The sequence below is a fragment of the Amaranthus tricolor genome, chromosome 11 (genome assembly GCF_026212465.1).
Source record: "Amaranthus tricolor cultivar Red isolate AtriRed21 chromosome 11, ASM2621246v1, whole genome shotgun sequence".
In the NCBI taxonomy this organism is placed as follows: domain Eukaryota; kingdom Viridiplantae; phylum Streptophyta; class Magnoliopsida; order Caryophyllales; family Amaranthaceae; genus Amaranthus; species Amaranthus tricolor.
In genome coordinates, this window is record NC_080057.1 from 14,537,204 (window position 1) to 14,609,292 (window position 72,089).

Genomic DNA, 72,089 nt, shown 5'->3' on the forward strand with positions numbered 1-72,089 from the left:
CCAACGAAGGAGTACGGCACGCAAATGTCGACGACAAAGAGTAATTTCAATCGTTGGTCGATGAAATCTTAAAAGTCAATCCCGTAGTTGTACAACGCTTGTCTCAGGTAATTGAAGATGATTTACACCCTGATGGAGCCGATATACCTGAGCTTTATGCAAGTCCACCGAGAAAAGGAAGACCAACGACAAGCAAAACCCTTAAGAGAAATAAAAACGCATTTGAATATAGTAGATCATCATCTCGGGGTCGAGGGTCTAGATTTCATCCCGCGGGAGATCTAGTGGTAGATCTAGTTGTCAAGAAACGCAATCCTCAGTTGGAATTAAGTTTAGTTTCAACTTATCCGGTACATGACTTTCCTTTCTATTATTCACATTAGTTTATTACAGTTGAATCTTACTAACCATATTTTTAATAATTGCAGATGTCCAGCAGGTCGTGATTTTTTACGGTTTCCATCGCCCAATTACATCCCGCACATTCTCCTTCCTTACTTGTTTGATTGAATTGATGTTATAGGTGATGGTAACTGTGGATTTAGAGATTTCCATCACAGAGTTGGGAGGCGAGGAAGCATGACCTCTTTTAAGACGTGCACTGTGTATGGAAATGCAAATGAACAAAGAGCAATACCTACGCGTATATCTATCGGCGGAGATGTTAGATAATGCTATATTCAGTATTGGTTCACATAGAAATGGACCTGCACCGTTTATTCACTGGTTGGAAGCACTGATGGCATTGTACTCTGCAACAACGTTTCTTAACATTGGCATTGCTTATTATGGTTCTGTCGACGGTATTCGAAACTAGAACTGTTTAATTCTTCCGTTAAGGAAAGCAGCGGGTATGCATAGTGTAAATAAAGTTATACATATATGTTGGGTGAATAGAAATCATTATGTTCAACTTTAATGAACGATGATTCATCTCCACTCCCGCTAGTCCAGCGATCATGGAGAGAAGCAGTTAACAATTCTTCTAGACATTTAGAAACACATTTTCGTAGCAGGATTTTGCTTTGGAATAGAATATACGAGCCACAACCACGACAAGGTAATAACACCGCTGAAGATGCTATCAATTTAGATAGTCCATAGTGTAACCATTGTGTACATCAATATTTAGTTTAACTATATATGTAGATGGAATTCAATATGTAGATATACCATAGTGTAACTATTGTGTACATCAATATTTAGTTTAACTACATATGTAGATGGAATTCATTATGTAGATAGAATTCAATATGTGTAGAATTGAATATGTGAATCAAAAATGTAAAAAGCATTGATGTAAATTAATAAAAGCAATATGTATAGAAGTTTACAAATAACACAGTACTCCAACAATTAGTTTTATATTACAAAAACAAATAGTTTATGAAGGGCCTTGCGCCTTAAAAGCTTGCCATTCGAAAATTCAATCTCTAATATCATCAACGTATAGACCAAAAGCCTAACTTTCCCGGGGTCTCATATCCACAACAGAAGGCAATCTCAGCAATGGAGCGACTCGACTCGACCATTTATTTACTGTAATAAAAAAAATGTGTCAACAAGATAATAAACAGCATTTAAATAAGACAAAGACATAAAAGAAAACAAATAAATTAAAACACGAACGTATTCAACTCTGCTATCAGCTGGACCAAAACTGGCACTTGGTCCTTCGCCGGGGAGGATATATGGGTGGAAGGACTCTCTAAACCAGTTAACGTAACCAGGATCAACCTCTGATGGAACAGATGCCCGATGAAGTGCCTGATCACCAATGCAGGCACAATAGGGGAACCTACTCCATGCCTCCGTGTAAATAGGAGGAGAAGCAAATGTCACAGAATAGGTACCTTGCGCCAGTCGTAGAGCGTGGGTAGGTCTCATAGGAGCGGGGGGAATAGCCTGCAAAAAACCCAGCTGTGACACTGTCCTCTTAGACAAATACTCCTCGACGATATCAAAACAAGTGATACACTCGATATAGGCGGTCCGTGGGTGCTCATTTAACAATGCCCTTGGAGAAGTAATGTACGGAGTCCATTCCACCTGCATACAAGCGAATTTAGCATATACAAAATAATCTAAAAGTAAAATAACATGTATAAAAAAGTGTGATGTGTACAATACATGACTTTCCGTCAGGGAGTCCAATATACTCCTACAGTCCCTCAGCCTGCTGAGCTCACGACCTGGCTTGGGCGTGGACCACATCTCTGCCCTAGTCTTATTAGGCACATCTGCTTGACGAGGATTGGGGCGGAAGGCCGGAAATTACTCGTAAATCCATGTCTGTAGAAATGTGAGACAACCAGCAATGGTCTTGCAACCAGCCCTAGACGCCATTCCTAGTTGTCGATAAAAGTATGCCAGCGTCACAGCACCCTAGGCGATCTCATCCTGATCGGCATTGACGGTTAGTATCGGGTGAGGTCGCATGCAAGTTCTGGTCTTATCCGCCAGCAATGTAGAGCCGATAATAGCCATGTAATAGGTTGTACACTGGGTCTCCATAGCTTGGGACCGATGGCACATCTGCATAACTTCACCAACGTTGATGCAACCGCTTGTGAATATCCCTTTCCGTCGTAGCTTTGACATGGGCTCCCCAAACAGACTAGCAAGGGCGAGCTTCCACTCACCGTTAGCAGGTTTAGCCGGTAGTGAACCTTCAATACCAATGCCTCATATGCGTTGCACGTCGTGCAACATAATCGTCATCTCCCCTCCAGGGCATGTGAAGGTGTTCGTATCCGGCTGCCACCTCTCCACAAAGGCCGATATCAAAGTACTGTCAATGTGCTGGTGTATAATGTATGGTAGCCGGCCGAGGGGAGTGGCAGGTAAAACATTGTAAATCGCATCAGACATATCCCGTAGTCTGATGATCGCCTCTTGCGGCTTCTTTCTACTACGGCACTCCAAAATCGGAGGTGTACGCTCAGAGCTCTTAAAAATAACTTTAGCTACGTGACCCCCATAGCTGGGTATCAAGCGCGTATGAGTGGGGCCCCCGGGTTGGGGCGATGTCACCAACCAGTCTGTTCCAGCGGACTGTGAGCACCTGCTCCCTCGTGGCGGTGCATTGTCAACGTGGCTATCTCCGGCAGCTTCAGATGCGCCTGCAGAACTAGGGCCTGCACGTGTAAATTTACCGGCATGTCCGCGGACAACAGTCTAAACCAATGGGCAACCAACAGAGCCTTGGTACTCATTATCATCATTATCATCATCATCATCATCATCACTGGAACCCCCTCCAACTACTCAGGAGGCTAGCCTGGTCATCAAACCGAGTGCGCACTTGATGTAGTGCACTCGACCGTTGGGCCTCACTGTGTATGGTAGCCTCTTCCTGCCTAGCCCTTCTAGCAAAACCTGTAACCCCCTCTCATGAGGGTCCCCTCTGAATAAGGTAGGCCTAGAACTATTCCCGCTCAACAAGTGTCTAAAAAAACCCTTTTCTTTTTCTTGATTACCAGCCATTTATTACAATTTTGATAATTTAATTTACTATTAATAATAAATAATAATCAAACATTACGTTAAATTAACTAAATGAACAAACGACAATAATTAATTAACAATTTAAATCCCGAAGGACAATCGATTAATTTAATTAACACTTAACAATATAAACTAAAAACATTTCAAACACAAAAACTATTACATTAATAAAAATTTAATGAACATTAATATTAGCTAATAATTATTATTATAATCTTATTATTACTATCATTGTAGTTGTTTTTCAAAAATAATAATAATAATAATAATAATAATTTATAATCATATATAATATTTTAACATAAACAACAAATATTATTAACAACAATAATATTAAATTAATCATTATCAAGAAATGTAATTTAACAACAAAAATATTAATTATTATTATTATTATTATTATTATTATTATTATTGTAATTAATTTTCTAAAATAACAATAATAATAATAAGAATAATAATAATAATAATAATAATAATAGTATAATAATAATAATAATAATAATAATAATAATAATAATAATAATAATAATAATAATAATAATAATAATAATAATAATAATAATGATGATGATAATAATAATAATAATAATAATAATAATAATAATAATAATAATAATAATAATAATAATAATAATAATAATAATAATAATAATAATAATAATAATAATATTTTAAAAAAATATTTAAAAAAAAAAATAATAATAATAACAATAATAATAATAATAATAATAAATAATAATAATAATAATAATAATAATAATAATAATAATAATAATAATAATAATAATAATAATAATAATAATAATAATAATAATAATTATTATTATTATTATTATTATTATTATTATTATTATTATTTTCTTATTATTATTATTATTATTATTATTATTATTATTATTATTATTATTATTATTATTATTATTATTATTATTATTATCATCATCATTATTATTATTATTATTATCATTATTATTATTATTATTATTATTATTATTATTATTATTATTATTATTATTATTATTATTATTATTATTATTATTTTGTTATTATTTAATATTATTTTGTATTTTATTATTATTAGAATTATTTTATTTTATATATATTTTAATTTAGTTGAAATTTTAATTATTAAAGTAATTTATTTTTTTTATTTAATATTTTAAATTTGCAATAGGAATTTGCAGAACTTTGATATTTTAAATTTGCAAGACTTTGAAAACTTAGAGGACAATGTAGACTACTCTGGTAGATTTGTTACGGATAGGAAATTTGATTCCGTAGATGAATTCATAGTTGGGCTAATAAGATAGCAATCGAAATCGGTTTTCAATTTACACGTGCTTCTTATAAACAAAAAGAAGGACGTGCTAGAGTTAGTTTGTATTTAAGATGTTACCGCTGTGGTAATATTAGGGGTGATTTGCATAACCTAGATAATGCTGCCCGACCTGGTTCTAAAAGTAGAACATGTCGGTGCAAATTTATGATTGTAGGAAGTAGTCGTAAACCAAGAGAAAGACCTGAGACGGTGAGGGTGTGTTCTGGGGAAAAAGGAAGACATAACCACCCATTTTTAGTGTACAGAGATGGTCATGTAAGGGCAAATAGGTTGAATGTAGATATTCGGCAGCACATACGAGAGCTTAGTGCAACCGGCATGCAACCTGCGTTTATTATGACCTCAATTAGACAAAACTTCCCTGGTTTTTTTGCTAGTATGAATCAAATTTACAATGTTAGGCAATCAATTAGGAGAGAAGAGATGGAGGGTAGGACTCCCCTTCAACACTGTCTTTATATGGCCACAGAGCATAATTATGTGGTTTGGACAAACTTGGATAGTGAAGTAGAATTGAGCAGATTATTAGTTGCAAATCTTACATCCATCCAGATGATATGTACGTGGCCGTATGTTGTGTTGATAGATACAACGTACAAAACAAATAAACAAAAGTGGCCGCTGTGTGAAGTAATTGGAATGACGCCAACCAATCACAACTTCTTGGTTGCGTTTTGTTTGATGCGAGATGAGGCGACTGTGTCATATTTATGGGTGTTGCAGGGATTGAGAGATATTTTTGGCACAGCTCAAACTCCTAGCGTCATTGTAAGTGATCGAGATGAGGGTTTATCTGTAGCTATTCGTGATGTCTTCCCAGGTAAAAAGGTTTTGTTGATTAATTATTGTCGTTCTATTTATTGAATATATCTTAATTACGTTCAATGTTCTTTTTCATGTTGATGTGCTACATTTGTTATGCGTATGACATATTGTCAATGACGTAGAGAACATGGTGAACAAATTGTGTGGCGGGAAAAGAAATCAAGAAGGGGAGATATTCAGGAATACTAGATGGGACCGCTTGGTTAACAGTTTTACACTCTCCGCATTCGAAGACAGATGGGAATCGATTGTGAGTACCTGGCCGGTTAGGAACAGAAAGGTTGTTCAATATTTGGTGGAACATGGATTCCACTTAAAGAGAAAGTTGTGCGTGCATGGACGAATGACTGTTTACACATGGGTAACCAGACTACCAGCAGAGTTGAAAGCCAACACTCGTCTTTCAAGTATTATCTTGGTAGCGGTAATAGCTCATTTGATACCCTGTTTAAATGGGCACACGCACAGTTAACAAATCAGCAATCCAGGATCCGACAAGCGCTACAAGAATCCATGAATTATATTTCAAGGTCTCTGCGACATAATTTCTTTAGACCTTTATATCGCCATGTATCTATTTTTGCCTTGGAACATTTGCGGCTTGAGCATAAACATATGTTAGATTTGGGTGATTGTGTATTTGACAAATGCGGCTGTGCACTTCAAAACACCCATGGATTGCCGTGTGCTTGTTATTTCTATCTATCGCTCAGGTTATAAGGTTCTTTGTATTAGGATGACATTCATCCGTTCTGGAGAACTTTGACGTACACAGAGGTAGGAGCTGACACCAACGAAGGAGTACGACACGCAAATGTCGACGACAAAGAGTACTTTCAATCGTTGGTCGATGAAATCTTAAAAGTCAATCCCGTAGTTGTACAACGCTTGTCTCAGGTAATTGAAGATGATTTACACCCTGATGGAGCCGATATACCTGAGCTTTATGCAAGTCCACCGAGAAATGGAAGACCAACGACAAGCAAAACCCTTAAGAGAAATAAAAACGCATTTGAATATAGTAGATCATCATCTCGGGGTCGAGGGTCTAGATTTCATCCCGCGGGAGATCTAGTGGTAGATCTAGTTATCAAGAAACGCAATCCTCAGTTGGAATTAAGTTTAGTTTCAACTTATCCGGTACATGACTTTCCTTTCTATTATTCACATTAGTTTATTACAGTTGAATCTTACTAACCATATTTTTAATAATTGCAGATGTCCAGCAGGTCGTGATTTTTTACGGTTTCCATCGCCCAATTACATCCCGCACATTCTCCCTCCTTACTTGTTTGATTGAATTGATGTTATAGGTGATGGTAACTGTGGATTTAGAGATTTCCATCACAGAGTTGGGAGGCGAGGAAGCATGACCTCTTTTAAGACGTGCACTGTGTATGGAAATGCAAATGAACAAAGAGCAATACCTACGCGTATATCTATCGGCGGAGATGTTAGATAATGCTATATTCAATATTGGTTCACATAGAAATGGACCTGCACCGTTTATTCACTGGTTGGAAGCACTGATGGCATTGTACTCTGCAACAACGTTTCTTAACATTGGCATTGCTTATTATGGTTCTGTCGACGGTATTCGAAACTAGAACTGTTTAATTCTTCCGTTAAGGAAAGCAGCGGGTATGCATAGTGTAAATAAAGTTATACATATATGTTGGGTGAATAGAAATCATTATGTTCAACATTAATGAACGATGATTCATCTCCACTCCCGCTAGTCCAGCGATCATGGAGAGAAGCAGTTAACAATTCTTCTAGACATTTAGAAACACATTTTCGTAGCAGGATTTTGCTTTGGAATAGAATATACGAGCCACAACCACGACAAGGTAATAACACCGCTGAAGATGCTATCAATTTAGATAGTCCATAGTGTAACCATTGTGTACATCAATATTTAGTTTAACTATATATGTAGATGGAATTCAATATGTAGATATACCATAGTGTAACTATTGTGTACATCAATATTTAGTTTAACTACATATGTAGATGGAATTCATTATGTAGATAGAATTCAATATGTGTAGAATTGAATATGTGAATCAAAAATGTAAAAAGCATTGATGTAAATTAATAAAAGCAATATGTATAGAAGTTTACAAATAACACAGTACTCCAACAATTAGTTTTAAATTACAAAAACAAATAGTTTATGAAGGGCCTTGCGCCTTAAAAGCTTGCCATTCGAAAAATTAATCTCTAATATCATCAACGTATAGACCAAAAGCCTAACTTTCCCGGGGTCTCATATCCACAACAGAAGGCAATCTCAGCAATGGAGCGACTCGACTCGACCATTTATTTACTGTAATAAAAAAAAATGTGTCAACAAGATAATAAACAGCATTTAAATAAGACAAAGACATAAAAGAAAACAAATAAATTAAAACACGAACGTATTCAACTCTGCTATCAGCTGGACCAAAACTGGCACTTGGTCCTTCGCCGGGGAGGATATATGGGTGGAAGGACTCTCTAAACCAGTTAACGTAACCAGGATTAACCTCTGATGGAACAGATGCCCGATGAAGTGCCTGATCACCAATGCAGGCACAATAGGGGAACCTACTCCATGCCTCCGTGTAAATAGGCGGAGAAGCAAATGTCACGGAATAGGTACCTTGCGCCAGTCGTAGAGCGTGGGTAGGTCTCATAGGAGCGGGGGGAATAGCCTGCAAAAAACCCAGCTGTGACACTGTCCTCTTAGACAAATACTCCTCGACGATATCAAAACAAGTGATACACCCGATATAGGCGGTCCGTGGGTGCTCATTTAACAATGCCCTTGGAGAAGTAATGTACGGAGTCCATTCCACCTGCATACAAGCGAAATTAGCATATACAAAATAATCTAAAAGTAAAATAACATGTATAAAAAAGTGTGATGTGTACAATACATGACTTTCCGTCAGGGAGTCCAATATACTCCTACAGTCCCTCAGCCTGCTGAGCTCACGACCTGGCTTGGGCGTGGACCACATCTCTGCCCTAGTCTTATTAGGCACATCTGCTTGACGAGGATTGGGGCGGAAGGCCGGAAATTACTCGTAAATCCATGTCTGTAGAAATGTGAGACAACCAGCAATGGTCTTGCAACCAGCCCTAGACGCCATTCCTAGTTGTCGATAAAAGTATGCCAGCGTCACAGCACCCTAGGCGATCTCATTCTGATCGGCATTGACGGTTAGTATCGGGTGAGGTCGCATGCAAGTTCTGGTCTTATCCGCCAGCAATGTAGAGCCGACAGTAGCCATGTAATAGGTTGTACACTGGGTCTCCATAGCTTGGGACCGATGGCACATCTGCATAACTTCACCAACGTTGATGCAACCGCTTGTGAATATCCCTTTCCGTCGTAGCTTTGACATGGGCTCCCCAAACAGACTAGCAAGCGCGAGCTTCCACTCACCGTTAGCAGGTTTAGCCGGTAGTGAACCTTCAATACCAATGCCTCATATGCGTTGCACGTCGTGCAACATAATCGTCATCTCCCCTCCAGGGCATGTGAAGGTGTTCGTATCCGGCTGCCACCTCTCCACAAAGGCCGATATCAAAGTACTGTCAATGTGCTGGTGTATAATGTATGGTAGCCGGCCGAGGGGAGTGGCAGGTAAAACATTGTAAATCGCATCAGACATATCCCGTAGTCTGATGATCGCCTCTTGCGGCTTCTTTCTACTACGGCACTCCAAAATCGGAGGTGTACGCTCAGAGCTCTTAAAAATAACTTTAGCTACGTGACCCCCATAGCTGGGTATCAAGCGCGTATGAGTGGGGCCCCCGGGTTGGGGCGATGTCATCAACTAGTCTGTTCCAGCGGACTGTGAGCACCTGCTCCCTCGTGGCGGTGCATTGTCAACGTGGCTATCTCCGGCAGCTTCAGATGCTCCTGCAGAACTAGGGCCTGCACGTGTAAATTTACCGGCATGTCCGCGGACAACAGTCTAAACCAATGGGCAACTAACAGAGCCTTGGTACTCATTATCATCATTATCATCATCATCATCATCATCATCACTGGAACCCCCTCTAACTACTCAGGAGGCTAGCCTGGTCATCAAACCGAGTGCGCACTTGATGTAGTGCACTCGACCGTTGGGCCTCACTGTGTATGGTAGCCTCTTCCTGCCTAGCCCTTCTAGCAAAACCTGTAACCCCCTCTCATGAGGGTCCCCTCTGAATAAGGTAGGCCTAGAACTATTCGAAGAAAATTTAAATGAACATATCTTATTATGATATACTACTCATATATTAAGAAAGAAGTTGAGGTTAACTTTGGTAAGAATTATTTTATATGACAAATCATTATGACAATGCCATGTGAAATTTTAAAATATTTTTAAATGAATTAACTTTTGTAAGAAATAAGTTGAGGTTAACTTACGTATAAATTATATATTTTTTTAAATTAATTTATTTAAGATTCTTATTTAGATATAAAAAAATAATGTAAAACTATGTACTTGACTAATTTAACTTTAAATTTATTTAGGAGAATAAATTTTCACGTAATTAATTATAGTCCTATCAAATTTGTATATTTGGGAAATTTTTAATAAGTCGTCATATATTATTTTCCAATCCTTTTATTAGTATTTATTATGATTATGATCATAATTGATGTTATTTTTCTATTGAAAACTATCTTTAGTTGGATTAAATTTGGCCCTTTTCCTTGTACCTTTTTGTTTAGTTAGTGATAAAAAAATATTTGTAAAAATGTTATTAGTGCTATCTTTGTATATACTTAATTCATTTTCATATGAATTTCATATGGACAATAACAAGTTATTCAAAAATATATTATTGCTATTAAATTCACGTGAGCACAAATAGATATGTAGCTAATAATTCTTGTAATGACTACGGGTATGACCAAGTCAACCCTTCGCACAATAACTTGTAAATGCGGGTCTACTCTAAGACCTTTGAATGAAAAATGTTGAATCATTCAGCGGTTTCCAAGTATACTTGTGGAATTTGAGGCTACCATGTTCATTTATTAGACGGAATGGATATATTTTAAAGAATACTTTAAACAATATTTATTATACTAATTGTTTATTAAAGTAATCTCATCGTCAATTTAATTGAGTCAGTCAAATTTATTTTTTTTAAAAAATATTGATTCCTATATAGGTGTTAATTCAAATTTTATTTTGTTTTTAATGTTTTTTTTACTAATAGACTACTTAAATGTACTCATCTCAAGATGAGACGGTCTCATATACAATTTTGTGATTGGAAAAAATTCATATACCAATATAACAACTTTTTTCATGGATATAATTTAACTTATATTTATTCATAAAAAATCGTGTTAAAATTTCACTCTCATTATATGAAATCTATTCAAAGGTGATCATCGACCAATAAAATGAAGCAAAAATTATCATGAATAATCTAACTTTTTATTAATTTTTCAATAATAATTTTTACTTTTGATTAACCATGAATAATCTCAATTATAAGGGGTAGTTGTTAAAAGTACACAAAAGTAAACTCTTACCTCCACACCAAGTTATTTTACATTGAAAAACGAAAAAGAAAATACAAAATCAAATCATAAAAAAATTGAAAAATATGAAAAATATAAAAGATAAATTATGTATGTTTAATGTTTGATTTTAATTTATAATTTTAAATATTTTTGATTTTTGATTTTATTTTTCTTTTTTTTTAACAATTAACTTGCAAAAAATTGGTCACCATTTGCTTAATAATATTCTTGGTTAAGTTATCAAAAGATTGAGATTGTTCATAATTAATTAAAAGTTGAGATTATTTTAGAAAATTAATAAAATAGTTTGGAATACTATTAATAATTATTCCCAAAATAAAATGAATGATTTATATTTTAATTTAATAAATAAAGCTACGTAAATAGAAGTAGGTTATGTGGGATACTATTTTCTTATACGTTCGTTGCATTTATTTAATTTATCGATCTTGTGTTATTTGTTTTTTTCTTTTTAAGAAAAGTTAAGATCATCATGTGTGCCTTACGTGTAAATGAAGTCCTTTCAATTTTTTAATATACGAGGAAATCACGCCATTAAGATTAGTGCGTGGGACTAAAAAGTTATTAATGGAGCCCTCAAAATCAATGATTGATCATCATATACGCCATTAGCGATGGCCTGGCCTATCTTGTTGAAATAAATGATGGGAAAACAAATATCTCTCATTATCTCGTTATGAAATGTTTGCTTGTAACTGATTGTCATATATTATTGTCATATTATCAATTATGAAAATATTATAATAGAGTTTACCGAAAAAGTATAAACCTAATTAGTAGTGTTTCAATAACTTAGATTTAATTTGTAAAAATAAAGTTTTAAATCATTAATATTTGGTTTAACCATATTAGAAGTATATAAATATGTGCCTTGCACATAGTTTTTTTTTTTTTTTTTTTAATTTTTTTTTATTTTTTTAATATAAAGATATATAAACAGAGATTTACAATTAATATAAATAATGATTTATGGTAAACAGAGATTTGTATATCCCTTCTTGATCATGTATGTTTCATCCTCTTTTTTCATCTTGTTTTTATTAAATTTATGATTTACAATTTGATTTCAATTTTCATCTCAATTAATTTTTATATGTGTAGTTGATTTTTGAGCATCGTTTTTAAGAATTGTTTACTTTTGTTTCTTTAATTGCTTAGTTAATTTGTAGAGTTGGGGTTTGTGTACTTTTTATATGTTTTTTAGGGCTTTTTATCAACAGAAATAATGAATTGATTTTATCTGAATGGTAAAAAGTAGCTGTCCTTATCGATCCATAGCTGAAGAGCTTACTGTGATTATTGGTGCTTAATCTGTAATTTAGTGGTACTGCAAATTTCTACTTATTTCCTCTTATAATGAGTTTTTATGGACAAATTATTATGAGAAATGATTTATGGTAAACAGAGAATGGATATGAAAGAGGAGTCTTGGTTAAATGTATTGATTGATGAACTCTGAATGCTTAATCTGCTATAGCATTTTGTGGACTGAAGATCACATCATGTAATAGACTTTTACCATTAGTCTTGATTTTTTGCTTTCTTTCCTTGTCCATTATGTTTCTTTACTTCTATTCTTGCGTACTGTTGTGGTGTGAGATCTTTTGTAATATTAATAACTCTCAAGAATTTAAGAAAGCTGAATTAGGGTTAATGAATACTGTTTGTATTACCTTGAATGAATAATACAGCCCTAATTTATACAACTGATTATGAGTTTAACTAAGAAAACATCTATTCTATGAAATGAATATTACCCTAATATTACAAGATAATTAATGTAATAAAAATATTGAGAATAAACTAAAATATACACAAATATTTTGACACTCCCTCTCAAGTTAGGTTATAGGGTTTCCGATGCCTAACTTGGATAACGTAGTCTCAAAGGCTTCAGCTGGAACTCCCTTTGTAAGGATGTCAGCTAGCTAATCTTCTGATCTCACATGTGTAATGCTGATGATTTCTTCTCCAATTTTTCCTTTATGAAGTGTTTATCAATCTCTACATGTTTTGTTCGATCATGTTGGACTGGATTTTCTGAGATATCAATAGCTGCTTTATTGTCACAGAATAACTTGCATGCTCCTGTTGGTGGAAAGTCGAGTTTGTATAAGAGTTTTCTTAGTCATAGGATCTCTATTATTCCTTTTGCTACCCCTCTGAACTTTGCTTCTGCACTTGATAATGCAACCACTTTTGGTTTCTTACTCCTCCAAGTAACCAAGTTACCCCCTACAAGAGTGAAGTATCCAGATGTAGATTTCCTACTGTCTCGATTGCCTGCCCAGTCAGCATCTGTGTAAGCTACGAGGTCAAGATGATGGTTATTACCAAAGAAGACTCCTCTATCACTCGTGCCTTTCAAGTATCTCAAGATTCTTACCACTGCTTCCATATGTGGAGTTTGTGGTAAGTGCATGAATCGACACACAACCCCAACTGCATATGATATGTTGGGTCTAGTATGATATAGATAGATCAGTTTGCCCACCAGTTTCTGATACTTCTCCTTATAAGCTAGTTCTTCTCCAGGTGTTGTCTGGAGTTTATGATTAGCAACGATTGATGTTTCTACTGGTTTGCAGTCAAGCATACCTACCTCTGCTAACAGATCTAAGACATATTTCTTTTGATTGATGAAGATTCCCTTCTTGGACCGAAAAACTTCTATACCAAGGAAGTACTTTAAGTTCCCCAAATCCTTCATCTCGAACTCCATGAATAATTTCCTGTTAAGCTCCTTTATCTCCCTTTCATTATTCCCTGTTATTACCATATCACCTACATAAATGATTAGACATGTGATCTGACCATCCCCTTTCTTCAAGAATAGAGTATGGTCGGAATGGCTCTGTTCATACCCAAATTTCTTCATTGCTGTGGTAAACCTACCAAACTAAGCTCTTGGAGACTGTTTCAAGCCATACAACGCTCTTTTAAGTCTACATCCTTCTCTTGGAGCAAATTCATCTGAAAAATCGGGTGGAGCATGCATGTACACCTCTTCTTCGATCTCGCCATGTAGGAATGCGTTCTTTACATCGAACTGGTTGAGGGGCCAATCATTATTAGCAGCTATGGAGAATATAACCCTGATGGTGTCTATCTTGGCAACCGAAGAGATGGTTTTGGAGTAATCAATCCCGTAAGTCTGTATATACCCCTTTGCCACATGGCGAGCTTTGTATCTCTCAATAGTTCCGTCTACATGATACTTCATTGTAAAAACCCATTTGCAGCCTACTAGTTTTTTTCCTTTAGGTAGCATACACTTGTCCCATGTGCTATTTTTCTTTAAGGTCGAGATCTCATCTTCCATTGCTTCTTTCCACCTTGAGTTTTGGAGGGCTTCTTCAGTACTCTTGGGCAGGGAACTTGAGTATAGAATGGCTTGGAATGCCACAGCTGTCTGTGACAAGTTACTCGTCTCTCAGTTAATAGGATACCGAGATCTATGTGATTCGAATTCTGGATCATACCTTCTTGGAGGAACACCTCTTTTGCTCCTTGGAGGTAATTCATATCTGCAGGGTGAATTAACAATACCAGATATATCATCATTAGTTTGATGGTCAGGTTCAGTTAATACCTCTTGAGGCTCACAGACAACCTCTTGATCATTAGATGCTTCAGACAAGGTAGGAAAGGCCTGAGGAGAAAGTAATACTATGTTTTCTGTGGCAATGTCTGTGGGACTACCTACTTGCTCTTTGGGGTTCAGATCATTAGATACAGAGTGTGTAAGCCAGCTCAAGTCATCATATGTAGTCTCCCCCCTGAGGACGAAGCTGGGAGTAAAAATAGGAATCCTCGAAGAAGTCACAATCCATTGTGGTATACAGCTTATTGTGAGTCCAATCAAAGCAGCACTATCCCTTTTGATTAGTACCATAGCCCACAAAGATACACTTAACATCCCGGGGTTCTAGTTTATTCCGAGCAAGTTTGAGTAAATGGACATACACAACACACCCAAAGATCCGAGGGGGTAAGGAGTGGAAAGAGGGAACATTAGTGTGGGTACGAAGGACTTCGAGGGGGGTTCTAAACATAAGAGTTTTGGAGGGTAGTCTGTTGGTGAGGTAGGTGGCAGAGGCAATAGCTTCGGGCAAAAAATAAGATGGGACATGGGCTTCAAACATAAGTGTTCGACCTATTTCAAGGAGAGTACGATTTTTCCTTTCAGCTATGCCATTTTGTTGTGGTGTGTGGGGACAAGAAGTTTGGTGAATGAGACCATGGGTGGTAAAGAAATTTTCCATATGTTGGTTCATGTATTCCCCCCCATTTTCGGATCGAAGTATTTGAGGTTTAGCTTTAAATTGCGTGACAATCATATTATAGAACTTGATAAAAACATCAAAAACCTCAGATTTGTGTTTCAAGAAATATATCCAACACATTCTATAGAACAATCATCAATAAATGAAACAAAATATGAATAACGTTGTTTACTAAACTCAGGAGCAGGGCCCCTAACATCAGAATTTATCAAAACAAAAGGTTCACTGCTATGATTAAAACTAGGAGAGTAAATGACAGAAAAAGACGTTTCAGATACCCTAATGATGGATGTCCTAGACGTCAATGCCAAGTCCATAACTGATGATCAGAGAACCTGTGAGCAAGCAAAGTGTGACCCGTTTGAATCGCCTCGTCCACATATTATAAATAATCTCGTTCAGTACCACGACCAATAATCCTCCCTGTCTAAGCATCCTGCACAACACAACCAGAAGAAGACATAAACACAGTACAATATAATTCCCGAGTCAACTGGCTAATAGACAACAACTTATGAGATAAGCTAGGATCTAAAAGACAATTGTTAATTTTGAGAGAGGGAGAAATGGTAACGGGCCCAGATTGATCAAAACTCACACACTCCCCATTAGCTGTTTGAATGTAGGTGCGGATTTTTGGATTAGTGGATAAAAGATCACATGGGTCAAAAGTCATAGTATCAGTGGCCCCGCAATCAAATATCCATTGGGAAGAAAAACAAGGTTTACATAAGAGGCCAAGTTTATGTGTGTCACATGAGGTTTTGGGTTTTGTGGGATTAGGGATGGATTTATATTAATGGGTTGGGGTTGATTTATGGGCTTAGGGTTTGGGAATTGCTGTGGTATAAATGGGCGGAAGGGGGAGTGTTTTGAGGGCTTAGGTTTATTTTGTGTTTTTTCTAGATCCTTCCCCCTTTCTCGCTCTCTCTTCTGGTCCGTCTCCTTTTCTTTGTTCTGTTTCAGCTTCAACGCCATTAATGTCCTCCTTTGTCTCTGTGTAGTGGGTTGGTGTGTTGGTGGGAGGGGGAACACCGGTAACCAAGTGAGCATTGCCGCCGGCCTTGTTTGACTAGGCCTTGGTGGCGGCTTTCCGTTGCCGGTGCTCCTCCCACCACTCCGGGTAGCCGATTAACTTGAAACAACCTTCCTTTGTGTGACGGCCTCCTCCAGAGTAACTACACTTGAGGTGAGTCTTGTCCTCCATCTCACGTCGGGATGAAGAATCTGACCGGTGATGTTTTACGGCCAACCCACTTTCGATTTCTGAGGGACTTTTTCCCGATGATGAAGCGTGGATCATGATGCCACGCCTTGAAATCTCATGTCTGATTGTAGCATATGCCATTTCAATTGTTGGAAGAGGGTCTTGATTTAATAAGTCCTTTTTTTCTTTGTCAAAGGTCTCGTTAATTCCGGCCAAAAACTGAAATAAACATTGTTTTTGAATGAAAGTGTTGAAGATTGTGATATCTTCAGCATGTATCATCGGGTTTGGTTTTCGTCGATCTATCTCCTTTCAAATTGTAGTTAGTTCCAATGAAAGATCTGGAGTTCGTCCCTTTCACTGCTTAATAGGACTTCAATCTCTTTCCATAAGTCCCTTGCAGTAGTGTAATCTAAGAACTGGTTTATAAGATCTATGTCAATATTTGAGATTATATATGACAGAACTATCGAGTCCTTCTGCTTCCATGTTCTGTAATTGGGGTCTGTAATGCTAGAAGGATCGTCTATGATGTGGCTGAGACGTCCCTTGCATTCTAAAGCTATCTGCATCGTTTTACACCAAGTTGTGTAATTCTGGTAGTTTAGTTTTTCGGCCAATTTTAATTCTGGTGATATAGTTTCAAGGGTTGTGTTTGGTTTGTGTATTTATTGAAACAGTTTGAACATATGTTCCATCTGTTCCATGGTTATGAGTTGTTTTGGGTCAGTTTCTGCCATTGTTTCAGGTGAAGTTGTTTTAGGGTAAATGATGCTAACCAACGGTGTTGCCTGTCCCGAAAAACACCTTTTACTCTGATACCATGAAAAATTTAAGAAAGCTGAATTTAGGGTTAATGAATACTGTTTGTATTACCTTGAATGGATAATACAGCCCTAATTTATACAACTGATTATGAGTTTAAATAAGGAAACATCTATTCTAGGAAATGAATATTAGCCTAATATTACAAGATAATTAAGGTAATAAAAATATTGAGAATAAACTAAAATATACACAAATATTCTGACAAACTCAACATTGTGAGCATTGGTTTTTAATAATGATTCTTCTTGTTCGTAGTATGTAATTAGCTGATATTGGAGCGAGGAGATTAATGACACAATGGGGTAATGAAATGTCGTGTAAGTGTTAAATACTAGTCGATTTACTATTGTTGACATTTGAATTCAACAAATTCGGGATTAGTTTTAATTTGGAGTACACTAATTAAATTAGAAGACTTTAATTGTTAAGATCATAGTTTTGATTGATAACAATTAATAATCTACGTAGATCCCTTCAGTTTGACCGGTAATATTAAATGTCAACGTTAGAAATATCGGAAGACGACAAGCCCACAACCAGTATTCGTCCGTTGTGCAGTTGAGTGTGGAGTGCTGGTGATAGTTTCGCTCTATTTTGATCAGCTTTCTGTAATAAGTGGTACTGCACTACTGGTATTCAACATTTTAACTATTTATCTTTGTTATCACTACAAGAAAAGTTATTTTTAGCAACAGAAAAAGTCGTTGCTAAAAATGTTTTTTGCAACGAAGTACATTGTTGCGGGTACAGCCGTAGCGAAAGCTTTTAGCAACGACTATGGTTGTTGCAAAAGATATCTGTTTTTTGCAACGAAATCTGTTGTTGCAAAAAAAATGTCGTTGCAATTCCTTCAAACGTTTTTAGCAACAAAAAAGCTCGTTGCCAAATCTCTTGCATTTTTAGCTACAACTATTTTCGTTGTTAAATTTATATTTTTCACAACAATTTAAGTTGTTGCAATACATGATAGTCAATCTTTTGCAACGACTTCACTGTAGGGAAAACAATGAAGTAAAATTTGTTATTAATGTTTTTAGCAACAACTATTACCGTTGCAAAAAACCTGACACATTTTTCGCAACAACTATTACCGTTGCAAAAAACCTGACACATTTTTCGCAACAACTATTACCGTTGCAAAAAACCTGACACATTTTTCGCAACAACTATTACCGTTGCAAAAAACATACACATTTTTCGCAACAACTTTTACCGTTGTAAAAAACATACACATTTTTCGCAACAACTATTTATCTTTTGAAACAACCTACAATAAACTAGACAATTAAAATAATAAATAATTTAAAACCAACTAAACTAATATCACCGATTATCATTATATATTAATTCGTATCCCAAAATATCACACGTCCCAAATATTATCGTGTGTCAAAAATATACGTAATTTATATACATGTAACGTATAACCAATATCCAAAATAATTCTCCTACCATATACAAGTTTTCATGCAAAAATTTACAAGTGATAGGCACTTTGCATTCTCAATCTCCATAGTTGATGCTTCAATTTCATCTGCTTCCATTGAATCTGACACCTCCGTTTGTATTGAATCTGCAAAATAAGCAAAACATCCATTCAAAACTCTCCAAGCAATAAACATGTAAAGTACTTTGTTGAAGCCCCGCCTTTCAAACTAACCCATGAAACTAATGACCTATAAGAGAGCTCAAATGGTCTTAACTTATTAGCTACCTCATATTCTATTATTTTTTTAGTCTTATTTTGGACAAACTCGAAAAGAGAACAGCAAACATACACCAATACAGAATTTGGACAAACTAATCAACATCTTCATGATTGGAACATTGTCAAGCAGCATCAAAATGATAATTTCACTCACAGACTCAATGAAGTTCATGCCTTCATAATCTTCTCGTCTTCGTGTCCTCCTATAGTAGTCTCTATCCCAATACCTACAAGGAATGATGGAAATAAATTTTTAAGGTAACTTTCATGAACTTAAATGCTCCATAAGTTTTTGATCCAATTATAAATAAACCACAAACAAAGACAAACATTGAAATATCTTGTTCCTACATGAAGTAAATACAATGTCCTTGTGTCAACTAATAGTGAATTTCATGTCCTTTGCGAACTCGGTTGCACTAAGAATCGGGAAAGAAAAAGGTAAAAACAAAGATTTTGTAGAAAATATACATAATAGAAAAAAAAAACTATTAAGTTGAAAATCAATTATTTTTACTTAATAGTGAGAGAAGATAAAATACCAATGAAGTCTAAAGTCACACGAAAAATTTGCATCGCGTTCATCAGCTTGTTAAACATTCCACCACTCCTATTTGCAGCAAGATAAGACATTATGACAGCAATAATATAACCATTCAAGCAATCATAGCTGTAGATGGAACTTCTTTAGCGTGCCCAAACCTGCACCAGTAGGCTAAATTTGTCGACTCTAAACTTGATAAGCAGTCAAGGCCAAAGGCAAATGAACATACAGTTTCAATACCTTCATTAAAACCAAAGCTTTTGTAAGTTCCTCCCAATCATGGAAACTTTCTTCGACTAGTGCTCCAAACTCTTCAATGAACATGTCCTCTAAAATGCTGCTGTTGTATACGGGTGTTGGTAACGAAACACCTTCTGATAAATAGTTAGAAAGTCAAGTTGTTTGAAAAAGATAAGTACCAGGCAGTAGCAGTACCCTGCAAGTCAACTGTTCACTAATAGTAAAGAATCAAAATTGCTTGCTACCTTGGTTCAAAGCTCGCACATTATTCCGTCTGGCAATCAGCTTAGGTATACTGAATAAGGATGCAGCTGTAGGAATTATTCTAATAAAAAACCCAGGGAGATTGCCAGCTTCTGAGGATAAATGGCCAAAACAGCTTAAGTGTCAAAACTCGAGTCGCATAATATTAAATCTCATTCAAACATAAGGAAAACTTTATTTCAATAAGAACACTTATCAAAATTCAGTAAGACCTGGATATACGATTAATGCCGGTTTGCGAGCCTCATTTTGCAGACAAGACCATTCAATCCTGCATATGACTGCTGAGGACTCTAGGAACTTCTTGATAATACAAAGATACAGGAACCTTTTCGCATGGTAGCGGTGATTTAAATAGTCTTTCTCATGAAAGCAATCCTGCCAATAGAGAAGTTTTGTTTGTTACTTCCACAAATAGAACATCCAAGATAAATGCAACTGTATCAAGAATTGAGTTATTTCAAAATTGATGCATATTGTTCCGTAGACACTAGCTTCTTGTATATCCAAATTTGACAAACCTAGAGATCTTAAGAACCTTTCTTAAACATAGTTTGCTGACATCACTGGAAAAAAATGAAAAATGAAATGGGGCATGGATGAAAATATTGTGTCACAGTAACAAGAGTCATCAACTTGCCATCATACGAAAGCAAGTGTCTTCACTATCACCAGCATGTTCAAAATCAATACACCTCACCCACTAATTGTAGAGCAACAATTTACCCAATGTCTTGTCCATAATTAGCAAATACTTGTTAGACATGGCGCAATTTGGTAAAGCTAGGCTTGGCAGACATTTTGGGGTTTGGAATGGTTCACAGAGTGAAGAAATCATCAAGCCACTAATAAATATTTTTAATTACCTAAAAGAAAAAAGAGTATTACCTCAATCCTCTTATTTGCAAGAGGCGTATAAAGCAGAAGCCTTTTCATAGTTACCAGCCAAAACAGAATTTTATCCAAAACTTGTTTGAGTTTACAAAAGGAGACAGGATTACTCTCAACAATAACTCGTCACTGTCCACATACTTCAGCAATACAATCATGCTGCTAATACACATACATAAATCTTATAATTAGAACAAAGCCCAACAAAAAGGCGAAATCTTGTTCCTTCGCAGAGCCAAGACCGAAAATCAGTACAACCCAACATTTCAAACTGATGAAATACACATACATTAATCTGATAATTACAACAAAGCCCAAGAAATTCAAAGAACAACCCATAAATTGAAATGAACAAGAAACAAGAACAACAAATTTAAAGAAAACGAAATTCATACCGAAAATCAGTACAACCCAACATTTCAAACTGATGAAATACACATACATTAATCTGATAATTACAACAAAGCCCAAGAAATTCAAAGAACAAGCCATAAATTGAAATCAACAAGAAACAAGAACAACAAATTCAAACAAAACGAAAGGCAAACCGAAAATCAGTACAACCCAACATTTCATACTGATGAAATACACATACATTAATCTGATAATTACAACAAAGCCCAAGAAATTCAAAGAACAAGCCATAAATTGAAATCAACAAGAAACAAGAACAACCAATTTTACAGAAAACGAAAGGCAAAATAAAATGAAAACTACCTGCTGTCGTGGGTTCAAAGGCGGCTGAAGGGTAGCTTGGCGGCAGCACCGGCTGAAAAGCAGCAGTTCCTCCGATGTGCAGGCGGCGGCAATGGCTTACCTCCGGTGTGCGGGATTAGGGCTTGTGAGGAATCGGGTTTGTGAGGGAGGGAATGGGCGCTGGATGATGTGGAAGGGAAATAAAAATTTCGAAGGACGAAGGGTTTGTGAGGGATTGGGGTCAGTTTTGAGAGGGAAAATAAAAAAAAAATTATTAGTATATGGTCTTTTGCAATGACTTTGTTGTATCCGTATTTTTAAATATTTTTCGCAACAACATATACTGTTACGAATTATTTATGTAATTTTAACAACAATAATGTTTGTTGCAAAAAATTGGGTTACATGGGGAAACTATTAAAAAGGGTGGGAAATTTTTTTTTTTTTCGCAACGATTATTTAGCAACAACAATGGATTTTGCAACAACTTATATTTTTCGCAACGATAAAAATTTAGTCGTTGCTAAAACTTGTTGCTAAAAACAAGTTTTCTTGTAGTGTATTTAAAGTTTCTTTTATAAAGTTTCTTCTACCCTTTAGTTCTCTTGTTTTCATTCATCTTTAATGTTGATTATTATATTACTCTTATTATTGTATAATATTATTTTGATTATTATTAAATTTTTATTTAAATTTTTATTGTATAATATTAATTATTATTGGATTAGTATTTGAAGCTGACAATTATTTTGATTGATTAATTTTAATTTGTTCATTTGCTAATTGTTAATATATTATTAAGTGTTAGTTGTTAATTTGTTAATTAGAATTTAAATTTTGATGAGTAATTTATTTGATTATTTAATTGTGAGTTTGTGATTTATGTTGTTGAATATAAATTTTATCAGTTACATTGCTTGAGTTCATTTTTGGATCCGGTCCTAGGTACCGATTATTCTCGGATAGGCAAGTGTCGGGTCTTGTAGACATAGTTGCAACTTCAAACTTTCCTTCTTGTTTTCTAGCCCTCACTAAAACGTTAAGTTTGTGTACAACCAGTCCACCATAGCCCTTTTGTATTGTTTAAGGATGAAACTTGGATACATAAAGTGAAATAAATAGTCTCTAACGTCATGGTCGGATATATGTTATTCCAAGTCATTTATTGGTGGTTTCTTCCTGGACTGTTGTATGTTGCATAATTTTAGATATTATTGATATATTCTATCGATGTCTGATTGAAATTTATCTGGTGTTTGATTGATCATCCATGCCTTTGAAAGCAAGTTTTTCCCATGGTGTTTCTGTGGTCTATTTTGCTTTCATTTGAGATACCACTCTGGCCATTGTATCCTTCTACTAACTATGGACCTAAAGCATAATGGACTCTCATCCAATTGGTTCCTTTCTATGCTTTCATTTCCTTGTCATTTAAAATATTTCAGTAAATTCCAATATATTGTACAGCTCAAAAGTAGCAAAGAATGGTTTAATTTCAACATTTTGTGTAAATCCTATCTTTACTATTTTGATGTTTTATTATATATCTTCCAATCTATTATTGCAGATTTTATGCCGTGTGATGTTCCTATTAGGGAGATAAGGAGAACTTCAGCAATGAACCACGATTTTCCTTTCAAACCAATGTCAATATTGTATTCTAAAATATGAGATGCCTAAACTTGGGCCACTAATGGATGCAAGTACAAAGTATATTATAGGTATGCTACAGTGCCACAATGCTCCTTAGGCTAGAATGAATTTTAGATCTTCTATAAAATCAATACCTTGCAAGTAACTAGATAGACTACTACACACACAATCAAAATAGTAGGGTGCACATGGTTCTAACAAACAACTTTCTGATTTGCCTCTTTCTTCAAAAATAGCTTTATTCATTAACTTGTTATTGACCACAACCGCTCCAATTATCTATAAAACCCAAGTCTTCATATATATTTCATCCTACGATCGGTGAATATACAAGCTCTTGCACTAAAAAAAGTACACACGGAACTCAAATTATTATCTCAAATTTTGCCTAAATATACAAACATATACTTGTTCTTTGTTAACTTAATTAGTGTTTTCCCTTTATACAAATTTACAGATTTTTAAGTATAATAGGATTCTTTTCTATATCCCTCTATATACTTATTTTGAGAGCACCCTTGATATCTATAGTTTGAGCAGTCAGAAATCCTATTTAAATGACAATGGTAAGCTTAATCGAATAAATTAACCGTTATTGATTTGAGTATAACCTAAAGGCATGTCAAGTATAACCAGATGAATTAGTTATGTGACTATAGAGGTAAATTTGTTTTAGATATATATCATATCGAACATAGATACGTGCAGCTTTTGGTATTGTTGTAAAACCTATAAACCGAATGACTACGTGGTTATTGAAAGATATTTAGAATTAGCTAGACTTTGATATTTTCTTTAAAATGTTGTAGGTAGTTGTGTTTTACAAAACATAGTCATAACACAACATGCAAGGTTAAATGAATTGACAAAGTCGTATGCATTCGCATTTCATAATCCTTAACCGTGTGATTCTTAGTTGTACATGTCTCCCGATCATGAAGCTAAAGGAGAGCTAATTTACTCCTTGCAACTGTCAAGCAATGCGTAACTCGTAGACAAGCTTTCACACTCAGCACTGTGACCAAGTAGTGATGCCATTAAAATTTTAAAGGCACGAAGTGTGTGCTCCAACACACGATCAACGACCTCCTTGAGACCACATAGTAGTCGCTTTAGTCATCTTGCTGTCAATCGGAATAATTAAAGAAGTCACCATATAAAGAAGCCATGAGCCATCTCATTTCATTATCCCAAATTCCCAATGCTTCTTACCCTTAAAAGTGTTTATCCACATTCTCATAAAAGTTATTTCATGAAGCCATGAAATAGTTTATCGATAGAAGAAGCCAACTCATTGATAAGTAAGCAGCAGCTCTAACATGTAATTGATATTGTTGGCCTCTTGGGTTTTGATGATGACTTCACTTTAAAATAAACAAACATGTTTTAGAGATTGTTTTGTAGGTGAATTTCCGATTTTGTTGAAATCGTTGATGAAGCCTATGACTTGGTTCGTGGAAATTGTACGTGTCTTAGAATATCCAAGAAGTTAGATAAATGCTTGGGACGTTAAAGGTAGACAGACGGTCTACTGTTCCCAAAGTTGACAATCTGACTGAAGTTGTAGATGGAGACAGTACACTGTTCCCACGTAGCAGGTCTGGAGAAAAACATCGGCTGGAAAATTGCGAATTAATTATTTTCTGTTTTTAAGTTGATGTAACGGTTAAAAATTAAATTAATTGCTTAATTAATTAATAATGTAGAAATACTAATGGATGATCGAATGCAACAAGAGGGGGGGGTGAATTGTTGTGTAGTAGGTTTAAGATTTTTGCCTCTAATTTTTGCGGAATTATATTAAGTAAAGGACAAAACTTAAACTTAAAAACGAAAAGAAAAATAATAAAGGAGACAAAGATTTTACGTGGAAACCTTCTTGGCCTAATAAGAAGGAAAAACCACGACCCCCCGGGATTTCAAAATTCTCACTATGTTAAGGCAATCAATTACAATTACACATAACAATAATTTGCTTCACTTGAAGCTTCTTAATTCTCTAAGTGCTTTTCTCAAAGCTTCTCTACTTAGGCCTAATTCTCTTCTCTTCTCTTCTCTCCTTCTCTTTCTCTTCTCACGATTTTCTCTTCTACTACCCTTAGACTTCCCACAAGTCTAATTACAATAATAACACTCAATTACCCTTTACAAGGCCAATTCATAAAGATCAAAATGAAATAGTTGCTTTAAGAAAAATATTATGAATTAATTGGCATTAAAAACTTAGAATATTTTTCTCAATTGATTCTCCCTTAGATGGACACTCTCAATGGAACATTCATTCATACCCATCTGAACCGTAAGTTCCCTCTTTTTAAAAGGGGAACAGCAAGCAGTGCACTCAGCCCATGTTCTCCAGGAGCTGCACGTATCCCACGTTCTCCATAACTAACTTACTCCCAAAGAAAATGGAAAGTTAGTTAAAGGTAGGAGTGGAATGTAACTGCTGTACACATGCACGGTTAAAACATCATGGGTCAAGGAAGATCCTATTTTATAGGAGACCAATTCAAAGTAGAGAACAAGTCTCTTGAATTCCGAGTTTATAGGAGATAAACAAGGAATTGATTTTCTCCATGTTTTTAGGCGAATTAAAATTATTTTGCCAATTAATAAATAAATTTAATTAAACAACTAATTAAATTTTAATCTTTTACATTAACCAAAAACAGAAAACTTAATTTTCGTAATCTTCCAGTCAATGTTTTCTTCAGACCTGCATCGTAAGGAACAGTGCACTGTCTCCATCTACAACATTCGTCAGAACTTTAACTCTAGGAACAGCAGTCTGTTTTCCAGAGCAATTTCCCAACTTCTTGGATATTTGAGACATGTACATCTTCCACGAATCAAGTCATAGGCTTCATCAACGATTCACATTAAATCGGATATATACCTACAAAACAATCTCTAAAATATGTTTGTTTATTTAAAAGTAAAGTCATCATCAAAACCTTAAGAGGCCAACAAATTCCCCCTTTTTGATGATGGCAAACTTTATAAACAAACTTAAGTAAAAATAGAGTAAAACAAAATTCATAGAGCATACTAGAGATTAAAGTAACTCTAATTAACTTAGCAAATCAACTTGTTAGAATATAATTTACCAAGTATTCATAAGCAAATAGTTTCCTCTAAAATATCAAATATTTTTCAAAAGTTTTCAAAATTAATTAACTTAAAACTCTTAAAACCTAAATGAAATAAACTAAGTTAACGAAAATAGATAAAGACTAACATAACATAATAACCTAATAAAAAACATAACTAATTAAACAAAACAAATATAAAACACAAGAAAAACATAAAACACACATTGTTAAATAATATCAACAGAAAGATCATCTTGAGAACAATAGCAAATTCATAATTCACAGTAACCAAGTAACAAAATATAAACACAGCAGCACACAACACACATAACATTCATAAGAATCAATAAAAATCAACAAGATATGTAACTGTGTATTCACTGCTCCTGTTAAGTTTGTGCATAATCTTCCCCCTTTTGACATCAATCAAAAAGAATTGGGAGTTATCAAATCTCAGCACAAACCATATAGATTTGTTAGTGATGAAAACAACAAACAACAATAATAAAAGCAAGTGCTAGGAACAATGATTAAAACCTACATAGAGTCAATTGTTTCAGACCATGAAAATAAAAACAAAGAAAAGTAGAGTAGCAGTTGTTCAACAATACAACTTTGTACCCCAGATGGTACAAAGACTAAAAAGTGAAGTTGTTTGATTAATATTACAGCCAACAAATCATAAAAACAAATGGGAAGAGGGATCAGGGGTCAGTCTCTTCTTCATCAATGTACTCAGTCTGCACCTCCACTGTGTCCAGCTTGGCACCAAGGCGTTGTTCCATTTGGTTTAGCTGATCCACAATAGAAGCAAGCGAGACACGAGTTTCATCCTGAAATGCAATGAATTGAGACTGTAGATCAAGGAGCTTGGAGAGAATGGTATGTAAGGAAACTGCAGGAACAGAGTCAAAGTTAGTACAGCCAATATTTGGTGAAGTGTGTGATTGTGGTGGTGGTGTACATGGGATAGGTGATGGTGGTGGTGATGGAATTTGATGTGGTGGTGAATTGGCTGGCTTGGGAGAGGTAGGTTCATCAGGTGTTGGCTCAGGGATGGTGTCAGATGGTGTTTCATCAACCAAAGTAGCCTTGCGTTTCGAGGCCAACCTCTTACTCTTCCTTTGTATTGACTTAGCCTTTTTCCTCAGGGCTATCACAATCTCTTCATCACTTGTATCATCACAAAGATTGTGATGAGCCTCTTCTCCTAAGGCTCCCTCCTGTTCTGCTTCCCCCTTACTGGGTTCTCCATCCTGTTCCCCTTTTTCTTCTGTTTGAATATGGTCAGTGGGAACAGTCTCTTGCTCCTTTTCCTCTTTTTCTGCCTGATCTCTCTCTCTCAATTTTTCTTCTTCTTTTTCATTATCTTCCTCATCAGATTCTACTTCAACAACCCCTTCATGCATCAATACTCCCTCATCATTCAATTTCAAATGCAAATTTTGTAAACATTTAGCACCAATTTTCATATTGGGACCCATTGGGAACTCCAACCCTTCCAATGGGACCTCAAACTTCCTAAAAATCCATGTTAACAACCCTCCATAACCAATAAAGCTTTTCTTTTCAATGCAGTCTGATAAATGAGAGATCATCAACGAAGGAAAATTTATTTTAATATGTTTTTCCATGCAGTAAATCAAGGTGGCATCACGCAAACTCACTTGTCTACGTTTTGAGTTTCGTGGTAAGATAAATCTGCGAGCAACATTGTACAACAATTTATGCATAGGGGACAGAACATTGTGACTAATCTTCCCCTTTTGATCAACTCCTAAAAATTTTAAAATTGTTCGTTCATTAATGCCAGAAAATGCAATCTTTGACCCAATATGATATGTATCGAAACCAACATTGGGAACATTAAACCATTCCCCTAATAAAGCGCTGTTAAATTCAATTTTAACAGTTTTAACAATACTAGTACACATACCGCCATCATTAGAGAAATTTACAATAAATTCTCTCATTAGGTTTGGAAAAATCGAATTGCAACTGAAATTTGTCATTAACAATTCCCATTCTTGATACTGTAAAATCTCATGCAATCTAGGAAAGTTCGTAGAATCATACCAATATTTGTCCAACCCGAACCCTACAGTCATCTCCTTTGAGACTTCTTCTGCGCTGTTTGGATCAACATGCTTCGATCGCTTAACTACTCTAGAAGATGAACCACCTGTTGACATTTTTCTTTTGGTACTGGTGGGTTCAGTGGAGTGTTTCGGTGATTCTTGTGTAGTTTCAGTTGGTGTTGGTGGTGCGTCCTGCAGTAATGGAGGTGGAAGTACAACCTTTGTGGTTTTGGTTGATCGGGCATACAGGATTTTGGAGTTTTCTTGCCTGATTTAGAGGATTTGGGGGTTTTCATTTTTGAATTTTGAAGGTTTTTTGAGAGGAAGAAGGACGGTTCTTGAGTGAGAGATTGAGAGAAGGTTTGGGAAGATGACGTGAAGCAGGGGTTTTTAAATTATTGAAGTGACGGTTACTCCTCCAAGTCCCATCTCTTTATTGCTTTGCATTACTTGAGTGAAGAAGAACCGTTTTCCCAAAAGTTCTCAGACGGTTTGGCCGTATTAAAAATGTTAAATATGAATAAAATATGAAATAAGAAATAAAGAAAATTAATTATGATTTTATGAAATATTATGAAGAAAATGATGAACACATTGCTTTGGTCTGATTGAATTAACAACATGCAAACATAAAAACATTCATAGTACAAACGTTATTACGTGTTTACTTGATCCATGCAATAATTGATTTTCAATCAAGATATTCAGATTGATTCCTGACCTTTTCATTCTCATGATGCTTCAATGGGAAATATATGCAACTAACTTTAGTGGAGCTTGATCATACCAAGTTCCAATCTCATCTTTTCATATTGTTCCCTAGGAAGTGGTTTGGTCAGAATATCTGCAACTTGTTCATTTGTGTTAACATGCTTCAATACAATATTTTTGTGTTCTACGTTATCCTTTAGAAAATGATGTCTAATGTGTATATGTTTAGCACGTGAATGATGCACTGGATCTTTAGATATACATATGGCACTAGTATTATCACAATAGATAGGAATGCATTCAACTTTAATACCAAAATCTCTAAGTTGCTGTTTTATCCAGAGCATTTGGGAACAGCAAGCTGCTGCTGCTACGTATTCAGCTTCTGCAGTGGATAATGCAACTGTGTTTTGTTTCTTGGAACTCCATGAAACTAAACATGAGCCAAGATATTGTACCATACCTGATGTACTTTTTCTATTAACAAGATCACCTGCATAATCTGCATCACTAAAACCTTTTAAATCATAAACATCACTTTTAGGATAAAATAGGGACAAGTCGTCTGTTCCCTTCAAATATCTCAAAATTCTCTTTACTGCCGTGAGATGTGATTCTTTAGGACTTGATTGAAATCTAGCACATAAACCAACACTAAAGGAAATATCAGGTCTACTTGCAGTTAGATACAATAAAGAACCTATCATGCCTCTATACATTGTTTGATCTACGTTAGTTCCATTTAGGTCTTCATCTAGTCTAACATTGGTAGCCATGGGTGTATGATTGGTTTTAGAGTTGTTTAGTCCATATTTCTTAAGAAGTTCTTTAATGTATTTTTGTTGATGAATAAAAATACCATTTTCAGTTTGTTTAATTTGCAAACCAAGAAAGAAATTTAATTCTCCCATCATGCTCATTTCAAATTCTGTACCCATAAGGTTAGCAAATTCTTTACATAATAAGTCATTAGTAGCACCAAAAATAATATCATCAACATAAATTTGAACAACCAAAATATGAGAACCTTTATTCTTAAAGAACAAGGTTTTGTCGATTTTTCCTCTTACAAAGTTATTTTGAATCAAAAACTTTGAAAGTCTTTCGTACCATTGCCTTGGTGCTTGCTTCAAGCCATATAGGGCTTTGTCAAGCTTGTAGACATGATTAGGACAAGAGGTATTCTCAAAACCTGGGGGTTGTTCCACAAAAACTTCTTCATCAAGATAACCATTCAAAAAAGCACATTTCACATCCATTTGATATAGCTTAAAATTCATAAATGCAGCAAAAGAAATTAAGATTCGGATAGCCTCTAACCTTGCTACTGGAGCAAAAGTCTCAGTGTAATCAATACCTTCTTGTTGATTGTAACCTTTAACCACGAGTCTAGCTTTATTTCTAACAATTATTCCATGCTCATCAAGCTTGTTCCGAAATACCCATTTCAAACCAATAACTTTCTTGTTTTTCGGTTTGGGTTCCAAGTGCCACACTTTATTTCTTTCAAACTCATTTAATTCATCTTGCATGGCAACTATCCAATCGGAATCCTTCAAAGCTTCCTCGTGATTTTTAGGTTCAAGTGATGATAGGAACGCAAAGTGTGCACAAAAGTTTCTCAATTGAGATCTAGTTTGTGTCCCCTTATTTATATCACTTACAATTGAATCAAGAGGATGATATCTTTGATACTTCCAAGGTTTAGGCACAAATTCTCTTGAAGGAACAGTAGCATGTTCTTGTTCAGTAACTTGATTAACATTCTGTTCGGCTACTGGATCATTTTGTTCATCTGTGGGAACAGCTGGATTGGGAACAGTCTGCTGGTCCTGTTGTGCTGGCAGTTCCTGGATTTGGTCAGTTTCTTCTGCCTCTTCTTGTATCGACTGTTCGCTTGCTGTTCCTCGATCTTGCACTTTTATTCCTTCATCTTCATCTTCCAGATTTGCAAGACCTATTTTAATATTACTTGTTTCCTGTTCACTTGTTGAAAAGTTAGTTTCATCAAAGATTATGTGAACAGACTCTTCTACACTCATTGTTCTCTTATTATATACTCTGTAAGCTTTGCTTTGTGATGAATAACCAAGAAATACTGCCTCATCACTTCTTTCATCAAATTTACCTATGTTTCGTTTTCCATTCACATGAACAAAACATTTGCATCCAAATATACGAAAATAGGAAATATTTGGTTTAACACCTTTGAGCAATTCATAGGGTGTCTTTGAAGTGATTGGTCTAATTAGTACACGATTCAATGTATAGCATGCAGTATTAACGGCTTCTGCCCAAAAATTCCTAGGTAGACCACTAGCAATCAACATGGTCCTTGCCATTTCTTCTAAGGTCCTATTTTTCCTTTCTACCACACCATTTTGTTGTGGTGTTCTAGGTGCGGAAAAATTGTGATTTATACCATGTTCATTGCAATAATTCATGAAGTTTGAATTTTCAAATTCTTTCCCATGATCAGACCCTAATGTGAACAATTTGATTATTGGTAAATTTTTGTGTTTTATTAGCAAAGGAAACAAACTCATCAAAAGCTTCATCTTTGCTTGCCAAAAATAAGGTCCACGTGAATCTACTATAATCATCAACAACAACAAACACATACTTTTTGCCACTACGGCTTTGTGTTCTCATTGGTCCACATAAATCCATATGAATTAATTCTAATGGTCTGGTGGTAGTCACAACGTTCTTTGATTTAAAGGATGACCGCACTTGTTTCCCTTTAGCACAAGGTTCACAAACTTCATTTTTAAGGAATTTTATTGCAGGTAATCCTCTTACTAGGTCTTTTGATCTTAAAGTGTTAATTAATGAATAACTAGCATGACCTAGACGCTTGTGCCAAAGAAGTGGGTCTTCTTCAATAACACTTAAACACGTTAGACTGTTTCTGGGAACAGTGTCCAGGTCCACCACATAGGTGTTCCCTTTTCTGATTCTCTCCAGCACAGGGTCTCCTGTACTGTTCCTAGAAATTATGCATTTTTCAGAAGTAAACTTAACAGAGTTACCTTTGTCGCAAAATTGAGAAATACTTAACAAATTGTGTTTTAAATTCTCGACTAAAAATACATTATCAATGGCATGGGAACTAGACCTTCCAACCTTTCCTTTGGCGATTATCTCACCCTTCATGTTGTCACCGAAGGTTACTGTTCCCCCATCATAGGCTTCAAGTGAGAGAAATTTAGATTTATCACCCGTCATATGCTTGGAACACCCACTGTCGAGATACCATGAGTTGTTCCCCCTCACTTGATCCTGCAAAGCAAATTAGTGGTTAGGTGCAGGAACCCATTTATCCTTGGGTTCCTTGTCGATAATATTTGAATCACATTTCTTAATCCATGTACGTTCGACATAATTTTTATTTGCTTTGACATGCTGTTCCCTCTTTATACATTGATGTTTTAGGTGTCCACTTTTACCACAGAAGGAACATATTTTGCTACTAGGGAGATCTACATAGAACTTTTTCTTTTTATCATTCCTTATATAGCCTAGACCTTCTTTACTTTTGGTTTTAGAATTTAGAATCCATTTGGGAATTTCATTGATTTTCCCTTTTCCTCTTAAGTTTATTTTATTTTTCAAATTTTCATTTTCAATTTCGTAGGATTCTAATTTTGATTTCAATTTTTGAAATTCAGTGCTAACCACGTGAGTGGTTTTATCATTTTCAACCGATTTTGATCTTAACAATTTGCTTTGATTTAATTCAATATTAAGAGTGATATATTCCTGTTTTAATTTCTCCAACTGCTCTTTCAAAATGATATTCTTATCTAGCAAATCAAAAAATCTACTTTGCACATCGATTCTAAAGGAGTTTAGATATGAGATATGATCTTCACTTAAGTTAAGATCTTTCTCAATTTGGAGACACTTAGCTGTTTTTTCGTCTAGCTTTTCTTGTGTCTCTAAAAGTAATTTGATTAAATTCTTTTTACTCATGTTGGACAGTTGTTTAGGGGATGGAACAGAAAGCATTACCTCTTTTTCTTTGGATTCTTCATGAGATGCCATGAGGCATAGGTTTGCTGTTTCCTCCTCCACTGGAGCTTCTGTCTCAGCCTCGCTTTCCGTATCTCCCCATGCTGCTATCATTGCTTTTCTAAAATCTGTTTTGAAATTTCCCTTCTTATATTGTCTTTCAACTTCTCTTGCTTTTCCCTTGCCCTTCTCATTTTTCCATTGAGGGCAATTCTTGATGAAGTGTTCAGTGCTCCCACACTTGTGACATTCAAAACTTGTCTTCAAGTTCGGTGTTCCCTTCTCTTTGTTATTCCTTTGATTACCATACCTTCTGTTCCTGAAGAATTTTTTGAATTTTCGAGCCAACAGTGCTGCTTCCTCTTCACCAGTTTCTGATTCATCACTATCATCAGCTGCTAGAGCCAGTCCTTTGTTTCGGGAACTGTCAGCTGTTCCCAAATGCAATTCATGGGTCATAAGAGAACCAGCCAGCTCTTCTAAATTGAACTTGGTGAAATCTTTGGACTCCTGAATGGCTGTTACCTTTGCTCTCCAGCGTTCGTCTTGAGGAAGACTCCTAAGCACTTTTCTAACTTGTTCATCAACGGGAATGATTCTACCAAGAGAGACTAACTCATTTGTAATATTTGTGAACCTAGTGAACATTTCTTGAATGTTTTCCCTAGGTTCCATTACGAATCTTTCATATTTAGACATTAGCAAATCAATCTTGGATCTCTTTACTTCACTAGTACCTTCATGGGTAACTTCGAGCAGGTCCCAAATCTGCTTAGCGGTTTTGCAACCCATAATTCGATTGTGCTCATTTGGACCAAGCCCACAGTGAAGTAACTTGATAGCAAGAGCGTTCATTTCCATCTTTTGAAAATTTTCCTTTTCATATTCAGTGATTGGTTTTGGAACAGCTTCATTGTTGGAGTTGATGGTCGTCACCTCAAAGTCTCCAATTTCAATGACTCTCCAAACTTGATAGTTTTCAGCCTTTATGAAGATTTCCATTCTATTTTTCCAGTAAGTATAGAATTTCCCATCAAACATGGGTGGCCTTTGTGTGGAGTACCCCTCTTCCATGCGCTCGTTCATCTTCAACATCTTTCTAGGGAACAGGATACTGCTCTCAGGGTTTCCTGATTAAATGAGGAACAGGGCTCTGATACCAATTGTAGAAATACTAATGGATGATCGAATGCAACAAGAGGGGGGGGGGGGTGAATTGTTGTGTAGTAGGTTTAAGATTTTTGCCTCTAATTTTTGCGGAATTATATTAAGTAAAGGACAAAACTTAAACTTAAAAACGAAAAGAAAAATAATAAAGGAGACAAAGATTTTACGTGGAAACCTTCTTGGCCTAATAAGAAGGAAAAACCACGACCCCCCAGGATTTCAAAATTCTCACTATGTTAAGGCAATCAATTACAATTACACATAACAATAATTTGCTTCACTTGAAGCTTCTTAATTCTCTAAGTGCTTTTCTCAAAGCTTCTCTACTTAGGCCTAATTCTCTTCTCTTCTCTTCTCTCCTTCTCTTTCTCTTCTCACGATTTTCTCTTCTACTACCCTTAGACTTCCCACAAGTCTAATTACAACAATAACACTCAATTACCCTTTACAAGGCCAATTCATAAAGATCAAAATGAAATAGTTGCTTTAAGAAAAATATTATGAATTAATTGGCATTAAAAACTTAAAATATTTTTCTCAATTGATTCTCCCTTAGATGGACACTCTCAATGCAACATTCATTCATACCCATCTGAACCGTAAGTTCCCTCTTTTTAAAAGGGGAACAGCAAGCAGTGCACTCAGCCCATGTTCTCCAGGAGCTGCACGTATCCCACGTTCTCCATAACTAACTTACTCCCAAAGAAAATGGAAAGTTAGTTAAAGGTAGGAGTGGAATGTAACTGCTGTACACATGCACGGTTAAAACATCATGGGTCAAGGAAGATCCTATTTTATAGGAGACCAATTCAAAGTAGAGAACAAGTCTCTTGAATTCCGAGTTTATAGGAGATAAACAAGGAATTGATTTTCTCCATGTTTTTAGGCGAATTAAAATTATTTTGCCAATTAATAAATAAATTTAATTAAGCAACTAATTAAATTTTAATCTTTTACATTAACCAAAAACAGAAAATTTAATTTTCGTAATCTTCCAGTCAATGTTTTCTTCAGACCTGCATCGTAAGGAACAGTGCACTGTCTCCATCTACAACATTCGTCAGAACTTTAACTCTAGGAACAGCAGTCTGTTTTCCAGAGCAATTTCCCAACTTCTTGGATATTTGAGACATGTACATCTTCCACGAATCAAGTCATGGGCTTCATCAACGATTCACATTAAATCGGATATATACCTACAAAACAATCTCTAAAATATGTTTGTTTATTTAAAAGTAAAGTCATCATCAAAACCTTAAGAGGCCAACAAATAAATTGGTTGGCAAAACTAGTTTTAGGTTATTTAAAAATACCCTAAGACTTATTCTTTTTAAGATTGAGATCTCCTATTATTTAGGATCTTGTGTTTTAATTCCTATGCTATTTTTAGCTTGAGGAAACCTTTTTTCTCTTTGAACAAATGACAACCGGACGCTTATTTCTTGGCAATTCCACTATCTTTTTCTTTTGAGAACGTGGAGGATATTGGTAGGTGTGTCTAAGGTAACTGTTGGCTGTTCCCACTATAAATAGGAGGAACTTTACTCAAACCATGATATCATCCAAGAGTTTCCATTAAGGGAGATCAATTAAGAAAAATATTTTCATTTTTTAAATGCCAATTAATTTATTTTTTTTTTCTTAAAGCAATTATTTAATTTTTATCCTCTTGAGAATTTGACCTTGTAAGGGTATTTGTGTGTTTTGTTGTAACTAGACTTAAGGGAAGTCTAGGGGAATAGAAAAGCTTCAATAGAAGCGTGAGAAGAGAAAGAGAAAGAGAAAGAGAAGCGAAAGAGATGAGAAAGAGAATTAGGCCTAGAGTAGAGAAGCTTCAAGTGAAGCAAATTGTTTTGTGTGATTGTAATTGATTGCCTAAAACATAGTGAGAATTTTGAAATCCCGGGGGGTCATGGTTTTTCCTTCTTATTAGGCCAAGAAGGTTTCCATGTAAAATCTTTGTCTCTTTTTATCTTTTTCATTTTAAGTTTAAGTTTTATTTTATTATAATTCCGCAAAAATTAGAGGCAAAAATCTTATACATAATACACAACAATTCACCCCCCCTCTTGTTGCATTCGATCATCTATTTGCATTTCTACAGATATGTTCAATACTGATGTTCTTTCCTAACATAACGGTCAATTAGTTCAGAATATCAGCTTTTGTGTTTGTGTCCGTTAACTGATCCTTAAGAAGATTAATTAACATCAAGATTACAGTGTATAATTGTATATTTATCGCATTTTAATTAGCAGTCATTATCTTGGTTTACTTTTTTTTAGATAATTGTTGCTATTCACAAATTACTGCATTGTTAGACGAATTTATTTCGAGGCTATCATCGATTATTGGTTTTTTCTAGTAATAGAGCTCAATGAATGTTGTGATAGAACCTTTTCATCTAGAATCTAATATATTTTACTTACATGTGCGAAATCTTATTTGACACATGTATGCAGCAATGATCTGGCAAAATTAAGGAACTTCATACTATTTGACAAGTAACAATGTCCATCTGACTTATGATGACAAGATGAGCTGTGTAATTGTAAATCTTGATATTGAGAAGTGCAGCCACTCTTTAGATAGTTAAAAGCATTTTAGTCTGCTTATCTATGCAGTCTATACGTGTCGAACCTGGTAATGTGTATTTCATATTGTCCAAAGCTTAGATAATTTCAACAGAGACACTGTTTGCTATATGAATATGCACGTGGTATCTACGCAAAAAAGAGTTATCGAGCTGTTAATGAAAATTTTTGTTTAGTGCATAAATTTTCATGCTAAAAACTTCACTTATCTGCTTAGACATGCCATAGTTAAGAAGTACATAAGTAAAGCTCTGGAAAATAAATTCATTAATCTCGTAAAACCATCAAGACCCTTTTAGTTCTGTATCTGAAGATGTAATAATCACTTGGGTTGAATAAATGTATGTTTTGTGGATTAAAATTTTATCATTAGGTTTAATTTTAGGTTTAAAATTAATACTTCATTCTATTTCATTTCATCTTACTTTGATTTAAGTTTCTACATTTTTTGTTTTTATGCTAAACCTAACTTGCATTTAGTGGACTATTTCTAATGGCAAATGAATTGTAATTGCCAAAGTAACAGTGTCCTATAAAGTTGAATTGACCTCATTTTCAAGGATGAGTGTTATTGGTTAATAGTAGGGATGCAAACGGGGCGGGGCGGGGATCGGAATTCCCATCCCCATCCCCATCTGTTAATGCAATACCCATCCCCGTCCCCATCCCCGCGGCGGGTATAATTTTTTTCCCCGTCCCCTCCCCGATAGGTTTATACCTAAAACCATCCCCGCCCCACCACCCATCAGGGTATCCATCCCCGTCTAATACCCATTTTACCCGCCCCACCACCCGTCAAATCCCCGCTTAATACCCATTTGTGCCACATATTTATATTCAATCATTTGGGCCTCAAAACCCATAATACATATCCAAACTCCAAAGTCTCAAACAAAAACACATCCAAAGTCTCAAACAATTACATATCCAAAGTCTCAATTCAAACAAACACATATCCACAGTCTCAAACAAACACATAGCCAAAGTCTCAAGCAAATATACATGTCTAAAACAAAAGTATTTCAAGTTTCAACATCAACTCAAAATCATCTAAAGTAAATCAATCCAGAACAATCTCATCACTATCAAATTCCATTTCGCATTCTTCTTCCAACTCTCCAACAATTTTAGCAAAATCCTTGTCCATGAATTCTCCACAATCTGCAAATACAAATGTTTTTATAACCAAAATTTATCAATGCATAAAAATTACACAATATTGATAGGATTAATGCTTACTTTTGAGGGCAGCCCAAATCCAATTTTGAGAACACATTTAAAGCTTCAACGGCTTGAGGTAGTAGTCGACTACGGTAAGGATCAAGAACTCTACCACTTGTGCTAAAAACGTTGATTCGGATGGAACCGTAGAAATAGGAATACTCAAAATATCCCGTGCTAGTTGTTGAAGAACGGGGTATGTACTTCCATTTGTTTCCCACCAATTTAGAATATCAAAATTATCTTCAAGTGGTATGTTAGCATTTTCCAAATACTTGTCGAAATCAGATTTTCCATAAGTTTGATTTTTTTCTCGCTCTAGAAATTGTGCAAACTCTTCCATATCAACATCATCACAAGAACTCCCACCATTTGCTAAATTGGAAGGTAGTTGCCTCTTACTTTGAGTATTCTCACTCCTAGACTCATATTCATCAACTAATCTCCTTAATAGATTGCTAATTCTACTAACCTCTCTATCATACTCATATTTATCATATATCTTTGCAAAATAAAATCGTATAAGAGCCATTTTATACCTACGATCAAGTATAGTTGCAACTCCCATCAAACCATTCATACTATCCCAATATTTCTTATATTTCTCTAACATTACTTCCGCCATTTTAACAACATAATCATATGGAGATGAAAGCCAAGTAGATAGAGCAATTATAAGTTTGCAAATTTTAGAAAAGTAAATATTAGCCGTAGGAGTTTTTGAGGCAGAGAAATCAAGGGTAAGTTTAGCAAACACTTCCAATAACTCACATATTTTCCCAACTTTTTCCCATCCTCAGGAGTTGGTGGATTTTTGTATAGTTTATCTCAACCACTTAAAACAGCAAACACTTCCTTATAATTAATAGCAACACAAAGCATTTCATATGTTGAATTCCAACGAGTTTTACAATCAAGGGTTAATTTCCTTTTGTAAGCGGAGGCTAACTGATTAGCTACACCTTCAAACTTTTGCACTCTCTTATCAGAGCCAGTCCAGAACACAACACTTTCCCTTATTCGATTAACTCCATCATACACTACAACATTTAACTCATCTTGAACAATTAGATTAAGTATATGAGCACAACAACGCATATGTAAGAACTCACCATCCAAAAGTAGAGAACCATGTGGGAAAGAGTCCTTCATGATGTCCATCATAGCATCATTAGTCGTACAATTATCTACTATGATAGGTGCCAATCTCAAATCCAAGTTCCATGATTGAATGCATTGTTTTAATGCATCGGCAAGAACCTCGGCATTATGTGGGGCAGGGACATAAAGAAAGCTAGTCAAAAAAAATAATTGCATCATAAGTAAATAGGTAAGTGAAGTATGTTAGCACAACTACAATTAGTAGTTGTTAGTAATACCTTATGATTCGACTTTGCAATTTCCACGCATTATCAATGAAATGTGAAGTGACTGCCATATAGCCTTTCCTTTGATTACTTGCAGTCCACATGTCCGTAGTTAATGAAATTTGACTTTTGACTTTCCTCAACAAAGCTAGAATATTGTCCTTCTCATACTCATATCTCTTCATTATATCCTTCCTAGTGGTGGTACGACACGGTACTTTAAAACCAGGTTGTAAAGTCTTAGAGTACTTCCTGAAGCCATAGTGCTCAACCATGCTAATGGGGTACTCATGCAATATAATCATCTCGGCCAAGTCCTTTCTTCCATCTTCTTGACGGAATTCATAAAGAGCCAAAGTCAAAGAATCACTACTATCATTCACATTTATGGGGCACGACACTTCATAATCTGTATTAAAACTAATTTATATTAACGCGTTTATTGATTTACGTCAATGCTTTTTACGTTAAATTTAATTCATGTTTACATCAATGCTTTTATTAATTTACATTGTTACTATACATAAAGAATTTAATCTACATTTTTTATAGTAATCACTATACACAATAGTATAACTATGGACTATCTACAAATTGAATCTCGTGTACAATTTTAATAATACAACTGAATAATGATTTGTACATCACGTTAAACTATGAACTATCTAAATTTACAGCATCGTCAGCGGTGTTATTACGTTGTGGTGGTCGTGGCCCGCATAGATTATTCCAGAGCATAGTCCTACAAGTGAAATGTGTTTCTATATGTCTGGAAAAATTATCAACTGCTTCTCTCCAACGTTGTTGGACGGGCGGCAGTGGGGATGAATCGTCGTTCATTAATAGTTGAACAAAATAATTTCCATTCACCCAACATATATGTATAACTTTATTTACATTATGCACGCCCGGTGCTTTCTTTAACGGAAGAAGTGAACAGTTGTACATCGGGTTACCGTCAGCAGAACCATAATAAGCAATGCCAATGTTAAGAAACGTTGCTGCAGAGTACACTGCCATCGGTGCTTCCATCCAGTGAATATAAGGAGGAGGTCTATTGTCGTGTGAACTTATTCTGAATATAGCATCGTCTAACAACTCTTGGGATAAATACAAACTTAGGTATTGGTCTCTGTTCATTTGCATTTCCATACACATAGCACGTCTTAAAAAGGCCATGCCTCCTCGCCTCCCAACTCTATGGCGGCAATAGCTCTAAATCCACAGTTACTATCACCTAACACATTAATCCAGTCAAACAAGTAAAGAGGAAGAATGAATGGGATGTGATTAGGCCATGAAACCTGTGAAAAATCACGACTTCCTGGATCATCTACAATTATTGAAAATAAGGTTGATAAGATTAAGCTGTAACAAAGTAATGTAAATAACGGAAAGGAATGTCATGTACCAAATAAGTTGAAAGTAAACTTTATTTCAACTGAAGATTGCGTTTTTCGACCACTAGATTTCCCACTAGATCTCCCGCGGGATGAAGATCTAGACCCTCGACCACGAGAAGATGATCTGCTATATTCAAATGCATTTTTATTTCTTCTCATGGTTTTGCTTGTGCTTGGTCTCCCCTTTCTAGGTGGACTTGCGTAAGGCTCAGGTATTTAGGTTCCATCAGGGTGTAGTTCATACTCAAGTACGTGAGACATTCGGCGTACAACGACATGATCAGATTTTAAAACTTCATCGACCAGAGATTGAAAGTACTCTTTGTCATCGGCATTCGCATATCGTACTCCTTCGTTGGTTTCATCTCCTACCTTGTGTACCTCAAAGTACTCCAAAATTGATGAATGCCATCCACATACAAAGCACCGTGTAAACCGATAGACATGTATAAATAACAAGCACACGACAATCCATGGGTGTGTTGAAGTACACAACCGCATTCGTTAAATACAAAATCACCAAATTCTAACATACGGTTATGCTCAAGCTGCAGCTGCTCCAAGGCGTATATAGATACGTGACGATATAAAGGTCTAAAGAAATGTTGTCGCATCGACCTTGCTACAGAATTCATGGATTCCTGTAGCGCTTGTCGGATCCTTGCTTACTGATTTGTAATCTGTGCCTGCACCTTTTTGAACAGGGTATCAAATGAGCTATTACCGCTATCAAGGTAATATTTGAAAGACGAGTGTGGGCTTTCAACTCTGCTGGTAGTCTGGTTACCCATGTGTAAACATTCATTCGTCCACGCACGCACAAATTTCTCTCTAAGTGGAATCCATGTTCCAGCCAGATACCGAACGACCTTTTTGTTCCTAACTGACCACGTATTCACGATCGCTTGCCATCTCTCTTCAAATTCGTCGATTGTAGAACTTTCAACCAAGGGGTTCCATCTACTTTTCCTGAATACCAGCGTTTGGTTATTTTTTTTCCCGCCACACAACTTGTCTACCATATTCTCAACGTCGCTTGAAATATGCCAAATGCATAACAAATGCCGCACATCTACATAAAACACAACCTTGAACGTAATTAAGACATATTCAATAGGTAGAACGACACGAATTAATCAACAAAACCTTTTTACCTGGGAAGACATGACGAATAGGTGCAGATAAACCTTCATCTCGATCGGTTACAATGACGCTAGGAGTCTGAGCTGTGCCGAAAATATCTCTCAAACCCTGCAACAGCCACGAATACGACACAGCCGCCTCATCTCGCATCAAACAGAACGCAACCAAGAAGTTGTGATTGGTTGGTGTCATTCCGATAATTTTACATAGTGGCCACTTTTGTTTGTTCGTTTTGTACGTTGTATCTATCAACACAACATACGGCCACGTACGTATCATTTGGATAGACGTAGGATTTGCAACTAATAGTCTGCTCAATTCCCCTTCTCTATCCAAGTTTGTTCAGACCGCGTAATTAAGTTCTATGGCCTTATAAAGACAGTGTTGAATGGGGGTCCTACCCTCCATCTCTTCTCTCCTTATTGATTGCCTAATATTATATATCTGATTCATACTAGTATAAAAACCTGGAAAATTTTCTCTAATAGAAGTCATAATAAAGGCCAGTTGCATTCTGGTTGCACTAAGCTGTCGTATGTGCTTCCGAATATCTACATTGATCCTATTTGCCCTTACATGACCATCTCTGTACACTAAGAACGGGTGGTTATGTTTTCCTTTTTCACTAGGACACACTCTTACCGTCCAAAGTCTTTCTCTTGGTTTACGACTACTTGCTACAATCAAAAATTTACACCCACAACTTCTACTTTTAGAACCAGGTCGGGCAGCATTATCTAAATTATGTAAATCACCCCTAATATTACCATAGCGGTGACTTCATAAATACACACTAACTTTAGAATGTCCTTCTTTTTGTTTATAAGAAGCACGTGTAAATTGAAAATCAATTGTTATAGCTATCGCATCGGCCCAACTATGTAATTCATCTAAGTAAGGAAATTCCCTATCCGTAACAAAACTACCGAAGTAATCTAAGTTGTCTCCGAAATTTTCAAACTCTTGCAAATTTGAAATAATAATAATAAAAATTAATTACATTAATAATGAAATATAAATAATAATAATAACAAAAATTAATAAAAACAATAATACTAAATAATAATAATAATAATAATAATAATAATAATAATAATAATAATAATAATGATAAAAATAATAATAATAATAATAATAATAATAATAATAATAATAATAATAACAGTAGTAGTAATAATAATAATAATAATAATAATAATAATAATAATAATAATAACAATACAAATAATAAAATTAATAATAATAATAACAAAGAAAAAAATAATAATGTAAACTGGGCGATTGGACCATGGTTCAGTACCCCATTTTTTGCGACTGAAACATGGTCCAGTCTCCCTATTTTGTGGGACTGAACCATGGTTCAGTTCATTAGTTTTGTGCAACTTTTTTTTTTTTAAATTACACCGAGTCAATTCCAAAAATTTACGTACCGGATCCGGTTAATAGTTTCTTTCGTTAACCATAGTTAGGGATGGCCACGGGGCGGGTTACCCGGAACCGAACCGGTGCCGAACCGATTGGAATCGGATCCGGAACCAGAACCGTTCGCGACAGATTCCGAACCGGCCCGAACCGCGAAACTTTGAAACCGCCGGAAAAAAAGTTGTCGGAACCGTGAAACCGCCGGAAAAAAACTGCATGAACCGGACCTAAGAACCACGGGTTGGAACCGGAACCAGAACCGGGACTTGTCCGGGTGAACCGGTCCAACGGTTCCATGGAACCGGAACCGGAACCGGTCCGGGTGAACCGGCCCAGCGGTTCCTTGGAACCGGAACCGGAAATATAGCCGTTAACTAGCCGTTTCTAACCGTTGCAATTTTTTCTATAAATACCCATCACTTTCAATCATTTTCATTCACAACTCATCTCTTCTCCTACTCTCTCTACTTACTCTCTCTACTTAATTACTTAAATACGTAATTATTCTCTTAATTACATAATTAGTCTTTTAATTATTTCTTAATTTAGTTAATTACATAATTAGTCTATTAATTATTTATTTATTTATTTTTTAATTCTATTATTATTTCAATATTATCATGTCTTCTTTTTTAAAAAAGTCTCTAAAAAAGTTACTAAAGTGGCAAAATCATTGGGAGGTTCTAGCTCCAAAAGAAAGGCCACTTCAACTCCGTCGGTATCAACAACACCTTCAATTAGTAATTATAATTATGAACCAAATTATCCAGAAGGATACGACCAAGAATTACACAATTATGCAGAAGAAGTGAAAAGAGAAATACAAATTGATGAAGAAGAAGAACAAGAAGAGGAACCAACGACCCCTATTGGGATACATAATTCTCGACAGTCATCAACAAGATCATATGAATAACAACTACAACAACAACAACAAAGACAAGCTCGTGGTAAACGAGTCAATTTCCAAACTATCGGTTAGTTTTATAATTTTATTCTTGAAATTGATTAAATTTTAAATTATTATTTATTATTATATTGTGGTATATACTTGAGTATATCTTTATATTTAAATTTAGATGAAGATGAACCAGTAAGACAACCTTTTCCGGCAATGCCACCTCCTAGTGGTAGAGCTGTTTCACATGTGTGGTCGTATTTTACAAAAGAACCAACCGACAATTCAGATGTTTTCCTATGCACTTGTCAAATTTGTGAAAGTCAAGGAGTAAAGCCCTTAGTTTCATACAATTTCGCCAAAGGTAAATACTTTTTCAGTTTTTTATACATACATTATATATTCATATTTTATAAAAATTTATTTATTGTGTTTTGTGAATACTTGTTAGGTGGTGGTACGGGATCTTTTAACAAACATTTGGCAAAGAAGCATGGAATCACAAAAGAAACTCATTCAGCAAGCGGCAGCGGGACCACAAGTGGAAGCCGACAGTGGGACATTCCCAACACAGGTATGCCTTTTAAATATAATCGTAATGATATGATTCATGAATTTTCTAAGTATGTAATTTGTGATGAATTACCTTTTATCCATGGTGAAAGTAGGGCACACGAGCGTTTAACTAGAAAAATTTGCAACCACAATATAGAGCAATTCCTAGGAGCACTCTTAAAAGACGCACAATTAAATTATATGAATCAATGCGCTATGAATTAGTTGAAATGTTTAAATCTTTTAATGGTAGGGTTAGCATAACAACTGATATTTGGTCTGTTCCCCCACATTTAGAATCTTATATGTGTGTAACAGTACATTGGATAGATCAAAATTGAATTATTCAAAAAAGAATAATAGCTTTTTAGACAATGCTAGAAAGACATACGGGTGAAAACATAAAATAAAGATTAGTAGAGATATGTAGAGAATGGAACTTATTAGATAAGATATTTTGTTGTTCTACCAATAATGCAACCGCTAACATTAAATGTATGGAACTTTTGTATAACGAGCCTGCTTTTAGTTTTATCCTTGGGGGTAACTTATTACACATACGTTGTTGTGCTCATATAGTTAACTTATCTTGCCAAGCAGGTATAAAACAATTAAGCGATTTATTAGATCTAATTAGAGACATAGTGAAGTGGCTTAGAATTGGAATGATCACTAGAAAAACATTGCAACCACAATATAGAGCAATCCCTAGGAGCACTCTTAAACAACGCACAATTAAATTATATGAAACCATGCGCTATGAGTTAGTAGAATTGTTTAAATCTTTTAATGGTAGGGTTAGCACAACAACTGATATTTGGTCTGCTCCCCCACATTTAGAATCTTATATATGCGTAACAGCACAATGGATAGATCAAAATTGGATTATTCAAAAAAGAATAGTTGCTTTTGAGGCAATGCTCGAAAGACATACGGGTGAAAACATAAAATACAGATTACTAGAGATATGTAGAGAATGGAACTTATTAGATAAGATATTTTGTTGTTCTACCAATAATGCTACCGCTAACATTAAATGTATGGAACTTTTGTATAACGAGCCTGCTTTTAGTTTTATCCTTGGGGGTAACTTATTACGCATACGTTGTTGTGCTCATATAGTTAACTTATCTTGCCAAGCAGGTATAAAACAATTAAGCGATTTATTAGATCTAATTAGAGACATAGTGAAGTGGCTTAGAATTGGAAAGATCACTAGAAAAACTTTGCAACCACAGTATAGAGCAATCCCTAGGAGCACTCTTAAACAACGCACAATTAAATTATATGAAACAATGCGCTATGAATTAGTAGAATTGTTCAAATCTTTTAATGGTAGGGTTAGCATAACAACTGATATTTGGTCTGCTCCCCCACATTTAGAATCTTATATGTGCGTAACAGCACAATGGATAGATCGAAATTGGATTATTCAAAAAAGAATAATTGCTTTTGAGGCAATGCTCGAAAGACATACGGGTGAAAACATAAAATAGAGATTACGATATGTAGAGAATGGAACTTATTAGATAAGATATTTTGTTGTTCTACCGATTACGCAACCGCTAACATTAAATGTATGGAGCTTTTGTATAATGAACCTGCATTTAGTTTTATCCTTGGGGGTAGATTATTACACATACATTGTTGTGCTCATATAGTAAACTTATCTTGCCAAGCAGGTATAAAACAATTAAGTGATTTATTAGATCTAATTAGAGACATAGTGAAGTGTCTTAGAATTGGACGGATAAAGAGACGATATAAGCAATTATGTGACCATTATCAACTAAAAAAGTGTATTGGTCATTAGATACTCCTACACGTTGGGGCTCAACCAACGATTTATTAAGAAAAGCGATTGCTTATCGTCCAGTTATAACACAACTTTATAGTGAGTGTACAGATAGCTATATAATTGATGACACATGGGAACTCTCTATAGGTGTACATAAAATATTAGAAGCGTATGACCACGCAACTAAGATTTTTTCATATGTTTAAGAACCAAACGTCCACTTAGTAATAAGTGAGTTTATTACTAACTTTTTATCATCTTCTTAAACATACGCATGATGATACTAACCCATATTTAACGCCGATTCTTGCAAATATGATGGATAAGTGGAAGACATATTTTACCGATTTTCTTTTTATTTATGGAATTGCAACCATTTTAGACCCATGTTTTAAGATAAAAGTCCTTACTAAAGTAATTGGATTTTACTACCAATCATTAGATCGCCCGCCTAGTGATGTACATAATTATGTTGGAACTTGTAAAAAACTTTTAGCAGAATTTTATGATTACTATGGTAGTGTATATAACCCAAAACGCGATACGTCTAGGCGTGCTAGCGTCTCGGCACGTCCCTCTTACTATAATTTCGTAATAGCTAATATAATGAGCCAAGATAATATTTTTGTAGGATCATCTTCTTCTTCACCCTCCATTGCATATTTAGAATTAGATAATTATCTTAAACACCACTTTGAAATTGACCAAGGCAGCTATAATATTTTAGAGTGGTGGAAAGAAAAATCTATAAAATTTCTTATATTATCGAGAATTGCAAAGGATATCCTTGCAATTCCTGCTTCTACGATTGCGTCGGAGTCTGCTTTTAGTGCAGGTAGAAGAGTTTTAGACGAAAAGAGATCTCGTCTTGCTCCACATTGTATTCAAATATGTGTTTGCAAGAAAGATTGGGATAAAGCGGAGATTCAAACACATGGACTAAGGAATGATGATGATCAAGGCGATGATGATGATCCATGGATGATGATGGATAAATCTGCATCATCGTCAGGAGGAGAGTCAGCAGAAGCATCTAACCAACCAGATGAAGATGACGAATACGAACAGGATCAATCGGACAATGATAAATCAACATTCAACAACTACAAATAAAAGGTATGACAAAGAACTACGTGGGCTTTGATTCTTTCGGGATACGTAGGCAGCTTAGTATTCCTTTGGGTACTAGGTTCAAGTCCATTTTCTCCCTCTTTTTTTATTAATCATCTTTATCGACATTATCGTTGATTCGTTTCTTATTAATTTATTTTTTTCATTCTCTTTAGTAAATATTTTAATAACGATGACAACTTGACAAGTAATGAATTTCACTAATAATCAAGTAATTATCAAAGGTACGTCCGCAATATTATTGTATTTTTATATTATATAAATATTTAAAGGAAAAATAAAAATGGAACCGATACTGCAACCCGCCCGTCCCGTGAGTTGGAACCGCCGGAACCGCCTCATGAACCACCAAGGAACCGCCCGGAACCGGAACTGTTCGCGACAGGTTCCAAATGGAACCGAAACCGGGTGGAACCGGAACCGGATGTAAACGGCCCAACCCGGACCGTGGCCATGCCTAATCACAATTACAATATCTTGATGATATTAGAGGTTTGAGTTAGAACGTGCATCATTCATTAATAATTAGATTTCCTTAAGACTTTTGGTTTGATTTATAGACACAGGAGGAGATGTAATAAGTTATAGGTCAGTAGTTAAAGATCAAACGCTCTTTCGTGATGTTGTGATTTGTTATGCTTCAGGAGGCGATATCATCGCGGAACCCTTCTTGTGATCGCGGAAAAACCAGATTTAGCTCCTTAAAGCATCTTTGGTGAGTAGTAGCAGTCCCTTAAAAAGGGTCTGGCCAGACTACAATTTTCAAAATTGTTTTATTAAAGTTTGTGAAGTTTATATTGTTGAGATAAATTTGTTATGAATCATTATGCTGATATTGATATGGTCAATGGATCGGGCTTACGAGTTGGTCATTGACGGAGTGGTGGGACATTATCTCCTATTCCCCTGTTTTGAGGTGAATTGTCATTCAAATATTGACTAGCCTCACCCGAGAGTGACATAGCCTTAGAGCTATGGTTGTTCCTCTCAACTAGACTCCCTGTGCGCACATAGTTCTAGGAAAATGACGTTGCTTTTAAATCTTTGTTTAGAAATTACTGTGTTTTGTTGTTTTGGATTGTTACTTCTCATTCAGTTTAACCTGACCCTTTGTTGTTTCCAAATTTTAGTTTGATTACAAATCGAAACCGGCCGGGAACATGGGTTGGCGGTGTTGATTAGAGTGCCAAGGATATCATATTGGGCTGAGCATGGGGGAATTTTGTAGTTTTGTATTAGGTTTTTCAATAAATGTATATTAGACTTGGTTGTGTTGGTTATTTTGAACTTAAAGTGGTCTATATATTTACCATGTGTTTTCATTAAACGTTTGGTTTGAGAATTAGCTGAGTTAGTTACGTTAAAGAGCTGGTGACCCCTTTGCTCATGTTTTGGAAGTGTGATTTAAGTTTCTTCGGGAAATGAACCCCATAATTACCATGTTTACTCAGTCAACGGTAAGTCTGGTTATTACAGTTGGTATCAGAGCCGAAAACGTGAATTGAGAACTTTTGGATGGGTAATATGGATATAGGACAAGTGTGAGTTAGAGAAACACACTAGGTGTGAAGTTATAGATTAGGTAGACGTTAGTTAGTGGAGTATCGTGAAGCAGACATTTTATTCAATTATCGTTTTACGGTGTTTCATATGCTTATCTTTGCATGTATCTTTATCGAGTTATTTATTGTTGTTAAAACGTATGTTCTTTGTTTGTTTGTGCACGTATAGCGATGGCTGAGAATCGTGCGCCCCGTCACGAGAGTCATGAGGCTAGGAAAGAGTCTAAGAACTCCCATGACTCTGAGCGTACGGTCACGTCACATGAGGAATCTCATGCGCGATCTGATCTTGCTGAGACCTTTGCACCTGTTTTTCCGGCTGCCATCACAGTCGAACAGTTTGAGACTATGCTGAAGATGTTTCATACTAGGTTGCACTAAAACGGACACGGACACGACACGGGTACGGGAAAACGCCAACTTAAAAATGGCGGACACGGAGACACGAAAATGGTAATATAATAAATATATCAAATTAAAGATAATTTTACAATCTTTCATTTGATATATGTAAATAAACACTTTCAAAACATAAAACTCACATAAAATGCAAATAAGTACCAAATAAACAACATGAGTATTTAAAAATAGTCATACAAACCAAATCAAAGAAAAGCAAAACTCACATAGATCTATAATACGATCCTCAAATGTTCGGCATGTTGATCCTCATCTGATCACAAGAGCCTGAAGTACATATTCACCCCGAGGGAGTTGAATATGAGGCAACGACGATGGCTAGAGCTGGATTTCAGATTATGATCAAGAGATTCGATATCATAAGGGAAAAGCTAATGTCTTCGCTGACGCTTTGAACCGGAAAGTTGTACATAGTTTGTGTAATGCCTTGACTAGAGTGCGTTTAAGAGAGAAAATCGAAGAGAAGGATATCGAGATAGTAGACCATGGGGTAGTGACGTCGATGATGGATGTTCAACTGATGATAGCCAGAGCTTTAATCAATCTTAGAGAACACCGATGCGCCTCTAAGCTGATCGAACAGGTCATCTATCCTAGGAAGAGGATATTTGTTTTTCACGGTCGCACGATTAAGCTCTCAATAATCTACACATAGCCTAAAAGACCCATCTTTTTTCTTGACGAAGAATATGGGTGCGCCCCATGGAGACACGCTTGGGCGTATATACCCCTTATCTAACAACTCTTGCAGTTGCACCTTTAACTCTGTTGTCTCTCTAGGTGCCATGCGATATAGATCTCGTGCCCGATACAAGATCAATTGTCAAATCAACTGCTCTCGAAGGTGGTAACCCAGGTATCTCAGAAGGAAAGGCATCCTCGAACTCACGTTCTACACGTATCTCTCCTATCTTGGGTGTGTTCATCGTCTTGTCTACTACGTGACATAGAATTATCGGGTAATTCCTCCTCAAATATGTTTTCAGTTTGATAACAGATATGATCTTGGTGTGATTTCTTTGGTACAAGACCCTTAAAAGTCACTCTCTGCCCTTTAGGCCCTCGTTCAGCTACTTTCTTCATCCAACAATCAATGCTTGCCTTGTACTTCCTCAGCCAATCCATACCCATGGTAACATCAAAATTATCTAAAGGAAACTCTATCAAATCTATGCGTAAATCTATTCCCATGAAGTCTAAGGGTATATCCCTATACACTCGCTGACATAAGATTCTCTAGCCCGATGGTTCTGCAAACTCACTATTTATCTCAAGCGAACTAGACAAAAGAAAATTTGACATAATGCAACAAATGAATGAGTTGCTCCAGAAGCAAATAAAAAATATGTAGGTTTGTTGTTGACTAAGAATATACCCGTAACAACTCATGGTGTAACCTCAGGTACATCTCTCTTGAGAGCCATAAGCTTCCCTGTAGCCTTGGTGCCACTAACTGATGCACCGACAGATGGTCTAGAAGAGCCTCCCATAACTGGCCCCTGACTTTGCGAACCATGCCCAAAATATGTTTGCGGTCGACCCTGCCGTCTATCCTGAGCCGCACTAGGTTGACTGCCAATCAGTTTCTGCGCTGAACCCTGCAGTGTACCCCTCAAATCTTACTCATGTAAGTACTTGTAACAATCGACCCTGTTGTGACCCTTCTTACCGCAATGGTAACGCTCGATGTTCTTATTACTCTGAGGAGTGCTCAATGTTTGTCTCCCAAAACTAGATCTTGGCTCTCGGTGTGACTGTGTAGGTGATGAATATCGTCAACCCCCAACACTCAGTATTATCTTGTGGGTGTTCTCTCTATGTCGCTTCAGCCCTTGAGTGGCCCTTTGCTCATCCCATAGGTGTTCAGCCTCACAAGCATTGTGATATACGTCCTTAACATGTTCATGCCCCAAGTTCCTCATACGTTCCAGGATATCTTGACTTAACCCTGATAAGAACCTCTGAGCCCTGAATCTCTCCCCAATCTTTATGTCGTCCACGTACATAGCTAACTCCATAAATCAATAGTAGTATTGGTGAACGGTTTGGGTTCCCTGTGTAAGCCGAGAATACTCATCAAACATCTTCCGCTGAAGATGTAGAGAAAAAACTCGTCGCAAAGAGCTGACACAAATAGGCTCCAAGGAAGAGGAGGTACGGTATAAGGATGCTCCGATGTAACCACGAAAGAAGCTGGTAAAGAGCATCTCTATGGGTGACCCACCAAGTATCGGCGTCACCTATTAGGTAATGGACCGGTAGATCTACCCTTATATCCTTGGGTGCCTTCAATATCGCGAATATCTTCCCTATCTCCCGGATCTAATCGTCTAGCCTAGTAGGAGGACCCTTACCATCATACGTCCTAGGGGCTAACCTTTGAATACCCCCTGCTTGTGACGTTAAGTGACTGACGCCCCTAAACCTGCGTGTCGCGTGTCGGACATAGATACGCGAAAATCCATGTTCGACACGCCAAATGAAGTGTCCAATATTTTAATATTTTCCGGACACGTGGACACGATAAGGACACGTGTTTTTTTTTTTAAAAAAAAATTCGAAAACAGACGAACAGTAAGTCACTACACTCGAATTCCCTCTCAATTCCCTCTCTTGCTCTCACTCCTCTCAGCTCTCTTTCGCTCTAACCCTAAAAACTGTACACAACTCTTCCTCCACCTCCACTGTCGCTGCCGCACTCCCGCATCACGCCACCGCTGGCTGCCCCTCCATCACAGATGAACACTCGAACTCGGTGCTGCACTACTGTTGCCCTGTGGGTTGTTCGAATCAAACACAGTTGAACACTCGAACTCGAAGAATCCCTAAAAATCGAAAATTTTGATTTTATTTAAGTTATTTTCACTCTTTATTCTAAATCCTAATATTAATCTTGTTCTAATCTTTAATCTTAGTGTTAATCTTAAATTCTTAATCTTGTTGACTTGTTGTTTTAGTATATATTTTTAAATCTTGATTGTGGGTTCTTTTTGATTTTCAAGTATAGTTTTTCTGGTGCTCACTTCAGAACTGTATTCAATATTCATGTCTTACAATGAACAACCAAAACGGTTGAATTTGAAACTGAACAAAGAAAACGCATTCAATTTTTGATAGTCTTGGATTGTAAATCTGTGCATTCAAGAAATGATTCACTATGTTTGATTTCAATTCAAAAAGTTACTTGATTTTGTTGAAAAAATCATGTGGTTTGCTTTGTTCTATCATTCATGAAATCTGAAATTTAGGATAATGTTTGTCATTTAGTCATGAAACGTAGTTTAAAATCATGAAATTTAGAACTATATTCAACATTATGATTTTGATCTAAGAGGTTGTACTTGCTGATTGTGCAGCTAGAAATGCACAACAACTATTTGTTCATATGCATCTTCATTTTAAGCATTTTTTTAATGTGTTTGTAATTTGAATTTTGAAAAGTTGAAATGTTGTTCTTGAGTTTTTTGTATATCCTCTTTGAATATTTGTTAATTGTTATTTGTTAATGTTAAATTGTTAATGTGTTATTTGTTAATCTTGATTTTTAAATCTTTAATTGTGGTTGTTTGAATTTGAAGAGTTCAATCATGTCTAGTAGTGGGGCTAGTAGCTCTGATTCATGCAATGTTAGTGGTGATGCTACAAATGAAGAGGCTTATCCTTTGTGGAAATATGTTGTTAAAGGGGACAAAATGAGTAGGGGTGGGGGTAATTATACTTAGCAATGCAACTTTTGCAAACAAATAAAGAGTGGTTCATATACTAGAGTTAAAGCACATTTGATGGGTGTTGCAAAAGGTGGAATTAGTCAATGTCCTAATGTAAGAAATGAGGATAGAATGCAAATAAGAAACTTAGAAAGACAAGTTGAGCAATATAAAGAATCTAGACGACCAAAAAGACCACCACTTCTAGTCAATCTTTCTCTCGATGAGCCCGAGTTGGAAACTACTTTTGTAGCGGAGGATGATGATGGATGTCATATGGATGATGTGTGATGATCAAACTTAAATTTACCTATTTATTTGCTTTTCTTTGATTTGGTTTGTATGACTATTTTTAAATACTCATGTTGTTTATTTGGTACTTATTTGCATTTTATGTGAGTTTTATGTTTTGAAAGTGTTTATTTACATATATCAAATGAAAGATTGTAAAATTATCTTTAATTTGATATATTTATTATATTACCATTTTCGTGTCTCCGTGTCCGCCATTTTTAAGTTGGCGTTTTCCCGTACCCGTGTCGTGTCCGTGTCCGTTTTAGTGCAACCTAGTATGAAACATCTTCAGCATAGTCTCAAACTGTTCGACTGTGATGGCAGCCGGAAAAACAGGTGCAAAGGTCTCAGCAAGATCAGATCGCGCATGAGATTCCTCATGTGACGTGACCGTACGCTCAGAGTCATGGGAGTTCTTAGACTCTTTCCTAGCCTCATGACTCTCGTGACGGGGCGCACGATTCTCAGCCATCGCTATACGTGCACAAACAAACAAAGAACATACGTTTTAACAACAATAAATAACTCGATAAAGATACATGCAAAGATAAGCATATGAAACAACGTAAAACGATAATTGAATAAAATGTCTGCTTCACGATACTCCACTAACTAACGTCTACCTAATCTATAACTTCACACCTAGTGTGTTTCTCTAACTCACACTTGTCCTATATCCATATTACCCATCCAAAAGTTCTCAATTCACGTTTTCGGCTCTGATACCAACTGTAATAACCAGACTTATCGTTGACTGAGTAAATATGGTAATCATGGGGTTCATTTCCCGAAGAAACTTAAATCACACTTCCAAAACTTGAGCAAAGGGGTCACCAGCTCTTTAACGTAACTAACTCAGCTAATTCTCAAACCAAACGTTTAATGAAAACACATGGTAAACATATAGACCACTTTAAGTTCAAAATAACCAACACAACCAAGTCTAATATACATTTATCGAAAAACCTAATACAAAACTACAAAATTCCCCCATGCTCAGCCCAATATGACATCCTTGGCACTCTAATCAACACCGCCAACTCATGTTCCCGGCCGGTTTCGATCTGTAATCAAACTAAAATTTGGAAACAACAAAGGGTCAGGTTAAACTGAATGAGAAGTAACAATCCAAAACAACAAAACACAGTAATTTCTAAACAAAGATTTAAAAGCAACATCATTTTCCTAGAACTATGTGCACACAGGGAGTCTAGTTGAGAGGAACATCCATAGCTCTAAGGCTATGTCACTCTCGGGTGAGGCTAGTCAATATTTGAATGACAATTCACCTCAAAACAGGGGAATAGGAGATAATGTCCCACCACTCCGTCAATGACCAGCTCGTAAGCCCGATCCATTGACCATATCAATATCAGAATAATGATTCATAACAAATTTATCTCAACAATATAAACTTTACAAACTTTAATAAAACAATTTTGAAAATTGTAGTCTGGCTAGACCCTTTTTAAGGGACTGCTACTACTCACCAAAGATGCTTTAAGGAGCTAAATCTGGTTTTTCCGCGATCACAAGAAGGGTTCCGCGATGATGTCGCCTCCTGAAGCATAACAAATCACAACATCACGAAAGAGCGTTTGATGTTTAACTACTGACCTATAACTTATTACATCTGCTCCTGTGTCTATAAATCAAACCAAAAGTCTTAAGGAAATCTAATTATTAATGAATAATGCACGTTCTAACTCAAACCTCTAATATCATCAAGATATTATAATTGTGATTAGGCATGGCCACGGTCCGGGTTGGGCAGTTTACATCCGGTTCCGGTTCCACCCGGTTTCGGTTCCATTTGGAACCTGTCGCGAACAGTTCCGGTTCCGGGCGGTTCCTTGGCGGTTCATGAGGCGGTTCCGGCGGTTCCAACTCACGGGACGGGCGGGTTGAAGCATCGGTTCCATTTTTATTTTTTCTTTAAATATTTATATAATATAAAAATACAATAATATTGCGGACGTACCTTTGATAATTACTTGATTATTAGTGAAACTCAATACTTGTCAAGTTGTCATCGTTATTAAAATATTTACTAAAGAGAATGAAAAAAATAAATTAATAAGAAACAAATCAACAATAATGTCGACAAAGATGATTAATAAAAAAAGAGGGAGAAAATGGACTTGAACCTAGTACCCAAAGGAATACTAAGCTGCCTACGTATCCCGAAAGAATCAAAGCCCACGTAGTTCTTTGTCATATCTTTTATTTGTAGTTGTTGAATGTTGATTTATCATTGTCCGATTGATCCTGTTCGTATTCGTCATCATTATCTGGTTGGTTAGATGCTTCTGCTGACTCTCCTCCTGACGATGATGCAGATGTATCCATCATCATCCATGGATCATCATCATCGCCTTGATCATCATCATTCCTTAGTCCATGTGTTCGAATCTCCGCTTTATCCCAATCTTTCTTGCAAACACATATTTGAATACAATGTGGAGCAAGACGAGATCTCTTTTCGTCTAAAACTCTTCTACCTGCACTAAAAGCAGACTCCGACGCAATCGTAGAAGCAGGAATTGCAAGAATATCCTTTACAATTCTCGATAATATAAGAAATTTTATAGATTTTTCTTTCCACCACTCTAAAATATTATAGCTACCTTGGTCAATTTCAAAGTGATGTTTAAGATAATTATCTAATTCTAAATATGCAATGGAGGGTGAAAAAGAAGATGATCCTACAAAACTATTATCTTGGCTCATTATATTAGCTATTACGAAATTATAATAAGAGGGACGTGCCGAGACGCTAGCACGCCTAGACGTATCGCGTTTTGGGTTATATACACTAGCATAGTAACCATAAAGTTCTGCTAAAAGTTTTTTTCAAGTTCTAACATAATTATGTACATCACTAGGCGGGCGATCTAATGATTGGTAGTAAAATCCAGTTACTTTAGAAAGGACTTTTATCTTAAAACATGGCTCTAAAATGGTTGCAATTCCATAAATAAAAGGAAAATCGGTAAAATATGTCTTCCACTTATCCATCATATTTGCAAGAATCGGCGTTAAATATGGGTTAGTATCATCATGTGTATGTTTAAGAAGATGATAAAAAGTTAGTAATAAACTCACTTATTACTAAGTGGACGTTTGGTTCGTAAACATATGAAAAAATCTTAGTTGCGTGGTCATACGCTTCTAATATTTTATGTACACCTATAGAGAGTTCCCATGTGTCATCAGTTATATAGCTATCTGTACACTCACTATAAAGTTGTGTTATAACTGGACGATAAGCAATCGCTTTTCTTAATAAATCGTTGGTTGAGCCCCAACGTGTAGGAGTATCAAATGACCAATACACTTTTTTTAGTTGATAATGGTCACATAATTGCTTATATCGTCTCTTTATCCGTCCAATTCTAAGACACTTCACTATGTCTCTAGTTAGATCTAATAAATCACTTAATTGTTTTATACCTGCTTGGCAAGATAAGTTTACTATATGAGCACAACAATGTATGTGTAATAATCTACCCCCAAGGATAAAACTAAATGCAGGTTCATTATACAAAAGTTCTATACATTTAATGTTAGCGGTTGCGTAATCGGTAGAACAACAAAATATCTTATCTAATAAGTTCCATTCTCTACATATCTCTACTAATCTGTATTTTATGTTTTCACCCGTATGTCTTTCGAGCATTGCCTCAAAAGCAATTATTCTTTTTTGAATAATCCAATTTTGATCTATCCATTGTGCTGTTACGCACATATAAGATTCTAAATGTGGGGGAGCAGACCAAATATCAGTTGTTATGCTAACCCTACCATAAAAAGATTTAAACAATTCTTCTAATTCATAGCGCATTGTTTCATATAATTTAATTGTGCGTTGTTTAAGAGTGCTCCTAGGGATTGTTCTATATTGTGGTTGCAAAGTTTTTCTAGTGTAACGCTCGTATGCCCTACTTTCACCATGGTTAAATAGAAATTCATCACAAATTACATACTTAGAAAATTCATGAATCATATCATTACGATTATATTTAAAAGGCATACCTGTGTTGGGAATGTCCCACTGTCGGCTTCCACTTGTGGTCCCGCTGCCGCTTGCTGAATGAGTTTCTTTTGTGATTCCATGCTTCTTTGCCAAATGTTTGTTAAAAGATCCCGTACCACCACCTAACACGTATTCACAAAACAAAATAAATAAATTTTTATAAAATATGAATATATAATGTATGTATAAAAAACTGAAAAAGTATTTACCTCTGACGAAATTGTATGAAACTAAGGGTTTTACTCCTTGGCTTTCACAAATTTGACAAGTGCATAAGAAAACATCTGGATTGTCGGTTGATTCTTTTGTAACATACGACCACACATGTGAAACAACTCTACCACTAGGAGGTGGCATTGCTGGAAAAGGTTGTCTTACTGGTTCATCTTCATCTAAATTTAAATATAAAGACATACTCAAATACCACAATATGTAAATAAATAATAATTTAAAATTTAATCAATTTGAAGAATAAAATTGTAAAACTAACCGATAGTTTGGAAATTGACTCATTTACCACGAGCTTGTGTTTGTTGTTGTTGTTGTTGTAGTTGTTCTTCATGTGATTTTGTTGATGACTGTCGAGATCTATGTATCCCAGTAGGGGTCGTTGGTTCTTCTTCTTGTTCTTCTTCTTCATCAATTTGTATTTCTCTTTCCACTTCTTCTGCATAATTGTGTAATTCTTGGTCGTACCCTTCTGGATAATTTGTTTTCTAATTATAATTACTAATCGAAGTTGTTGTTGATATCGACGGAGTTGAAGTGGCCTTTCTTTTGGAGTTAGAACCTCCCAATGATTTTGCCACTTTAGTAACTTTTTTAGAGGCTTTTTTCAAAAAAGAAGACATGATAATATTGAAATAATAATAGAAATAAAATTAAATAAATAATTAATAGACTAATTATGTAATTAACTAAATTAAGAAATTATTAAAAGACTAATTATGTAATTAAGAGAATAATGGCGTAATTAAGTAATTAAGTAGAGAGAGTAGGAGAAGCGATGAGTTGTGAATGAAAATGATTGAAAGTGATGTGTATTTATAGGAAAATTTGCAACGGCTATAAAACGACTTCTTTTCCGGTCCGGTTCCAAAGAACCGTTGGGCCGGTTCACTCGGACCAGTCCGGTTCCGGTTCCGGTTCCATGGAACCGCTGGGCCGGTTCACCCGGACCGGTTTCGGTTCTGGTTCCAGTTCCGGTTCCAAAGAACCTGTGGTCCTGTTCACCCGGACCGGTTCCGGTTCCGGCCCGCGGTTCTTAGGTTCGGTTCAAGCAGTTTTTTTTCCGGCGATTTCACTGTTCCGGCAACTTTTTTTCTGGCGGTTTCACGGTTCGGGCCGGTTCAGAATTTGTCGCGAACGGTTCCGGCTTCGGTTCCGGTTTCAAGCGGTTCGGCACTGGTTCGGTGCCGGGTAACCCGCTCCGTGGCCATCCCTAATTGTGATTCATACTAATTCATATTCTTTTAAAGATTACTCATCTTAAAAATTCTCTTAATATTTCCAATTAACCACAATATATGCATTCATAACCATAATCCAAGTCCAATAATCTCTTTCTTAAAGTCAAACTATTCGCTTAAATAAAATAATGATTTTCGTAAGGCTCTCCTAACCTATTCAGAAACAATAATTATTCAATACATTCACCAATATCAACAGTTCTCAATAACACGCACCCTATCTCTTTGAATTTGTATCCCCACAATCATCATGATAATATTACATATACAAACTCCATTGGATTCCTCTCTTGGCCATCAAATTAACAAACATAAACTATTTTAACCTATTATCATTATTCGAAAGACTACTGTCACATCCAAGAACACTAAACTAAACAAAATAAAGTCATTAGAATAATCTACTACAAAAATTACAATCCACACTTAAATCCTCATCATCACATAACTAACTAATTAACACATTTTCCATAAGTTTCCTAATTAAGAGCTCATCTAATTAACTCTTATAAAGTTCCAAGATTCATCAACATAAGGTCCACTTTAACAATAACTCCCTAAGTATCCAACAAATCTTGCAATAATAAATTGTTCTCATGGTTAAAGACACTTAAATGATAAAGATAGAAGAATAAAACAGTGACAAAATTGCAAGGAAATGAAGGAGGGTATTTATATGTATATGCGTATAATACAATTAGAATTAATAAAAGACTATACTACCTTTTCCTTTAAGACATCCCGGTGAACAAAGCACAAGAGACAATTTGGCTATAATCTTGTTATTAATTTTTTTTTTGAATGATAGAGTTAACAAGGAAAATGGACAAACAAGAAGGGACTGTGGCTAGTAGTTGATTTCTGAAATTCAAGAGAAGAAGGAGTCGTGGCTTGCTATTTTCGAACAAAAATCAGGGGAAGAAGACTTGAAGATTGAGAAGGTAAGAACGTTCTCGAATGGATGGTGAGTGTGGGTTCTTGGCGTTCGATTTTCAAGGTTTGTTAAAGGGTTATGGTATTTCAAAAAACATAATGTGTAATTTAGATTTTGTAATTTTTTGCAGTTTAAGTTAAGTACTTTTATGCTTTGTTAATTAAAAAATCCGAAAATGTATTATTGTCAATTAATTTTATTGGAAATGTGAAACCCAATTTTCCCTCGAAAATTCAATTGTATCTACTTTATTTAACAAAAAGGTGAAAATCATTAACAATTAATCGAATCACTTAAAATACCCCAACTACCACCGTTTTAGTGGATCCCTTCCTACTCTCAATATCCGTGCCCAACCCAAATGTCCCAAATAAAAAGAATAGGAGGGAGTAATAATTATATCTTATTCTTTTTAAAACTTACTTCCTGTGTAAGTTAATTTATGAAATTTATTTTTGATCAAATTTCTATTTTTTGTTAGTTAGTAAATCTTGCTATATGTTATCAGTCTTTTTTTTTTGTTTTTAAGTATTTTTGTTGCAGTTAAAAGATAATAATTTAGTTATATTTTAAGATATACTTCCTCCGATTTAAGTTCCTATAATAAATGTTTATAGGAATTAAGAAAAATAAAATTTTTTAAATAGTTAAAATATTGATTTATTGAATGATAAATTTGATGGAGGGAAAATGAAGACCAAACATAAAAAAATGGAAAAATTACCTTGATTAAAACAACCTTTTGTTAATTTTCCTATAATAATATTAACTATTGATTAACCATGAGTAATACCAACTTAAAGGGGTGTTTTCCTAGAAAATCCCTAACATGTTAAAAATCAAACTATACGTTAATAAGGAAAATACCCCTTTTTTGATCTTCCACAGTACTATAACGGATAGTTTTAAAAGTTTTTCCAATTTTGAAAATAGTTTTTATTTTTAGAAAGTTTTTATCCCACTTTTACCCCTTAAAACCCCCCCATTTTCTTTTAATGTACCCCTTTTCTTTCATTTATAATTATTTTCTCTCTCATACTTTCAATATAATCATTACTTCACACTACTATTTAATTAAAATAATACTCACTACAACCTCATACTTCCAATACAATCATTACTTCACACTACTATTTAATTAAAATAATACCCGCTACAAACCAAAGATTCTATCTTCCTTAATATGTGTGAAAAACCCAAAGTGGAAGATCAAAAAAGAACGGAGGGAGTATTATTCATGGTTAATCAATAGTTGGTATTATTGTAGAAAAATTAACAAAAGATTATATTATTTACGGTAATATTTTCCTAAAAAACTTATTAAAAACAAAAGTTAATAGAAAAATGTAAGAACCACAACTATTAAAAAATATGTATTTCTTACTTTTGTTAAAATAACAACTTTTGTTGGTTTCTTTTGCACAATTACTTTGAAGAGACAATAAATGTAAAATGGAGCATAAAAATTAAAAAAAAAACATCAGTTTCATTACATTGCATAAATTTTGTTTCTTATTTTTGTTAAAATACGCAACTAGCCAGTTTCTTTTGCAAAATATTTACTATTTCTTATATAATTTGATCTCCAGCTAGAAACTAATATTTTTATTACTTGTTATTGCAATCAAAATAATGAAAACGGGTCGGGCTGGATCGGATTGGACTTATTGAGCCCGGCCCGTTTAAGCCCACATTCTTTCCCCGGCCCGACCCGTTTAACTTGAAATCCAACCCGACCCTTATCCGCCCCGTTTCAATATTATGTTCTTAATTTTTTCACATCTAAAACATATTATATTGAATTTTCAATTAATAAACATCGGCGACTCAAAAAATGCTCTGACAGGTCAAACAGGCTGCTGCCCAAAACTCATGCCTAAAATTTAGTTTAGTAAGTGTTGGCCCTCTTAAGTTTTGATGTTGACTACACTTTATATAAACAAATGATTTTAGAGATTTTGTACAGGTCGGTATCCGGTCGTGATTAAAATCGTTGATAGTGTCTAGGACTTAGTCTATGAACGTGTACTAATCAAACGAATCCAAGGAAGTTAGGTAAGGTATATCGGTTAGGATGTCAAATGTAGACAGGAGGTCTACACTGTTCCCAAGTTTGATGATCTGATGTTGCATTGTTCCCAAACTGGAGTCTGGAGAAGTTACGTCAGCTGGAATTTCTGTTAAATTTTATTTTCTGAATTTTTAGTTGATGTATTAGTTAAAATTAATATTTTCCATTATTTAAATAATTAAGTTAATTGGCAAAATATTTTATAACCACCTTAAAATAACCGTGTACTCCTTTAAAGAGTGGACCTCCTTATTTTTCTCCTTTAAAATAGGCTTATATTTTGTATCTAGTTAAGTGATAAACTACTTTGTCTATTAATAGGGAAAGGAAACCGTAGCTTTTTGCTTGAGCATCAAGCTTCCACTTATTTCTCTTTTGTTATGAGAATAAGTACAAGTGTACAACTGTGAGTTTTACCCTAGTAATTCAAGATTCATTCTATTCTCCTTAATCTTAGGGATAAGGAAATAATGGGTAGTTATTCCCTTTTTACTAGCTAAATAAACTCTATAAATAGGGGACTTGCTTATTTTTCAAAGTGCATGTGTATAAGCCTAAGAATCCATACGAGGGAGAATAATATTAGCAATAAATATTTTTGTTCCAAAATTGCCAATTAATTTATAATATATTTTTATGCAACTCATTAATTTTATCTTTAAAAATTTATCCTTTATAAAGGGTTTTTGAGAGAATTGTTGTAACTAAACTTGGGTAAGTCTAGGGGAAAGTTAGAAAGCTTCGAGTGAAACTAGAAAATAAAAAAGCTTTGAGTAAAGCTAGAGAAGGGAGAAGCTTCGAGTGAAGGAAGAGAAAGAGAAAGAGAAAGAGAATTGGCCTAGTTAGAGAAGCTTCGAGTGAATCAAGTTGAGTTTGTTTTATGTAATTATAACGAATTGCCTAAAACAAATTGGAGAGTTTTGAAATTCCGAGGGGTCGTGGTTTTTCTTTCTATTTAGGCCTAGAAGGTTTCCACGTAAAATTGTGTTGTGTCTTTTACTTTTTTGTATTAAGTTTAAGTTTTAATCCTTCAATCTCATTCCGCAAAAACAGGACAAAAACACTTTAACTTATAAAACAACAATTCACCCCCCCTCTTGTTGTCGTTCCCATCTCTAACACTTTCTACTGTAAGAAGTCCATTGTTATGATTTAAAAGATCCAAAAAATTATTAAAGAAATAGTAATATCATACACATACTTGTCGGATTATTTTTTGTAATCACATATTAATTTGTTACTTGTTAAGAGAAACTTTCATGATGCTATACACGTTGGATTTAATGATGTCCTACATTAGATGATGTAATGCATTGATGTTATATGTTTGAAGCATGAGCCTGTTATTTCTCTTATTGTCATTTGTTTTTACATTTAAAATTTTTTATAAAAGTAACCCGTTGTTTTCATTTGGCGTAGTGTCCATATAACATTAGGCCAACACTGCTGAAATTACATTGGTATAATAAATTCACGAAAAGAATGCAATAGCTCTTCTAATAAGTTTTATAATACTCCTATCAACGACCTTTTAAACTGGATACTAAATAACATTCAATTCAAATATCTAAATAGTTAAATCGTGATCCAATTTCAATATGAATAAATCAAATATCCAATTTACCACATATGGATATTAAATACTCTCTCCGAATCAATTTAGATGTTCCATTTGCTTTGACACGGTTATTAAGAATGGTGTGGGGTCCATTAAAAAGGGTAAGTAGTAAAGGGTAAGTAATGAAGGGTAAGTAGTGAAGGGTAGTTGGGTAAGTAAGGTATATGGGAGTATATTCGTAATTATTTGTGTGAACTAAGGATATTTAGGTAAAAAAATTGACAAAAATAAAAATGAGACAACTAAAAAGACTTTGTCAAATAAAGAAATGAGACAACTAAATTGGTGCGAAGGGAATATCTAATTTTATTCATAATCTCTTTATCCTAAACACTCATGTTCAAACAAGACTTTGGTAAAGAAAATGAAGAAAAACATATGAAATGAATAATTAAATCCTTATAAATCCTCTATACACAATAATTAAAATTGTCCCTTTACGATTAACTCTAAGAAGTTCAAATTACAAAAATAAGACTTAGAAGATACTCCCTCTAAAAGGATATGTCCTCAAAATTTTCCTACTAATATAGTTTTAGTACGTATCATAAATATTTGGTCTTTGAACCTGATATGATGATTTTGGTATTTGAGCCTTGATATATGATATGGTCCAATACTAAATCACTTGGGACTTAGATATGGAATCATGCTAGGTGAATCCTTTGAAAGTATAGATAAATATTTGGATCGGACATAGGTCTGCTTTGTCCAGTCATTAATCACCCGAGACTTAGATAAGGAATCATACTAGATGAATCCTTCGAATGCATTGGTGAATATTTGGATCAGACAAGTCCGCATTGCCCAGTCGTCAATCACCTAGGACTTAGATAAGCAATCATACTAGGTGAATCCTTTGAAAAAATTGATGAATATTTGAATCGCATATAAGTTCGCTTAATAAGTGATCAAGTTATCAAGGTAGGTGATACTCGCAATGAATGCTTTGAAAAATAGCGCTAGAAATCACTCATTTTGGGGCGTAATAAGAGTCTGAGTTATCAAGCTAGGTGACACTCGCAAGGATTCCACTTTTAAACTAATTGGATGTTTGAAAATTAAGATAAATACTTAGAAAAAATATCACCCAAAATAATCAATTTTGGATTTCAATAATAATGACTTTCAAAGTAGGTGAAAGCTTAGATGATCCCATAATATGACAAATAATGCTCATGTTTTGGGACTTCTATAATAAGGTAAAAGCTCAGATGACTCTATACATTCATCATCAAAAACCTCATATAAATAAGGTCCAATATAATACTCCCTCTAATTCACTAGTATTGTCTCATTTGCTTTTTAGACACTACTCATGCCTTACTCTTAATTTATGTTTTATTATTAATCTATAAGTTGAAATATAGTCAAGTGAGATTTTGTTTGATTCGTTTCAATGCAAGGATTATTCATATCAACTTTCCATAACTTTTAATTATGTACAATTAGAGATGTTAAGGATTGAATAAGTGCATTGGATATAGTGCTTAGAGAAAATGAGACATTAGTAGATGAATTGGAGGGAGTAAGCATAATAATGGTGAAGTATTGAATTTTCATGCAGAAATAATAAATAATTATTTTAATATGTGTCAATATAATACTTGATCGCTTTCCATGTTGACCCATGAATACAACAAATACGAAACACCCGTTATAGGTTAATGAATAAAAGCAAGAATAACCATGTGATCATCATCAGGTTAACACAAAATATTCTTCACATGGCAATACTTAATGACGACAATGAATAATAAAACACTTGACATATAATAAACTCGAATCTACTTGGTTGATAATGCCGATAAATTATCTAAATAATCATAGTTATTAATCTTATCTCCAGGTAGGGTGACTCATTAGACCCAATGATGATGATTATTTTGCAATGGCGAATATTAAAGATAAAAAAATCATGGACAATATCTGCATTGATTCTTATTAGACCGAAATCACTTAGTTGAAGCTAATTTGGAAACGTTCTACAATTTATCCAATAACCCTTTCTAAGGTGCATCAAATCGAACTTCAACATTGGGTTTGGTTTTTTTAGACCGAATCCACTTAGTTGAAGCTAGTTTGAAAACATTCTACAGGTCATCTAATAACCCTTTAGAAGGTGCATCAAACCGAACTTCAACATTGAGACTGAATTTTTTAGACCGAAACTACTTAGTTGAAGCTTGTTTGGAAACATTCTATGAATCATCTAATAACCCTTTAAAAGGTGCATCAAACTGAACTTGCTTAATATTTTGAGCCCATTAAAGCCATTTTTACCGTAACCCACAACAAATATACAACCTATTTAGGATATTCATCATGATAAAGCTCAGCCAAATGTCGGCCCGTAACAGCGTTTAAATGGGCATTAGTCTGCTGTTGACTTTGAAATAAGGTCTGCCACTTACTATTCTAATTTTAATTTACGAAGTTTAGTAACTTGAATACAGTTATAACTGGAAAATTTGAAATGTTTAATCTAATTTATCAAAAAAATGAACAAAATAATATAATTTTCAACTTTATTCAAAAACTATGCGTGAAATTCCCAAACTTGAAGTTTGAGGCTGTTCACAGTTAGTAACTGCGAACAGGTCAAAACAGGTTAAAAAGCTGTTCGCAGTTAGTAACCACGAACAGCACTTTGACCAGTTTTGACCTGTTCGCAATTATGCTCCACAAATACACAGATCAGCTTCCTATTTTCCCATTTTCCCCAATTCTCAAAACCTACCTTATCACTCAACTTCTCCCTCTAAAACCATAGATTCAATCCATCAATTCTTGCATTCCTCTTTCAATTTGGCACTTCAAAATTACTCTGTGATACTCTAGCTTGCTCAAAGGTAAACTTGTTTTGCGGTTTTTTTAGTATATATGTAGTTTTTTAGAGTTTTAATCTAATTTTCTTATTTTTTCAAATGTAGGTTACTAGTTCTTAAATCAAGACTCTTCTTAATTATCCATAACTATTCAAGGTAATTTTTAATTGTTTTTATAGCTTTATGTTGTTTTTTGGAGTATTGTTGTTGATGAGCTTATTGAATTAGTTGAATTCAATGTTGATAATATTATTAGAAATGTTGATGTTGATGTTGGTATTAGAAATATCATTTATGAACTTATTTATTGATTTATTATTTGGATTTTATGTGTATTATATATCTATGAACTTAGTTACATTATGGACTTTAATTATTTTTAGACCAAAAAAGATTATAATCAAATGAATATAATGTACTTGTATGGGCATGAAGTTGATGATGATGTTGATTTTTTTTGTATTAATGTAGAAAATGACATCATTTCGCGTCACTATAGTATGTTTTGGAATGGTTCTATTCGAGAAAGTAGTAGCAAAGTTCATTATGTTGGCGGAAGACGTATGTTGTTTGCATGCAACTCGGATAGGGATTTGAACCAGTTTAAACGTTTTATATGTTATAAGATTGGAATGGACCCCACTAGAAGTACCATAAATATAAGCTTTAAATATGACATATGTGGAGAATTGCTTGCCTTTCCTGTTGAGGATGATGAGGCTGTAGATGCCATGTGGGAGCATTCAAAGTCCACCCAAATTCCCACTTTGGAGTTATACGTAGAAGAAGTACCATTAGGGAATGTAGTTGCTTCTAATCCTACTCCTACCCCTATGCCTATATTAACTCAGGAAACTATAAATCCCGTCGTTTCTTTCGCATCTTGTACTTTTTCTCAACCCCCTACAAATCAAGTTCCAATTTATTCAATTGTTAACTTAGGAGAAACTGCTGAGATGGAACCTTGGGATGATGGAAATGAGAGTAATGAGCTCATTGGCGATCCTTCTGAGGACGATTTGGATGTCGATGAGGATGCGCTAGCAAATGACATGACTGTAGGCAATATTCCTATAATCATTCCTCCTACACCTTATGCCTGATGTCCACTTCTAAATGAGTATGAGGAGGACAACTCATAGAGGACTTGGGCTTGTGATACAACTTACACCGAAGACGGAGAGTTGGAGAACGGTATGATGTTTGATAGCAAAGAAACGTTGTTGGAAGCTATCAGAGTCTATCATATTCGTAGAAATGTGGAGTATAGAACGGAGAGCTCAAACCAAACTGTCCTTACCTTGAAGTGTAAGGGGGGCTGTTCGTGGAGACTTAGGGCTACGTTTGATTCATATTTATCTTCATGGTGTATTGTTACGTATAAGGGTAAGCATGGGTCTTGTATTTTGGGTAGTGACACTGTTTCCGCTGGCCACATTCACTTGACATATTCTGTCATTAACAATGTCATTAGAAATTGTGTTGCTAAAGACCCATCCATTAAGGTATTTGTCGTACGACAGATGGTTAAAGATCTTTTTGGTGTGGCTGTGAATTATAAGCGAGCGTGGTGTGCTAAGCAACAAGCCTTGTTGTCCATATACGGGACTTGGGAAGGTTCTTACTCACTCCTTCCACGCTTTTTAGAAGCTTTGCAACATTCCAACCCAGCCTTAGTACTTGAGTGGTATTTTAAGGAGGACAATGACACGGGTGTATATGTGAGACTTAATATTAGAACCTTCCAACGTGTCTTTTGGGCCTTTAAACCTTGCATTGAAGGCTTCAATCATTGTAAACCTCTTATCGCCATTGACGGCACACACTTGTATGGTAAATATCGTCATACCTTATTGACTGCCATTGCCCAAGATGGTGATAAGGGAATCTTTTCATTAGTGTTTACATTGGTAGAGAAGGAGAATATAGGTGCGTGGTCGTGGTTCTGGCTTGTATTCGTAAGCATGTCACACAGAGGATGGGTTTATGCGTTATTTTCGAAAGACACGCGGGTATTTTAGCAACTATGGAAGAGCCGGAGTGGCAACCACCTAATGCCTATCATAGGTTTTTCTTACGTTATTTGCTAAGCAACTTTAATCGTGCTATGGGTAATCTTCAGCTGAAGAAGTTTTTTGGTAGAACTGTTGAGCTAGGAGAACAAGTTAAGGTAATGAATGTCTTAAGGCGATTGCGACTGCAAAACGAGAGGCAATTTTCTGGATTGATGACGTGGGTGATATATCTAAGTGGTCGTTGTGTCATGATGGAGGTCATATGTATGGCGTTACTAATACGAACTTAGCTGAAGTTTTCAACTATGTGATGAAGGGTGTACGTTTCTTACCTTTGACAACACTTGTTGAATTCACCTTCTATCGGGTGAACGACTATTTTGTTCAAAGACGTGAATGTGCTAGTGCATGGTTACTTGGAGGACACATGCACACAGCGCATGCCACTAGGATTATCAATAGAAACACCGAGAAGGCAAATTTCCATGACCTAATCACCTTTGATTATAGAAGAGGTGTATTTGAAGTTAAGACTGGGAGGGGAACTCGAGGATCGTCCAAGGGGGGTAAGATTCAACATGTGGACTTGAATCAAATGAAGTGCACATGTAACAAACTTAAGATATACCACCTACCTTGTTCACATGTACTTGCTGTTTGCATTAAACGACACCTTTCATATGAGCGGTTTGTGGATCCGTGCTATACATCTTAAAGTTATTCAAGTACATACGAACATTATTTTATGCCAATGGTCGATAAGAGCTCATGGCCGCAATACATGGGCTTTGAACTTAGACATGATCCCGATCAAATTCGTGGTTTAAGGAGGCCTAAGTCTAAGAGAATTGCCAACGAAATGGATGAGGGTAGAAAGAAACGAAGTAATTGTCTTCATTGTGGGAGTGAAGGTCACAACACTAGAATATGTAACTCCAGGTAACATATATTATATGTATTATACTAGTATGATACTCTATATTATATATAATAATGTTAAACTTACAACACAAATGTATGATTCATAATTATATAATAGGAATATTAACTAAAATTACTGTGAACACAGTAGTAGAGGAGATGGATACAACAGCTCCAGGATCCCAAGACCTTAGTGTCTTAACTATGCAGCAAGAGCACAGAAGCACTCCTCTTTGGGATGCTCAGGTCAGTTGTACGATAGTTGTGATTTGCATTTTATTAATGATAACATACAAGTAACTTATGTATAACTCCATATTCATAGGTGTCCGATACAGACACGTTAGTCACTAGGCATCCAGATTCCATTCTATGGGTGATTGATGAAAGGGTCATCCCGTGCCTGGAGCTCACGAGGTTGTAAGACTTTCACCTCATTGCATAGGACATAGTTGACCGTTCTATTATCACAGCATTGTCGAGAGATGGCGTCAGGAAACGCATATATTTCATCTCCCTCTAGGTGAGGCTACCATCACACTGCTTGATGTAGCCTTACTAACACGGCTTCCCATTGAGGGACGTGACGTTTGTACAGCCAAATGCCAGCTATCAAGCAGGAATGATATGGTGCACCGCATATTTGGAGAGCGCCCTCCAGCGGAAGTGATCAGGGGGAGCGGTTTGTGCTGCACTTGGTTGGTACAGACCTTCTCGCATCTTCCCAAAGATGCTAATGAAGGCACCATTTCGAGGTACGCCAAGGCGTAGCTGTTATATTTGATAGGAGCTGTGTTGTTTGCCGATAAAACAAACAATCAAATACAGCTCCAATACTTGACTTTACTTGACGACCCATGGGAGTGCATCGCCAAGTATAGCTGGGGCTTCGCAACCCTAGGATACTTGTATAGAAGGCTATGTGGTGCTGCCCACAAGAACGTTGAGGAGATTGCGGGACCGCTAGTCATATTACAGGTAATAACAATAACATTTCACTATGTGGTGCTCTTTTCCATGTCTACATGAGGTGATGTTCATTATCTTACAAGTTAGGCATTGTTGTTTAATTGTTTTAATAACCGAATTACTAACAAAATTTTCTTATTTGTGAGTTTAGTGCGGCTTACAAGGAGCTAAATTCTTACGAACCTCCAATAAAGATTGGATGGTTTTGTCCGGAGTCGATTTCGGGTAATAAATGTAGAAATGATCCAGATGACGTCATAGCATACATTGAGACTGCTTTGACTAATTCTCTTGCATCTAACACACATTCATTCTGGCTTCACATGTGGAAGAGTAAGTTTTATTTTTGAAATTGAACTTATCTTTTGATTTTTAAAGTCACCTAATCTCTAATTTGTTGATTTTAAATTTGTGTTTGTAGTTTGCATTGGATACTTTTGGTCATATGTCCTTTAACGAACACTGTGCACGTCTTCGACTCATTACAAAAACCTCAATGCCCACCTCGCAACACAATATTCAAAGCGTTGTTGAATGCGTACGTAATATTAATTATTTTATTGATTTAATTAAGTGTTATATATATATATAAATAGTATTACTTTTCTCATGCGTTTCAGCGCAATGAAAAATTGCGTGGACAAATGGGATCTACATCCAGAGCCACATTTCCAAAATGGACAGCAATAAAGGTACAAAAATTCGATTTTATGCGTTTTTAAGCGTTTTTGTCAATTTCGCGCGTAAAGTAGCTCAAACTTGGTTTGTTACGCACGAAACCTGGCACACAACACTATTTGGCATATATTATTGTGTTGAAATGGTTAGAATTGAAAATAATAGTCATATGCTAGAAATTAGGTGTTAAGTTGCGATTTCAAGGGTTTTTAAGTGTTTTTGTCAATTTCGCGCGTAAAGTAGCTCAAACTTGGTTTGTTACGCACGAAACATGGCACACAACACTATTTTGCATATATTATTGTGTTGAAATGGTTAGAATTGAAAATAATAGTCATATGCTAGAAATTACGTGTTAAGTTGCGATTTTAAGAGTTTTTAAGCGTTTTTGTCAATTTCGCGCGTAAAGTAGCTCAAACTTGGTTTGTTATGCACGA

The 72,089-nt window shown here is 35.4% G+C and overlaps 2 protein-coding genes across 2 annotated transcripts in view; one reads left to right on the forward strand and one right to left on the reverse strand.

Moving 5' to 3' along the window:
* Window positions 1–9,497: 9,497 nt before the first annotated feature.
* On the reverse strand, window positions 9,498–14,097 carry LOC130826529 (uncharacterized mitochondrial protein AtMg00810-like). The gene is made up of 6 exons (XM_057692110.1): window positions 13,401–14,097; window positions 13,166–13,307; window positions 11,824–11,914; window positions 10,959–11,046; window positions 9,664–9,731; window positions 9,498–9,602 (listed from the first exon to the last, which is right to left on the reverse strand). The coding sequence occupies exons 1-6, from the start codon at window positions 14,095–14,097 to the stop codon at window positions 9,498–9,500; spliced, it is 1,191 nt and encodes a 396-aa protein (XP_057548093.1).
* Window positions 14,098–69,511: 55,414 nt separating this feature from the next.
* Window positions 69,512–72,089, forward strand: part of LOC130826530 (serine/threonine-protein phosphatase 7 long form homolog) — a 6,805-nt gene continuing 4,227 nt past the window's right edge. The window contains exons 1-6 of the mRNA XM_057692111.1: window positions 69,512–69,684; window positions 69,802–69,968; window positions 70,124–70,251; window positions 70,331–70,422; window positions 70,479–70,687; window positions 70,793–70,983. Of these exons, the coding sequence (XP_057548094.1) occupies window positions 69,512–69,684; window positions 69,802–69,968; window positions 70,124–70,251; window positions 70,331–70,422; window positions 70,479–70,687; window positions 70,793–70,983 (960 nt within the window). The remainder of the gene's footprint in view (window positions 69,685–69,801; window positions 69,969–70,123; window positions 70,252–70,330; window positions 70,423–70,478; window positions 70,688–70,792; window positions 70,984–72,089) is intronic.

What these genes read in the sequence shown, in the direction of transcription:
- LOC130826529 (XM_057692110.1), bottom strand. Translation starts at nt 14,097, where the DNA reads ATGAAGAAATTTGGGTATGAACAGAGCCATTCCGACCATACTCTATTC. An exon ending in AAAAGTGGTTGCATTATCAA is followed by an intron (nt 13,308 to 13,400) that starts GTGCAGAAGCAA and finishes TTCCACCAACAG; the next exon opens with GAGCATGCAAGTTATTCTGT. An exon ending in AAATCATCAGCATTACACAT is followed by an intron (nt 11,915 to 13,165) that starts GTGAGATCAGAA and finishes TATGACAATCAG; the next exon opens with TTACAAGCAAACATTTCATA.